This window comes from Saimiri boliviensis, chromosome 13 (assembly GCF_048565385.1).
Source record: "Saimiri boliviensis isolate mSaiBol1 chromosome 13, mSaiBol1.pri, whole genome shotgun sequence".
Lineage (NCBI taxonomy): Eukaryota > Metazoa > Chordata > Mammalia > Primates > Cebidae > Saimiri > Saimiri boliviensis.
In genome coordinates, this window is record NC_133461.1 from 32,412,523 (window position 1) to 32,483,089 (window position 70,567).

The 70,567-nt window shown below is 44.2% G+C and overlaps 3 protein-coding genes, 1 non-coding gene and 2 pseudogenes across 5 annotated transcripts in view; 3 read left to right on the forward strand and 3 right to left on the reverse strand.

Annotated features, from left to right (window-relative positions):
• Nucleotides 1-18,160: 18,160 nt before the first annotated feature.
• On the reverse strand, nt 18,161-33,900 carry HAUS1 (HAUS augmin like complex subunit 1). Its single transcript, XM_003924701.4, has 9 exons — nt 33,812-33,900; nt 32,570-32,744; nt 28,434-28,569; nt 26,462-26,596; nt 24,770-24,893; nt 24,317-24,382; nt 22,080-22,151; nt 21,478-21,525; nt 18,161-18,735 (listed from the first exon to the last, which is right to left on the reverse strand). The coding sequence occupies exons 1-9, from the start codon at nt 33,839-33,841 to the stop codon at nt 18,685-18,687; spliced, it is 837 nt and encodes a 278-aa protein (XP_003924750.1). The 5' UTR covers nt 33,842-33,900; the 3' UTR covers nt 18,161-18,684.
• A 6,677-nt stretch (nt 33,901-40,577) lies between these two features.
• Nucleotides 40,578-53,087, forward strand: ATP5F1A (ATP synthase F1 subunit alpha). The gene is made up of 12 exons (XM_003924696.4): nt 40,578-40,705; nt 42,857-42,935; nt 45,596-45,765; nt 47,469-47,642; nt 47,735-47,901; nt 48,696-48,844; nt 49,252-49,403; nt 49,513-49,737; nt 50,253-50,360; nt 50,872-51,016; nt 52,581-52,731; nt 52,868-53,087. Exons 1-12 carry the CDS (start codon nt 40,646-40,648, stop codon nt 52,947-52,949), a joined length of 1,662 nt encoding a protein of 553 aa, XP_003924745.1. The 5' UTR covers nt 40,578-40,645; the 3' UTR covers nt 52,950-53,087.
• Nucleotides 49,076-49,137, reverse strand: LOC120361721 (U7 small nuclear RNA). Its single transcript, XR_005577856.1, has one exon. It is a non-coding gene; the product is annotated as a U7 small nuclear RNA (small nuclear RNA).
• A 1,605-nt stretch (nt 53,088-54,692) lies between the features above and the next one.
• On the reverse strand, nt 54,693-55,193 carry LOC101041506 (histone H3.3A-like; annotated as a pseudogene).
• A 13,409-nt stretch (nt 55,194-68,602) lies between these two features.
• Nucleotides 68,603-70,567, forward strand: part of PSTPIP2 (proline-serine-threonine phosphatase interacting protein 2) — a 119,492-nt gene continuing 117,527 nt past the window's right edge. The window contains exon 1 of one of the 2 annotated variants that reach the window (XR_012513110.1): nt 68,603-68,746. Coding sequence is in view for 1 of the 2 variants with exons in the window: in XM_003924700.4 (XP_003924749.1) it covers nt 68,714-68,746 (33 nt within the window). In the remaining variant the exon portion in view is untranslated. The remainder of the gene's footprint in view (nt 68,747-70,567) is intronic. The other variant, XM_003924700.4, reaches the window with a different exon arrangement.
• Nucleotides 68,925-70,567, forward strand: part of LOC141580788 (methylosome protein WDR77 pseudogene) — a 13,498-nt pseudogene continuing 11,855 nt past the window's right edge.

The following is a 70,567-nucleotide window of genomic DNA, read 5'->3' on the forward strand; positions in this document are numbered from 1 at the left end:
GATGATTCCACTCCTCAGCTATGGAATGGATGATTTTTTTTTTTTTTTTTTTTTTTTTTTTTTTTTTTTTGAGACAGAGTTTCGCTCTTGCTAACCAGGCTGGAGTGCAATGGCGCGATCTCGGCTCACCGCAACCTCCGCCTCCTGGGTTCAGGCAATTCTCCTGGCTCAGCCTCCTGAGTAGCTGGGATTACAGGCACACGCCACCATGCCCAGCTGATTTTTTGTATTTTTATTAGAGACGGGGTTTCACCATGTTAACCAGGATGGTCTTGAACTCTTGACCTCGTGATCCACCTGCCTCGGCCTCCCAAAGTGCTGGGATTACAGGCCTGAGCCACCGTGCCCGGCCGGAATGGATGATTCTTTAAATATTGCTAACTTGAGGCCCCAGAGAGGAAGGAGCAAAGATAAGTCATGTTCACGCTAGGCACGGTGGCTCACGCCTGTGATCCCAGCACTTTGGGAGGCTGAGGTGGATGGATCACAAGTTCAGGAGTTCAAGACCAGCCTGGACAAGATGGTGAAATTTTGTCTCTACTAAAAATACAAAAATTAGCTGGGTGTGGTGGCATGCACCTGCAAATCTCAGCTACTTGGGAGGCTGAGGCAGGAGACTCGCTTGAGCCTGGGAGGTGGAGGTTGCAGTGAGCCAAGATCACACCACTGCACTCCAGCCTGGGTGACAGAGTGAGACTCCATCTCAAAAAAAAAAAAAAAAGAAAAAAAAAAAAAAAGATAAGCCATGTCCATTATACTGTTGTCAAAATTTCTCACCCCAGAAGGTGTGATTGTTTTATTCCAGTTTTGAAGCAGCTTGTTATACAACAGTAATGACTAAAGCACTTATCACTACCGTCATCACACTGGCATTACCTGTTAAAGATAAACAGCTGCACAGTAAAGTTGTGAAAACAGATTTTACTGGACAAAGGGCCTTGGCTCTTGCTTATAATCCTGGCACTTTGGGAGGCTGAGGCAGGAGAACTGCTTGAGGCCAGGAGTTTGAGACCACCCTGGGCCACACAGTGAGACCCTTGTCTCTACAAGAAAAACAAAAACACAAAACTCAGGTTTTATTCAGCAACTATTGACAGCAGAAGAAAGACCCAAGCTCCGTTCTGCACTTGATCCCAATGGCCGAGAAGCCTAAGCTCCATTCTGATATGTGCAGAGGTGATTGGGCCTTTGAAACGGAGAATGACAGAGGAGATAAGTGAGGTCCCAGTAAAGTCACGGAAGGGAAAAACTACAAAGGGTTGGTCAGTGTAAATGCAATTAAGCCAGCTGTGTCTGCTAGCTGGCAATTATGCAAGTTAGGGACTCTGCCCTTCCACAGAGACTGGGAGACAGAGGCCCTATCCTTTCTGATGACTACATTTCAAAGGAATGGCTCTCCGGTCCTTGAGAAAGACACTTCTGAATTGTAGGAATTACATATATACCTCAAAAAGAGAAATGAAGTGTTCTTTATTGTAAGCCCTTACTAGTGCTCTGAGAAACGGAGTCTATCATTAGGTGTTGCCTAGAACAAACTGAATTCTCCTGGCAGCATCAAGCTTGCTTTCTTGTTTTTTATGTTCGCTTTTTGTGAGTATATATATTTTGTAAGTGCATATATATGTATGGGCTATATAAGATAATTTGACACTCGCATACAATGTGTAATAATCACATCAGGGTAAATGAGGTATTCATCACCTCAAGCCTTTATCCTTTGTGTTATGAACAATCCAATTATACTTTTTTTTTTTTTTTTTTTGAGACGGAGTTTCACTCTTGTTACCCAGGCTGGAGTGCAATGGCGCGATCTCCGCTCACTGCAACCTCCGCCTCCTGGGTTCAGGCAATTCTCCTGCCTCAGCCTCCTGAGTAGCTGGGATTACAGGCACATGCCACCATGCCCAGCTAATTTTTTTGTATTTTTAGGAGAGACAGGGTTCCACCATGTTGACCAGGATGGTCTCGATCTCTTGACCTCGTGATCCACCCGCCTCGGCCTCCCAAAGTGCTGGGATTACAGGCTTTAGCCACCGAGCCCGGCCGCCAATTATACTTTTAGTTATGCTGTTTTTAATTTAATTTAATTTTTTTTTTTTTTGAGACAGAGTCTCACTCTGTCACCCAGGCTGGAGTGCAGTGGTGAGATTTCGGCTCACGGCAACCTCCACCTCCCAGGTTCAAGCGATTCTTCTTCCTCATCCTCCCGAGTAGCTGGGATTACAGGCACAACGCCATCATACCAGGTTAATATTTGTATTTTTAGTAGAGACAGTGTTTCACCAGTTTGGGCAGGCTGGTCATGAACTCCTGAACTCATAATCTACCTGCCTTGGCCTCCCAAAGTGGTGGGATTACAGGCATGAGCCACCGTGCCCAGCCACTTTTAGTTATTTTATTTTAGACAGGGTTCTGGCTCTGTCGCCCACACTGGAGTGCAGTGGCGAAATCTTGGCTCACTGCAACCTCTGCCTCCTGAGCCCAAGTGATCCTACCACTTTAGCCTCCTGAGTAACTGAGATCACAGGTACACACCACCACACTTGGCTAATTTTTTTTTCTTTTTCTTTTTCTTTTTTTTTTTTTTTTGAGACAGAGTCTCACTCTGTCACCAGGCACCAGGCTGGAGTGCAGTGGCATGACCTTGGCTCACTGCAACCTCCGCCTCCCGGGTTCAAGCAATTCTCCTGCCTCAGCCTCCTGAGTAACTGGGACTACAGGCGAGCGCCACCACGCCAAGCTAATTTTTTTGTATTTTTAGTAGAGATGTGGTTTCACCATGTTGGCCAGGATGGTCTCGATCTCTTGATCTCGTGATCCACCTGCCTCAGCCTCCCAAAGTGCTGGAATTACAGGCGGGAGCCACCACACACGGCCTTTTTTTCTTTTTTTGGTGTTGGCAGCTTTTGCCATGTTGCCCCAGCTGGTCTCAAACTCCTGGGCTCAAGCAATTTGCCTGCCACTGCCTCCCAAAGTACTAAGATTACAGATGTGAGCCACTGCACCTGCCCAAACTGTGTTTTAAAACTTTGTTTTCTTTCCTCCTTTCTCCCCATTCTCAAGATATAACTCTGAGCCAGGCACGGTGGCTCACACCTGTAATCCCAGCACTTTGGGAGGCCGAGGTGGGCAGATCATGAGATCAGCAGATGGAGACCATCCTGGCTAACATGGTGAAACCCCGTTTCTACTAAAAATACAAAATTTAGCCAGGTGTGGTGGCACACACCGATAGTCCCAGCTACTCTGGAGGCTGGGGCAGGTGAATCACTTGAACCTGATAGGCAGAGGTTGCAGTGAGCCAAGATCACACCACTGTACTCCAGCCTGGGTGACAGGGCGAGACTCTGTCTCAAAAAAAAGATGTAACTTTGAGACAAACTGCCTATCTTTCCTTTCATCTTTTTTTTTTTTTTTTTTTTTTTTTTTGAGACGGAGTTTCGCTCTTGTTACCCAGGCTGGAGTGCAATGGCGCGATCTCGGCTCACCGCAACCTCCGCCTCCTGGGTTCAGGCAATTCTCCTGCCTCAGCCTCCTGAGTAGCTGGGATTATAGGCACGCACCACCATGCCCAGCTAATTTTTTGTATTTTTAGTAGAGACGGGGTTTCACCATGTTGACCAGGTTGGTCTCGATCTCTCGACCTCGTGATCCACCCGCCTCGGCCTCCCAAAGTGCTGGGATTACAGGCTTGAGCCACTGCGCCCGGCCCCTTTCATCTTTAAATACAGCTTTGGAACATGCTATGAGCCTCCAATCCTTTCCTTTTGCTACTCTGTGTTCCTATACCTTATATACATGCATTTACTCAGATGCATGTTATGTTAAGCACATACCATACTCACCTAACTGGTGACATATTTCCTTGGAAGCTTCAGGGGCTGGATCCTGATATGGACCAGACGCATCCAGCCACGATGGCACCAGCCCCTTCACCAAGTGGAACAATAATTCAAGACAAGCTATTGGAGAGGGTCACACCACTAAATATCTGCTAGCTCTTCTTCCTCTTTTGTGTTCCAAACCCTGTCAGTGTGTGTGTGTGTGTGTGTGTGTGTGTGTGTGTGTGTGTGAAAGAGAGAGAGAGAGAGAGAGAGAGAGACAGAGACAGAAAGAGAGACTGGGTCTCACTCTGTTACCCAGGCTGAAGTGCAGCGGCACCATCACCGCTCTCATTGAGGCCTCCACCTCCTGGGCTCAAGTGATCCTCCCACCTCAGCCTCCCAAGTAGCTGGAACTACAGATGTGTGCCACCATACTTGCATAAGTTTTGTATTTTTTGTAGAGATGGAGTTTCACCATGTTGACTACACTGGTCTCGAACTCTTGAGCTCTAGTGGTCTGCTTGCCTATGCCTCGTGAGCCACCATGCCTGGTATTACAGGCATGAGCCCCCATGCCTGGCCCAAATGTTCTCTTTAAAACCCCCTGCATTCCATCTACAAATTCAAGAGTGGAATTTTTCTGTTCTTCACCTTGCTGGCATGTATAACAAAGTCTCACTCTTTTTATCACATCTTCTTATTATTTTGGTTTTTTTTTTTTTTTTTTTTTTTTTGAGACGGAGTTTCACTCTTGTTACCCAGGCTGAATTGCAATGGCGTGATCTCGGCTCACCGCAACCTCCGCCTCCTGGGTTCAGGCAATTCTCCTGTCTCAGCCTCCTGAGTAGCTGGGATTACAGGCACACGCCACCATGCCCAGCTAATTTTTTGTATTTTTATTAGAGACAGGGTTTCACCATGTTGACCAGGATGGTCTCGATCTCCTGACCTCGTGATCCACCCGCCTCGGCTTCCCAAAGTGCTGGGATTACAGGCTTGAGCCACCGCGCCCGGCCTATTTTGGTTTCTTTTTACAAATAGCAAGCAGCCAGACCCTTTTGCCAGTTACAGTATCTGGAGTGCAATGGCAAGACCTCGGCTCACCACAACCTCCGCCTCCCAGGTCAAGGGATTCTCCTGCCTCAGCCTAGCTGGGATTACAGGTACCCACCACTACACCCATCTAATTCTGTATTTTTAGTAGAGATGGGGTTTCTCCATGGTGGTCAGGCTGGTCTCAAACTCTTGACCTCAGGTGATCCACCCACCTTGGCTTCCCAAAGTGCTAGGATTACAGGCGTGAGCCACTGGATCTGGCCTCATCTTTTTTTCTTGGACCATTCTCCATAACAAAGGGGTGTGATATAATATTAGCTTCCTATAAAAGGAATGTGGCCAGGCACAATGGCTCATACCTGTAATCCCAACACTTTGGGAGGCCGGGGTAGGCAGATGGCTGGAAGCTAGGAGTTCGTGACAAGCCCAGGCAACATAGAGAGACCCCATCTCTGCCAAAACAATTATTAGCCAGGTGTGGTGGTACATGTCTGTCATCCCAGCTACTCTAGAGGCTGAGGGAGGAGGATTGCTTGAGCTACGATCATGCCACTGCACTCCAGCCTCTGCAACAGAGAAAAATCCAGTCTCTAAAAACAAAACAAACAAACAGAAAAATGTGAACTGTAGTGGTTAACTTCAGACCTGGTGGGAAAGCATGGCAACATCTCTGTTAAATGTAAAAATATCCCTATATGGGTAGATGAATCCTTTGCCGAGAACAACTAGGAAAGCTGAAAAAATACAAAGTCAAAACTTGTTTGAAGGTATGAGAGAGCTGCCCAAGTAGCCAGTACTTGAGGGGCTAAGGTTCCAGAGGGAAGAGAAGCTCCTGGAGTGAAGCCTGTCTTTGCCCTTCAGGAATGTGCTAGTTCATAAATGGTGTAGGATAGGCATGCTGCAAAGCTGAACAGAAACGGGTTGCCAGGTTGGGCACAGTGGCTCATGCCTGCAATCCCAGCACTTTGGGAGGCTGAGGCAGGAGGATCACTTGAGCCCAGGAGTTCGAGATCAGTCTGGCCAACATAGTGAGACCCCATCCCTATAAAAAAATTAAAATAATAATAAAAAGAAGTATCCAAACTGAAGGTAAAAAGACGATGAGAAAAAGCAGGAGAGAAAAAGAGGATGGAAAATACAGAAAAGAGTATAAAATATCTACTGGAGACAGTGAGAAAGTCTAACATCTAGGTCATTGGAAGTACGAGAAACAGGGAGAAAGAGAGTGGAGCAGAAGCAATACTTAAAGAGATAATGCTGATTTTTTCCAAAGAGATGAAATAAGTCAAGCTACTAATACAAGGAGTTCTATGAACCTTTTTTTTTTTTTTTTTTTTTGAGACGGAGTTTCGCTCTCGTTACCCAGGCTGGAGTGCAATGGCGTGATCTCGGCTCACCGCAACCTCCGCCTCCTGGGTTCAGGCAATTCTCCTGCCTCAGCCTCCTGAGTAGCTGGGATTACAGGCACGCGCCACCACGCCCAGCTAGTTTTTTGTATTTTTAGTAGAGACGGGGTTTCACTATGTTGACCAAGATGGTCTCGATCTCTCGACCTCATGATCCACCCGCCTCGGCCTCCCAAAGTGCTGGGATTACAGGCTTGAGCCACCGAGCCCGGCCTCTATGAACCTTAATTAGGAGAAATTAAAAAAGAAAAACTCAGCGCCGGGCGTGGTGGCTCAAGCCTGTAATCCCAGCACTTTGGGAGGCCGAGGCGGGTGGATCACGAGGTCGAGAGATCGAGACCATCCTGGTCAACATAGTGAAACCCCGTCTCTACTAAAAATACAAAAAATTAGCTGGGCATGGTGGCGCGTGCCTGTAATCCCAGCTACTCAGGAGGCTGAGGCAGGAGAACTGTCTGAACCCAAGAGGCGGAGGTTGCAGTGAGCCGAGATCCCACCACTGCACTCCAGCCTGGGTAACAAGAGTGAAACTCCATCTCAAAAAAAAAAAAAAAAAAAAAAAAAAGAGAAAGAAAGAAAAAAGAAAAACTCACCTAACACATAGGATTGCTGAAAACCGAAGATAGACAATCTTAAAAATCTTAAAAATCTTAGCCCCTCGGCCGGGCGTGGTGGCTCCTTCCTGCAATCCCAGCACTTTGGGAGGCCAAAGCTGGTGGATCACCCGAGGTCAGGAGTTCGAGACCAGCCTGGGCAACATGGTGAAATCCTGTCTCTACTACAAAACAAACAAACAAACAAAAAAATGAAAAAACCTAGCCCCTTGGGCAGCTCTCTCATACCTTCAAACAATTTTTTACTTTGCATTTTTTCAGCTTTGCTAGTTGCTCTCGGCAAAGGATTCATCTACCCACATAGGCCTACATTTATCCTTAACATAGATTTCGCCATGCTTTCCCACTGAGTCTGAAGTTAACCGCTACAGTTCACAGAATGCCGGGCGCAGTGGCTTACACCTGTAATCCCAGCACTTTGGGAGGCTGAGGTGGGTGGATCACGAGGTCAGGGGTTCAAGACCAGCCTGGCCAACGTGGTGAAATCCCGACTCTACCAAAAGTACAAAAATTAGGTGGGTGCAGCAGCAGTCACCTGTAATTCCAGCTGCTTGGGAGGCTGAGGCAGGAGAATTGCTTGAACCCTGGAGGTGGAAGTTGCTGTGAGCTGAGATCCCACCATTGCACTACAACCTGGGCAACAAGAGTGAAGCTCCACCTCAAAAAAACAAAAACAAAAACAAAGAAAATTCAAATTAAAACTAGAATGGTATAATACTAACATTCAAAACTCAAGAATATATGTTTGTGAATCTGGAGATAAGGAGAGACTACTTCTGGAATATAAAGAAAATGTTAAAATGTTACTCTAAAAAGTACAAACAGAAGGGAATCTGACATCTCAAATTGGAAGAGAAAGAAAAACTGAGCTTCGTTAGAACAACAGGTGGCAGGAAAAGAAGGGGCAAATCTGAGTAAAAAGAAAGAAAAGAAATCTTTTTTTTTTTTTTTAGACGGAATCTTCCTTTGTTGCCCAGGCTAGAGTGCAGGGGCGTGATATCAGCTCACTGCAACCTCCACCTTCTGGGTTCAAGCGATTCTCCTGCCTCAGTCTCCCCAGTAGCTGGGATTAGAGGCACCTGCCACTGTGCCTGGCTAATTTTTGTGCTTTTTAAAAGTAGGGATGGGATTTTGCCATGTTGACCAGCCTGGTCTCAAACTCCTGACCTCAGGTGATCTGCCCACCTCAGCCTCCCAAAGTGCTGGGATTACAGGTGTGAACCACGGTGCCCAGCCAAGGAAAGGAATCTTATTTCTCCAAAGAATAGAAAGTGAGCGAAAACAGAAAATTCAACCTGGGACTACTAGGATTTCTGCTAGTTACTCATGTTAATCCTTCCTCTCATTCTTCCTTAACTAACAGAATCCCAGATGTATTCTGTGCAACAATTTGACCACTAAAACACTACGTTTTCCAGCCCTTCTTGCAAGTAACCTTGTTGAAAGTGACTGAACATGAATGCTGATGCTGCGGCAGCCGTCATAGAACTATAAGGTGACCTTGAGGATGGAAATGTCGTGGAGCACAAAGAAGGAACTTTGAATCCTTGATGACAATAGAGGCTGCCACCTCCACCCTGGACTGCCTGCTTCTGGTATTTTACATAAAACAAAAATAAACCTCTCTTTTGCTTAAACCATATTTTTGTGGTTCTGTCATATGCAGCTAAATGCAATTCAAAATTGACACAGTGACCCAGAACTGCATGTGACAGAAAACACAAAAACATGGTTTATACAAAAGAGAGGTTTATTTCTCTTTTATGTAATTGCATTTAGCTGCAGAAGACTGGAAATGCTTCAAAAACACAAAAACTCTATAATGTCACATGTAGAAGTCTGGCCAATAGAGAGCATTGAGAATTATAAACCTGAGCTGATGATCCTTGGCAGCAAGAGAACAGTAGTTCTCAACACAGCACAGAGTGGGGGTGAGGGGAGTTGGGGGGGTAGGGGGGTGGCAGGGAGGGACGGGGCAGAGACAACAAAGTATCAAGAATTCCAGCCGGGCGCGGTGGCTCAAGCCTGTAATCCCAGCACTTTGGGAGGCCGAGGCGGGTGGATCACGAGGTCGAGAGATCGAGACCATCCTGGTCAACATGGTGAAACCCCGTCTCTACTAAAAATATAAAAAAATTAGCTGGGCATGGTGGCGCATGCCTGTAATCCCAGCTACTCAGGAGGCTGAGGCAGGAGAATTGCCTGAGCCCAGGAGGCGGAGGTTGCGGTGAGCCGAGATCGCGCCATTGCACTCCAGCCTGGGTAACAAGAGCGAAACTCCGTCTCAAACAAAAAAAAAAAAAAAAAAAGAATTCCAAAGAATTCCAAATCTTTATACACACAGGAGGAAAACATGGCGACTGGATGTATGCCATGTATTAAACATGCATTAGCCAGGCACAGCGGTTCACGCCTGTAATCCCAGCACTTTGGAAGGCTGAGGCGGGCTGATCACCTGAGGTCAGGAGTTTGAGACCAGCCTGGCCAACATGGCGAAACCCCATCTCTACTAAAAATACAAAAAAATCAGCCAGGCTTTGTGGCGGTTGCCTGTAATTCCAGCTACTTGGGAGGCTGAGGCAAGATAATTGTTTAAACTCGGGAGTTGGAGGTTGCAGTGAGCTGAAATTGCGCCATTACACTCCAGCCTGGGAGACAGAGCAGGACTTCGTCTCTAAATAAATAAATAAATAAATGGTGTTTTGAGTTGGAGACCATCTAAAAGTCAAAAAGCATCTATATGTCAGTATACTACAAGGTGTTAAAAAGGACATAGGCCGCGCCCAGTGACTTGTGCTTATAATTCCAGTACTTTGGGAGGCCAAGGTGAGAGGATCACTTGAGCCTAGGAGTTCAAGACCAGTCTGGGCAACATAGTAAGACCCCTGTCTCTACGAAAAAGTTAAAAAATTAGCCAGCATGGTGGTGCATGCCTGTATTCCCAGCTACCCAGGAGGCTGAAGTGGGAGAATCACTTCAGCCCGGGAGATTGAGGCTACAATGAGCCATGATCACATGACTACGTACCAGCCTGGGTGACAGAGCAAGACCCTTTCTTAAAAGAAAAAAAAGTATAAAAATATGTGTACATGGATTACAGGTGCAGTGGCTCACGGCTGTAATCCCAGCACTTTGGGAGGCTGAGGCAGGCAGATCACCTGAGGTCGGGAGTTCCAGACCAGTCGGGCCAACATGGTGAAACCCTGTCTCTACTAAAAATACAAAAATTAGCTGGACATGGTGATGAGCACCTGTAATCCCAGCTACTGGGAGGTTGAGGCAGGAGAACTCCTTGAACCCAGAAGGCAGAGGTTTCGGTGAGCCGAAATCATGCCATTTCACTCCAGCCTAGGCAACAAGAGTGAAACTCCATCTCAAAAAAAAAAGCATACATTTTTGATTTGCATAGATAAAAGTCTAGAGGAATACACTCCAATGATAGTAGTTACCCTTATGGAGTAGAATTGGAGACAGGGGTAGAAAAGTTCTCAGACTTTTAAATTTTATATATTTTAGAATTGTTGGAAATGTTTACAATAAACTTTTTTTTTTGTAGTTAAAAGTTGTTTGGAGTTTTTTTTTTTTTTTAAAGAAATTTGTTGTTTTACATTTGAGGGACTTGGGTATCCCTTGTCTAGATTTCTAAAGTAGCTAAAAGCTAATTGTGAGGATTGAGATTTAAATTAGAATTTTAGCCAAAGCTAACTGATGAGGAGGAAAAAATCTTTGGGCTGGGAAGTAAACAATCTGGGTTCGGATCTTGACTGGGTATGACATGTGGGTCATTGTTTTACTTCTTTGGGCCTTAGTTTTTTTTGTCTGTAAGACTAAGATTTGCCCTGGACAGTCCCTTCCAGCCTGACATTCTGTGAATTTATAAACTGCCTCTCTGAGGTTGAGGGTAAATTCTTATTAATCTTTGTAACTCCACTCCTAACACATAGAGCGTATTAATACTTATTAAGAAGTAAGTGAGTGAATTATGTGTGAGGATGGTGGGGCAGCCGTGATACCCATTTTGACATCCCAGAATTTACATGATATCTTTAAAGGTCATATTGCCAAGTAGCATAAGTGCTAGCTTTCCTGTTCAGTGTCTAAACATGTAGCAGAAAATCTGAATTCTGAAAAAGTAGAGAGAGCAATTCCCTCTCCCAACACTGTGGAGGCAGGCTGTCAGCCCACAACTGCTGCTGCAGAATTTAAAGAAAACTGAAAATGTGAGAGCAGGGCACTGCAAGATAAGCCTAAAAATATACACCTGCACAACGTGAGAGGAAGCTGCACTAGGATCAGAAGGACATCCATGCATCATGGTACTAAATAAAGCTGACAGACTGCCCTCTTTGGGTGGCATCTCATCTAACCCACAACATCAGCAATCCAGGCACAGGGTCACAGCTATCCTGCAGTGAGCCATCTGTCACGTGCTCCTGTGACAATCCACAAGAAAAAGGTCTCCTGGCAATCAAACAATTTCCAAGGACATTCACACACAATCCTCAGTCCACTCTTAAAATAGCTTCGACACATTTTCACAAGGAACATCTTTTCATTCATGATGCACTTTTTCATCCAGTATTGAGCTTCGAATGCTTCCCAATAAATTGAGAAGCTGTCTCAATTTATTCTATTCTGATGATAACTTGACCCCCTGCCTACGTCACGAGTTCCTTTTTTTTTTTTTTTTTCTCGAGATGGAGTTTCGCTCTTGTTACCCAGGCTGGAGTGCAATGGCGCGATCTCGGCTCACCGCAACCTCCGCCTCCTGGGTTCAGGCAATTCTCCTGCCTCAGCCTCCTGAGTAGCTGGGATTACAGGCATGTATCACCATGCCCAGCTACTTTTTTGTATTTTTAGTAGAGACGGGGTTTCACCATGTTGACCAGGATGGTCTCAATCTCTTGACCTCGTGATCTACCCGCCTCGGCCTCCCAAAGTGCTGGGATTACAGGCTTGAGCCACCACGCCCAGCCTACGAGTTCTTAATTAGGTGGCAGCAAATGCAAATCTCTTGACTATATTGCCCCTCCAGGAGGCAGAATGCTGGGACAAAGGAGTCTTCTGCTTCAAAACTCAATGGTTCCTAGATTTGTGCAATCCTGTCTGACCAGCTCAGATAACTGAATTTGGGAAAGAAAGTTTCATAGACTGACATAGGCAACTAATGAAGCAGAATGGTCAAAACCAGGTCTCCAAAGATGGTTTAAGATAGACACAACTACATGCAATATATGATCCTGGATTGGAAAAACAACTGCTATAAATCGCATTACAGGCTCGGCATGGTGGCTCATCACAATCCCAGCACTTTGGGAGGCCAAGGTGGGGTGATCACTTGAGGTCAGGAGTTCAAGACCAGCCTGACCAACATGGTGAAACCCCACCTCTACTAAAAATACAAAAAAATTAGCCAGGCGTTGGGGCGGGCACCCATAATCCCAGCTACTTGGGACGCTGAGGCAGGAGATCGCTTGAACCCAGGAGGTGGAGATTGCAGCGAGCCAAGATCAAGGCTTTGCACTCCAGCCTGGGTGACAAGACCAAAACTCTGTCTCAAAAAAAAAAAAAAAAAATACGGAGGCTCCTCCCTCTCATGCCACCATCTCCCCATAAATGTGTGTATGTGTATTTGATGTTTCCAAGATATATGCAGGTTAGAGACCTCGAAATGGAATTATAGCAAAAATTTTAATTTTGGACTGCCTTAAATGTTTGCTTGTCCACACTGCACATCCCTCCTGGCACATCAAGGCTAAGAGACAGAAGGTCCTTGGAGCAGCTGCCCCTGACTCCTCCACGATCTACTCCACTTCTCTGTGCTCTCTGGACCCAGCTTTCCTGGCTTCCTGACCAGCTGCACTCCCCACCTCACCACTTTTTTTTTTTTTTTTAATAACTCCAAATGTTATTGGAACAAATAAGCAAAGGAGATTCACTTTAGATTTTGGAGGCAAGAAAATATGATGAATAATGCTATCTCTATTCATTTCAAAATTTATATAACATGGCACATTTCCTAGTCTTTTCAAAGAACCAACTTTTGGTTTGTTTCTCTTCTCCTTTGTATTTATTTTCCATTTCATTATTATTGCTTTTTGAGTCAGAGTCTCACTCTGTCACCCAGGCTGGAGTGCAATGACACCACCTCTGTTCTCAGCATCCTGAGTAGCTGGGATTACAGGTGCTCACCACCATGCCAGGCTAATTCATAATTTTTTTTTTTTTTTTTTTTTTTTTTGAGACGGAGTTTCGCTCTTGTTACCCAGGCTGGAGTGCAATGGCGCGATCTCGGCTCACCGCAACTTCCGCCTCCTGGGCTCAGGCAATTCTCCTGCCTCAGCCTCCTGAGTAGCTGGGATTACAGGCACGTGCCACCATGCCCAGCTAATTTTTTGTATCTTTAGTAGAGACGGGGTTTCACCATGTTGACCAGGATGGTCTCGATCTCTCGACCTTGTGATCCACCCGCCTCGGCCTTCCAAAGTGCTGGGATTACAGGCTTGAGCCACCGCGCCCGGCAATTTTTTTTTTTATTTTAAGAATTCCCTTGGCCGGGCGCGGTGGCTCAAGCCTGTAATCCCAGCACTTTGGAAGGCCGAGATGGGTGGATCACAAGGTCGAGAGATCGAGACCATCCTGGTCAACATGGTGAAACCCCGTCTCTACTAAAGATACAAAAAATTAGCTGGGCATGGTGGCACGTGCCTGTAATCCCAGCTACTCAGGAGGCTGAGGCAGGAGAATTGCCTGAGCCCAGGAGGCGGAAGTTGCGGTGAGCCGAGATCGCGCCATTGCACTCCAGCCTGGGTAACAAGAGCGAAACTCCGTCTCAAAAAAAAAAAACAAAAAAGAATTCCCATTAGTGTAGGTCTGCTGGGTGTTTTTTAAATTTAAAAAAAATTTTTTTTTTTTTGAGACAGAGTCTCACTCTGTCACCCAGGCTAGAGTGCAGTGGCACAATCCTGGCTCACTGCAACCCTGTCCTCCCAGGTGCAAGTGATTCTCCTGCCTCAGCATTACAAGTAGCCGAGGCAGGAAAATCACTTGCACCTGGGAGGTCAGGTGCCCCTATGCCCAACTTTTCTATGTTTAGTAGAAAAGGGGTATCATATGTTGGCCAGATTGGTCTTGAACTCCTGACCTCAGGTGATCCACCCTCCTCAGTCTCCCAAAGTATTGGGATTACAGGAGTGAGCCCTGCTGTTCTGTTTGTTTTAGAGACAAGGTCTGGTTCCATTGCCCAAGCTGGAGATGCAGCCTAAACCTCCTGGGCTCAAGCAATCAAGTAGCTAGGAGTATAGCAAGGTACCAGCATGCCCAGCTAATTTAGATCTGCTGTTAATGAACTGTCTTTGTTTGTTTGATGTCATTTTATGTGCATTCTTTTTTCTTTTTTTTTTTTTTGAGATGGAGTCTTGTTTTGTCGCCCAGGCTGGAGTGCAGTGGTGCGATCTTGGCTCACTGTAACCTCAGCCTCCCCGGTTCAAGCAATTCTCCCTCAGCCTCCTGAGTAGATGGAATTATAGGTGCCTGCCACCATGCCTGGCTAATTCTTGTTTTTAATTTTTTTTTTTTTTTTTTTTTTTAGGTGGAGTTTCACTTTTTCGCCCAGGCTGGAGTGAAGTGGCTTGATTTTGGCTCACTGCAACCTCTGCCCACCGGGGTTCAAGTGATTCTCCTCCCTCAGCCTCCTGAGTAGCTGGGATTACAGGTGCCCACCACCACACAGGGCCAATTTTTTTGTATTTGTAGTAGGGACAGGGTTTTGCCATGTTGGCCAGGCTGGTCTCAAATTCCTGACCTCAGGTGATCCTCCCTCCTCAGTCTCCTAGAGTGCTAGGATTACAGTTGTGAGCCACCATGCCCAGCCTTAATTCTTGGTTATCTGCCCACATTGGCCTCCCAAAGTGCTGGGATTACAAGCATGAGCCACCGTGCCCAGCCTCGTTTTGTACACTTCCTTCCTCCCTCCCGCCCTTCCTTCCTTCCCTCCTTCCTTCTTTTTCTTTTTTTTCTTTTTTTTTTTTTGAGATAGAGTCTCTCTCTGTCATCCAGACTGGAGTGCAGTGGCGATCTCGGCTCACTGCAACCCCTGCCTCCTGGGTTCAAGTCATTCTCCTGGCTCAGCCTCCGAGTAGCTACAGGCTACTCGAGCTACAGGTGTGCACCACCATACCCAGTTAATTTTTGTATTTTTAGTAGAGATGAGGTTACATCACGTTGGCTAGGATGGTCTTGATCTCTTGACCTCGTGATCCGCCCACCCAAAGTGCTGGGATTGCAGGCGTGAACCACCACACCCGGCCTGTTTCGTGCACTTTTCTTTACACATTTATCCAACTTAGTATTTGACAGACCGTTTGAATCTATGAGAAATGGCTCTGCGATGTGTCAACTTGGGTAAACTCCAATTTATAGATTTCCCTTCCTAGCATGTTTCCAGTTAGAATGGGTTACATGGGAGATTCATGAGGCTGACACTTTGTAGCATGCACGCACCTTCTCCCAATTACTCAATCACGCATTAGGTGTTGCTGTAAAAGGGAATTTTAAAATATAATTAATGTTCCAAATCAGTTGAACCTCTGGCTTAAGCTTGCTTGGTTGATCTCTGCAGTTTGCTGGTGGCTCAATTGGAGCTAGATTGTCTAAGACCTCATTCACATATCTAGCAATTGGCAGCCAATTTGGTCTTAAGGGTTGGGGGCAAGGTTCAGTTACAATTATTGTCTCTGTTTCATGTAGTTTCTTTTTTGTTTGTTTTTGAGACAAAATCTTGCTCTATTGTCCAAGTGGTGCGATTTCAGCTCACTGCAACCTCCACCTCCTGAGTTCAGGTGATTCCCCCGCCTCAGCCTCCCAAGGCTCCCAAGGACTACAGGCATGCGCTACCATGCCAGGCTAATTTTTGTATTTTTAGTAGAGAGGGGGTTTCATCATGTTGCCAAGACTGGTCTTGAACCCCTGACCTCAAATAATAGGCCCACCTCAGCCTCCCAAAGTGCTAGGATTACAGACGAGAGTCACCACACCAGGCCGTTCATGTAGTTTCTTATCTTCCAATAGACCTGTCCAGGCTTCTTTCAATGGTGGTTTCAGAATTCCAAAGGGCAGTAAGAGAGATCAAGCCCCAATGCATAGTTTATATTCCTTTGCTTTTGTCACATCTGCTGTTGTCTCACTGGCCAAAACAAGTCATAGGGCCAAGCCAGATACAGCAGGTAGAGTAGACTCTCCTTCGATGAGAGAAACAGCCAAGTCATGTCACAAAGGGGTGAGTGCACAGGGATGAGAATTATTGTGGTCATTTCCACACTCAATCTATCAAATTGCCTTATGAAGAGCACACTGCAAGTAAGTCAAATGACAAACTTGGAAAAATACTTGCAAGTCAAATCACAAAAGACTAACTTAGTTAATAAATAAGGAGCTTCTACAAAATGTTAACAAAAAGATCAAAAGCTAATACATAAATGGCAAAAGGATATGGACCATTTCCAAAAGAAAATGCAAATGTCTTTTTCTGGCTGGAAGCAAGGAAAAGGAAAGAAGAAGGAAGCTTTAAAGACATTGAGATAACTTTTTTAAAGCTGATTGTTTTTAAATTGCATGGTACAAAACTTTAAAAGGCACAAAAAGGTACAGTGAAAAATTTCCTGTACTGCATTTGTCATGTCCTCTGCTTTTACTTACAACAGATTTTGCCATGCAGGCATTTTTATTATTTCAAAATATTTACATAGGCCAGGTGCAGTGGCTCATTCCTATAATCCCAGCACTTTGGGAAGCCAAGACAAGAGGATCACTTAAGGTCAGGAATTCGAGACCAGCCTGGCCACCATAGTGAAACCCTGTCTCTACTAAAAATACAAAACTTAGCCAGGTATGGTGATGCATGCCTGCAGTCCCAGGTACTTGGGAGGCTGAGGCACAGAACTGCGTGAATCCAGGAGGTGGAGGCTGCGGTGAGCCAAGATCTCGCCATTGCACTCCAGCCTGGGTGACAGAGCAAGACCCTGTCTCAAAACAAAACAAAACAAAATATTTAAATATTTCAAGGACTTATTTATGGCACCTGGGTTGTGGTCCTACATTTCCAACTCATAATTATTTAAAAATCAAACATTAGGCTGGGTGCAGTGGAATGTACCTGTGGTGACAGGCACTCAAGAGGCTGAGGTGGGAGAATTGCTTGAGCCCAGGATTTTGAGGCCAGCCTGGGAAATTTTTAGTAGAGAATTGAGGCCAGCCAAAACATTAGGCTGGGCGTGGTGGCTCACGTCTGTAATCCCAGCACTTTGGGAGGCCAACGCGGGTGGATCATGAGGTCAGGAGTTCGAGACCAGCCTGGCCAATATGGTGAAACCCCATCTCTACTAAAAATATAAAAATTAGCTGGTATGGTGTCGGGCACCTGTAGTCCCAGTTACTCAGGAGGCTGAGGCAGGAGAATTGCTTGAACCCGGGAGGCAGAGGTTGCAGTGAGCTGAGCTTAAGCCACTGCACTCCAGGGTGGGTGACAGAGCGAGACTCTGTCTCAAAAAAAAAAAAAAGCCGGGCGCGGTGGCTCAAGCCTGTAATCCCAGCACTTTGGGAGGCCGAGGTGGGTGGATCACGAGGTCAAGAGATTGAGACCATCCGGGTCAATGTGGTGAAACCCCGTCTCAACTAAAAATACAAAAAAATTAGCTGGGCATGGTGGCGCGTGCCTGTAATCCCAGCTACTCAGGAGGCTGAGGCAGGAGAATCGCCTGAACTCAGGAGGTGGAGGTTGCGGTGAGCCAAGATCGCGCCATTGCACTCCAGGGTGAGTGACAGAGCGAGACTCTGTCTCAAAAAAAAAAAAAAAAAAAGCCAAAACATTAAAACCTCCCTTCAATTTCTTCTAGTACCTTTATTTTTAAATTTTTTATATTTAAATATTTGATTCTTTGGATTATCCTGACATAAGGTATGAAGTATGGACCTAACGTGAAGTGTTGAATTATCTATCCATCTTTCTACTACTGATTTAAAAGGTCATCTTTTTCATAAACGAAATTCCTGCATATATTAACATTTGGAGGCAGGCAGGTGAGCTGATCAAAAAGAATGACAGCAAACCCCTGGAGAAGGAAGAGTGTGGGAGAAACACGGCCGAGCCGTGGAACCTTTCCTTTCACGCTAGCTGACCTAATGAGCTCACGCACGACAACTGTCATAATGTTTGCCTCATAGAGCTACTGAAGGATTCTCAACCATCAACCACACAGAAAGAAAGACAGACAAAAGTCTTTTTAATATGAAAACTATGTATCTGGGCACAAAAATGCAATACACAGTAAGAAACCACCATATTCTATTAATTATGACATTCTGTAATCTAAGAACACGGAAAATTTTCTTAAGAAATGCCAAGAGGAAGCCGGGCGCGGTGGCTCAAGCCTGTAATCCCAGCACTTTGGGAGGCCGAGGCGGGTGGATCACGAGGTCGAGAGATCGAGACCATCCTGGTCAACATAGTGAAACCCCGTCTCTACTAAAAATACAAAAAACTAGCTGGGCGTGGTGGCACGTGCCTGTAACCCCAGCTACTTAGGAGGCTGAGGCAGGAGAATTGCCTGAGCCCAGGACGCGGAGGTTGCGGTGAGCCGAGATCGCGCCATTGCACTCCAGCCTGGGTAACAAGAGCGAAACTCCGTCTCAAAAAAAAAAAAAAAAGAAATGCCAAGAGGAAAAAGAACTCTGTAAAGTCTTATTCAATTTTCTGTTAGAAAAAAAAGGATGTTTACTTGGCTCTTGTCACAGTTCCATCATGTCTACTCTCCTTGTAAGTTCAGCTTCAATGCTATCCTGCAGGAAGAAAGACATACCATAAATAAGGGCATAAAACAGATGCTCTAACTTTTATTCAATGTTATTTAAAATAAGGGAAGCAAAAAAGAAAAACATTAAAACAAAAAATGTTAAAAATACTATTATGAATATCAAATATGCTTTTAGACATTCCCTTGCTTTTACATCTCCCCTCTCTTCCCCCGAGAAAGCACTCAAACTCCTAAGTGATTCTAAGAAACACCTGAAGGGAAGGGAAAACCCTTAAACAATGTGCCTCTGCAACGTCACTCACATCACCTGTTCTCCATTTTCATTTTTTTTTTTTGAGACAGTTTTGTTCTTGTTGCCCAGGCTGGAGTGCAATGGCGCCATCTTGGCTCAACGCAATCTCTGCCTCGTGGGTTCAAGGGATTCTTCTGCCTCAGCCTCCTGAGTAGCTGGGATTACAGGCATGTACCATCACGCATGGCTAACTGTGTATTTTTAGTAGAGATGGGATTTCTCCATGTTGGTCAGGCTGGTCTAGAACTCCTGACCTCAGGTGACCCGCCTGCCTCGGCCTCCCAAAGTGCTGGGATTACAGGTATGAGCCACTGTGCCTGGCCTTTCTTTTCCATTTTCATTGCCATTGTCCTCATTACTTTTTATCTGGCCTAAATATGCAAACTGGTTTCTGCAATTTTCTTTCTCCCTTCCCTAGTCTACCCTAAAAACTAGCTACAGAATAATCTTCCTAAAGAACTAGCCTGATCAAAAAGCATAGCTTTGGCTAGGTGCAGTGGCTCACGCCTGTAATGCCAGTACTTTGGAAGGCCAAAGCAGGTGGATCACTTGACGTCAAAGAAACCAGCCTACCCAATGTGGTAAAACCTGTCTCTACTAAAAACACAAAAATATGGCTGGGCACAGTGGCTCACGCCTATAATCCCAGCACTTTGAGAGGCTTAGGTGGGTGGATCCCCTGAGGTCATAAGTTGGAGACCAGCCCGACCAACATGGTGAAACCCTGTCTCTACTAAAAATACAAAAATCAGGCGTGGCGGCAGGTGCCTGTAATTCTAGCTACTCAGGAAGCTGAGGCAGGAGAATCGCTTGAATCTGGGAGGCAGTGGTTGCAGTGAGCCGAGATCATGCTATTGCACTCCAGCCTGGGCAACAGAGCAAGACTTCATCTCAAATAAATAAATAAATAAATAAAAATATAAAAATTAGCTGGGCATGGTGGTGTGCACCTGTAATCCCAGTTACCTGGGAGACTGAGGCACAAGAATCACTTGAATGTGGGAGGTGGAAGTTGCAGTAAGCTGAGATCACCCCACTGCACGCTAGAATGGAAGAGAGAGCAAGACTCTTTCTCAAAAAAAAAAAAAAATAATAATAATAAATAACAGCACAGCTTTGATCATACTTCTTTTTTTTTTTTGAGACGGAGTTTCGCTCTTGTTACCCAGGCTGGAGTGCAATGGCACGATCTCGGCTCACCGCAACCTCCGCCTCCTGGGTTCAGGCAATTCTCCTGTCTCAGCCTCCTGAGTAGCTCGGATTACAGGCATGTGCCACCATGCCCAGCTACTTTTTTGTATTTTTAGTAGAGACGGGGTTTCACCATGTTGACCAGGATGGTCTCGATCTCTTGACCTCGTGATCCACCCGCCTCGGCCTCCCAAAGTGCTGGGATTACAGGTTTGAGCCACCGCGCCCGGCGATCATATTTCTTATAAGCTTAAAAAACAAGGAAACACACAGGATCTTTCAGTGGTCAACATTTCTAAGTTTAACACTCTTTATATATTAAGGCCCTCTACATCATAAACCAATTGATCTTTTCCAACTCTTTCTACATTTCATGCTTCAAGCAGCCAGGCCTTATCACTTGCTATAACTTGAATAAGTCTTCCATTTTTCAGCTTTCTTTCTTTTTTTTTTTTTGAGACAGATTCTCTCTCTGAAGCCCAGGCTGGAGTGCAGTGGTGCAATCTCCGCTCACTGCAACCTCTGCCTCCTGGGTTCGAGCGATTCTCCTGCCTCAGCCTCCCGAGTAACTGGGATTATGGGCACCTGCCACCATGCTTGGCTAATTTTTGTATTTTTAGTAGAGACGAGGTTTTACCATGTTGGCCAGGCTGGTGTTGAACTCTTGACCTCAGGTGATCCACCCATCTCAGCCTCCCAAAGTGCTAAGATTACAGGCATGAGCCACTGCGCCTGGCCCCATTTTTCAGCTTATATGCCTTTGCAAATTCTTTTTGCCTAGAATATTCTATAGCTAGGGGGATATATATATGTCTGTATGTATATATGTATATTCCCTTTTTTTGCCTAGAATATTCTGTATCTCTTAATATATTGTCTCTCAATATCATATATATACACATATATTCCTTTTTTTACCTAGAATATTCTATATCTCTCAACATATTCTATGTCTCTCAATATCATATATATACACAAATATTCCTTTTTTTTTTTTTTTTTTGCCTAGAGTGTTCTATATCTCTCAATATACCCCCTTTTTCCACTAGGGAAATCTACACAAAAATTTAAAAGGCATAAAATACTTTTTGTTTTTTAATGGAAAAAATATATACGCATGTACACAGCCAAAAAAGTATTAAAAGATGCGGGAGAATGATACACAGTAATTTTAGGACTGCCGTTTACCTCTGAAGAGAAAGGAAAGAAGAATGAAGAGGACTTTAGTTATATTAACATTTCTTTTCTTTTTTAAAATCTGAAAAAATTACAGGAACTACTTACTAATTCTCGCTTTGCTTCTTCAATTTTCACTTTAGCAAGAGATGGATTCTTAAAAAAAAATAAATAAAACAAGGAAAGGTTATATTGCCTCAATTCAGACTCAAGGAGAAAAATAATGCCACAATTCTTTTCAAAAGGCAAAAAGCCTCACAGAGGGAATACCCAATGTACATATAACACTGAAATTTACTGCTGACTTTAAACTCTTAAAATCCGACATACTATGTTTTTTTTTTTTTTTTTTTGAGATGGAGTCTTGCTCTGTCACCCAGGCTGGAATTTGGTGGCGTGATCTTGGCTCACTGCAACCTCCGCCTCCCAGGTTCAAGTGATTCTCCATCCTCAGCCTCCCAGGTAGCTGGAACTACAGGTGTGCACCACTGCATCTGGCTAATTTTTGTATTTTTAGCAGAGATGGGGTTTCACCATGTTAGCCAGGCTGGTCTCTAATTCAGGTGATCAGCCTGCCTCGGCCTCCCAAAGTGCTGGGAATACAGGCATGAGCCAATGTGCCTGGCCTAAACACACTATTTTCACTGTCATATAGTACCCTTAGGTGAGGTTGGAGAAAATATTATTTTTTTAGTCACGAAAATTATTACCGGCATTAAGTCTAAATAGGACTCCAATTTTTTCTTCAAAGGTATAGTCTGCTGCTTTAATTTTGCCAGTTTCTGGAGGTAAAAGAACACAGTCACAGAGTAATAAAAACATTCAAAATGTAACTAATAACTGTCCATTTCTGAAATACAACACAACAAAGCATTAACATTAGGATACTTTAAATAATGTTATTGAATAAAGAGCTTCAAAGATAGACAAACTCGCTCTTAATGAAAACAACTGTTGGATACTTAAAATAGAAAAGTTATGTTCTTTAAAATCTTTTTTTTTTTTTGAGACAGAGTCTCACTGTCACCCAGGCTGGAGTTCAATGGTGTGATCTCGGCTCACTGCAACTCCACCCCAGCCTCTCGAGTAGCTGGGATTACAGGCACCTGCCATCAGGCCCTGCTAATTTTTGTATTTTTAGTAGAGATGGGTTTTCACCATGTTGGCCAGGCTGGTCTTGAACTCCTGACCTCAGGTGATCCTCCCACCTTGGCCTCCCAAAGTGCTGGGATTACAGGCATAAGCCACCGCGCCCAGCCAGAAAGTTATATTTTTATTTAGTATTTGAGACAGAGTCTCTCTGTGTTGCCCACGTAGAAATGCAGTGGTGCAATCATGGCTTACAATAGCCTCAAACTCCTGGGCTCATCCAATCTTCCCGCCTAAGCCTCCTGAGTAGCTGGAACCACGGGCATGCACCACCATGCCTGGCTAATTTTTTTTTTTTTTTTTAGGATGGAGTCTTGCTCTGTCCCCCAGGCTGGAGTGCAGTGGCACGATCTTAGCTAACTGCAACCTCCGCTTCCCGGGTTCAAGCGATTCTCCTTTATCCTGTCTCAGCCTCTTGAGTAGCTGGAATTACAGGTATATACCACCACGCCCAGCTATTTTTAAGTAGAGATGGGGTTTCACCATTTTGGCAAGGCTGGTCCTGAACTCCTGACCTCAGGTGATCTGCCCGCCTTGGCCTCCAAAGTGCTTGGATTATAGGCGTGAGCCACCACACCCGGCCATTTTTAACTTTTTGTAGAGCTAGCATCTCGATTTGTTTGCCCAGGCTGGTCTCCAACTCTTGAGCTTAAGTAATCTTCCTGCCTCTGCCTCCCAAAGTACTGGGGTAACAGGTATGAGCCATCACGCCTGGCCTTTACTCCCATTTATTAACAATAGATTGAAGTATGGCTGTCTAAGAATGCAAAAGCATGTGATTAAGAGGAATCTAAACACAGAGGAGGCTGGGTGTGGTGGCTGACACTTCTTTTTTTTTTTTTGAGACGGAGTTTCGCTCTTGTTACCCAGGTTGGAGTGCAATGGTGCAATCTCGGCTCACCGCAACCTCCGCCTCCTGGGTTCAGGCAATTCTCCTGCCTCAGCCTCCTGAGTAGCTGGGATTACAGGCATGCGCCACCATGCCCAGCTAATTTTTTGTATTTTTAGTAGAGACGGGGTTTCACCATGTTGACCAGGATGGTCTCGATCTCTTGACCTCATGATCCACCCACCTCGGCCTCCCAAAGTGCTGGGATTACAGGTGTGAGCCACTGCACCCAGCCGTGGTGGCTCACACTTCTAAACCCAACCCTTTGGGAGGCCAAGGTGGGAGGATCACTTGAGCCCAGGAATTTGAGATCAGCTTGGGCAACATAGCAAGACCCCCATCTCTATTTATTAAAACAAGGAAAAAGCAAAGGATGTAAAGGAACAACTCGAGTCCCAAATACATATTTATGAATTGCCAATGTTAGATTTCAAGAATGAAGTATAAAAAATTTAAGAATAATTAAACAGAACAAAACCCACTATTTCTCTCTCTTCCCACAAAAACAGATAAAACCTTTACATAACCTAAAAACCCAGAACTGCATTTGGTAACCACAGCAGTTTGGAGACCTGCATTTTTACTGTCTACTGAAAGAGAAGAAAGGGGAGGACCTAGATAATTAGCTCATGGTCCCTCAATACATTTCTTTAATAAATACATCAATAATACATAAGTGACTCCAACAGAGTTTCTAACTTTTAATAAAAAGGAAACCATGCAAATGTGAGGGCATATACAGCTAAACAAGGAATAAAAGGTATAAATATCAGTGAATATAAAATACAAAGGTAAAGGAAAAGACATCAGGTCCACAGTGAATAAAAGCCCTATAAAAAGAAACAAATGAAAAAGCAGATTGTGGAGTAATATTTTAAAGAAGGTTAAATTAGGTTAAAATAAACTCACCTCTGACAGTGCTACTAGGGACTGGTGAGACAGAGAAGCATCCATGCCTCTGGCTGAAAGTTGCTCCTACAATTACCAAAAAAAGGAGTTCAGTTAAAAAATTATTTCGAAAGTGACCACCATCAAATATTTTTAACATATAACACAGTAAAGAGGAGCTACAAATTATAAATGAAAAACTGTGCATGTATCTAAGCATTTATATGTTATATGTGAATCCTTTCCACACTCACAATTTGTGACAAGATGGGTGCAGTGTCTAAGGCCTGAGTTTCAGAGCCTGAACACCTGGGTTTGAATCTAGATCTCCTTAGTATAATAGCTATGTAATCTTGGGTAAGTTACCAACTTCTCTGTAGACCCCTCATCTGTAAAAAGGAATAATAATGCCTAGCTGTGAGGATGATGGTAAAAAATAAGGCGAGCTACCTATATTCAGTCCTTCATACAAACCTCTGCAGCCTTGATTCTAAATCTGAATTCCTCTGACTTTGCTTTTAGAAAGTCCATGTTCTGACGACGATTATCAACTTTGGCCCTTTCTGCAGACAGATGCAACTCTGCTTTCTTGAGATCCCTTTAAAAAGCAAAATTCAAAACATTTTCTTCTTTTCCTCAGTAAAAGTATTCTAAAATAGAAACTCCACCACTTTGGATTCAATGCTGGCTTAGCCAAGAGTCAGTAACCAGGTCATCTTCCCCTCCATGTTGCACTCTGGGATCTTTCTCAAAAAATATAAAAAGAGCCTTTTTTTTTTTTTTTTTTTTTTGAGACAAGGTCTTGGTCTGTCACCCAGGCTTGAATGCAGTGGTGTGATCACTGCAGTCTCAAACTCCTTGGCTCAAGTGATCCTCCCACCTCAGCCTCCCAAGTAGCTAGGGCTATAGACACATGCCACTATGTCTGGCTAATTTTTTAATTTTTTGTAGATGGCCGGGCATGGTGGCTCACACCTGTAATCCCATCACTTTGGGAGGCCAATGTGGGCAGATCACCCGAGGTCAGTAGTTCAAGACCAGCCTGGTCAACATGGTGAAAGCCCATCTCTACTTAGAATACAAAAATTAGCTGGGCAAGGTAGAGTACGCCTGTAATCTCAGCTACTCAGGAGGTTGAGGCAGGAGAATCACTTGAACCTGGGAGGCAGAGGTTGCAGTGAGCTGAGATTGCACTACTGCACTCCAGCCCGGGCAGTAGAGCAAGACTCCATCTCAAATAAAAAAATAAGGCCGGGTGCGGTGGCTCAAGCCTGTAATCCCAGCACTTTGGGAGGCCGAGGCGGGTGGATCACGAGGTCAGGAGATCAAGACCATCCTGGCCAACATGGTGAAAACCCTATCTCTTAAAAAAAAAAAAATTTTTTTTTAAATCACATATATTTTGAAAATTCTAACACCCACATTTTTTGTTTTTGAAAAAAGGCAAGAGGCTGGGCACAGTGGCTCACACTTGTATTCCCAGCATGTTGGGAGGCCGAGGTGGGCAGATCACTTGAGGTCAGGAGTTCGAGACCAGCCTGGCCAATGTGGTGAAACCCCGTCTCTACTAAAATTACAAAAATCAGCCGGGTGTGGTGTTGTGCACTCTGTAGTCCCAGCTACTAGAGAGGTTGAAGCAGGAAAATTGCTTGAATCCAGCAGGCGGAGGTTGCAGTAAGCCAAGACCGTGCCATTGCACTCTAGCCTGAGTGTTGCAGTAAGACTCCATTTCGAAAAAAGAAAGTAAGATAAAAACTGTGTGAAGTGAAAGCTGAAAAAGTCAGGCTGGGTGCGATGGCTCACGCCTGTAATCCCAACACTTTGGGAGGCTGAGGCGGATGGATCACCTGAGGTCAGGAGTTCAAGACCAGCCTGACCAACATGGAGAAACTCCATCTCCACTAAAAATACAAAATCAGCCAGGCAGGGTGGTGCATGCCTGTAATCCCAGCTACTCAAAAAAAAAAAAAAAAAAAAAAAAAAAAAAAGCTGAAAAAGTCTATATCCAACCATCTTCACCTCTACTAATCATTCTACTTTAAAAAATGTTGTTTTATGGACCCCATTTACTAATGTGTTTTTAAAATCATACTGCCAAAACTAAATTTGACAATGTCTTATTACTCCCTTAATTATAAATTCACCACTTTGAATTCAATTACTTACTCTTGTAGACATTTTTCTAATACTAAAGTTGCCGTTAGATTTTTTTCAAGTTTTTCCAGTTCAATCTTTATTGCTTCACTTTTGGATTTGGTACGAAAGAGGTCAGAGGTCAAATCATTCACTGCAGGGATAAAACTGAAAGAAGAATCTGGTCATATAAATGGGCATTAAGGACAATAATTATAATTACTTTTCATTGCTAAAAATGACTTTATTGCTATGTAGATTCCTGTAATCCCAGCACTTTGGGAGGCCAAGGTAGGTGGATCGCAAGGTCAGGTGTCCAAGACTAGCCTGGCCAAGATGGTGAAACCCCATCTCTACTAAAAATACAAAAATTAGCCAGTCATGGTGGTAGCCACCTGTAATCCCAGTTACTTGGAAGGCCGAGTAGCTGAATCTGAGGCAGAGAATTGCTTGAACTCAGGAGGCAGAGGTTGCAATGAGCTGAGATCGCACCACTACACGCCATCCTGGGTGACAGAGCGAGACTCTGTCTCAATAATAATAATAAAAACATACATTAAAAAAATTCTAAAACACATATTATTTGTAAAAAAAAAAAAAAAAAAAAAGCAAGAGGTTATATGATTCATCCTGCTTCACCAATGCGTATACAACTAACATAAACTGGTATTTGTTATCTGCTGAAGTTACTTAATTCAAGTCTAGATTTCTGCTGCCATACAGTAGGGATGTTCTTTTTTTTTTTTTTTGAGACGGAGTTTCGCTCTTGTTACCCAGGCTGGAGTACAATGGCGCGATCTCGGCTCACCGCAACCTCCGCCTCCTGGGTTCAGGCAATTCTCCTGCCTCAGCCTCCTGAGTAGCTGGGATTACAGGCACATGCCACCATGCCCAGCTACTTTTTTTGTATTTTTAGTAGAGACGGAGTTTCACCATGTTGACCAGGATGGTCTCGATCTCCTGACCTCGTGATCCACCCGCCTCGGCCTCCCAAAGTGCTGGGATTACAGGCTTGAGCCACCGCGCCCGGGTGTAGGGATGTTCTTACACCTAAACCACTACTCTGAGATTATATATAAATTGCCTTTAAATTGATAAGTAAGCTGTTCTGCTGTGTGATTCTCCAGTTATGATAAGCTATATTAACATTAGCAGTCCTGCCGGGCGCGGTGGCTCAAGCCTGTAATCCCAGCACTTTGGGAGGCCGAGGCGGGTGGATCACAAGGTCGAGAGATCGAGACCAACCTGGTCAACATGGTGAAATCCCGTCTCTACTAAAAATACAAAAAAAATTAGCTGGGCATGGTGGCGTGTGCCTGTAATCCCAGCTACTCAGGAGGCTGAGGCAGGAGAATTGCCTGAACCCAGGAGGCGGAGGTTGCGGTGAGCCGAGATCGTGCCATTGCACTCCAGCCTGGGTAACAAGAGTGAAACTCCGTCTCAAAAAAAACAAAAACAAAAACAAAAACAAAAAACATTAGCAGTCCTACCGAACATATGGCCAACAGTGATAGTCAGATGGGTTTATAAGACTGGTTTTGAATCTCAGCTCTGCCATTTACTAGCTGGGAGAAGTTATTTAATCCACACCTCCTGACCCTCAGTTTTCTCTAAAGGTTGTTGGAAGAATCATGTTATTATAGAAGTAAAATGCCTGTTAAAAAAAAATGAAAATTCCTAACCTACTCAACAAATAGGAGACATGAACAAGATTTACTATGTTCAACCAAATCACTTAGCCTACTCTCTTTCTTATTATACACAGGGAACAATGTGATACTAATCCCTTTCCAAACATACATGAGAACCACTCTTCATAAACCTATTCCTGGAAATAAAAAACACTAAAAATTAACCAATACCAAATGCATCCAAATTAATTATACTTACTGGCAAAGATACAAAGTAACTAAATTCAGCGCTTTGTATTTATTGTCAATTTTTCATATACAATTATGCCAAGAACCAAAAAGTCTTTAAGACTTGCAGAAATTAAAAGAATTACCTAGCTAGTGAGGTATCCTTTGTTTCAAGGGCCATCGCACTGTCAACCAAAGCATTCAGATACCTGGAACTAGTGCTAGAGAGATTGGCAGGGGAAAAATTCACACTCTCCATGAGCAGGTCTTGAAGATACTTGGCTAAAAAGATAAAAGAGTTCCATGGTGACTGTTTTCTTCTTTAAAATTTTTAACAGCTTTATCAAGACGTAACTCATGTACCATATAATCCACCCACCTAAGCTATATAATTCAGTGGCTTTTAGTATATTCCGAGTTGTACACCCATCAGTACAACCCATTCAAAAACATTTTCATCACTCCACAAAGAAACTCTACATCCCTTAGTCATCACTTTATTTATTTATTTATTTTAAAATTTTTTCTTATAGAGACCAAGTCTCCTTAGGTTGCCCAGGCTGGTCTTGAACTCCTGACCTCAGGTGATCCACCAGCCTTGGACTCCCAAAATGCTACGATTGCAGGTGTAAGCCACCACCTCAGCACTTTCTAATCTCCCAACCTATGAAACCCTAGCAACCACTTCCTGTCTTTCTTCATTTGCCTATTTGGGACATTTCATATAAACGGCATCATAAGATGTGCAGTCCTTTGTGACTAGCTTAAGGTTCATTCAGGCCACAGCATATTCCAGTACTTCATTCCTTTTTATGGCTGAATAATATTCTATTATATGGACATATCATATTTTATTTATCCATTCAACCATTGATGGACATTTGGGTTGTTTCCACATTTCGGCTGTTATGAACGCTGCTAAAAAACATTCATTCAGTAAATGTTAGGTTTTGATATGAACATATGTTTTCACTTCTCTTGGGTATATACCTGGGAGTGGAATTGCTGGTCATATGTTAATTCTATGTTTAAACATTTTAGGAAATGTAAGATTGTTTTCCAAAGTGATTGTATGATTTTACGTTCCCACTACAAGTGATGAAGGCTTCAATTTTCCACATCTTCTCTAACAGCTGTAATATCTGTCTTTTTGATTACAGCCATCCTACTAAGTGTGAAGTAGCACTGTGGTATTTATTTGTTTTATTGAGACAGAGTCTCACTCTGTCATCCAGGATGGAGAATAGTGACACGATCTCAGCTCACTGCAGCCTCGACCTCCCAGGCTCAGATGATCCTCTGAGATCCCACCTCTGCCTCCTAAGTAGCTGGGACTACAGGTATGCACCACTATATCTGGCTAATTTTTCCTTCTTTTTTTTTTTTTTTTTGAGGCGAAGTTTCGCTCTTGTTACCCAGGCTGGAGTGCCATGGTGCGATCTCGGCTCACCACAACCTCCGCCTCCCGGGTTCAGGCAATTCTCCTGCCTCAGCCTCCTGAGTAGCTAGGATTACAGGCACGTGCCACCATGCCCAGCTAATGTTTTGTATTTTTAGTAGAGACGGGGTTTCACCATGTTGACCAGGATGGTCTCGATCTCTTGACCTCGTGATCCACCCGCCTCGGTCTCCCAAAGTGCTGGGATTACAGGCTTGAGCGACCGCGCCCGGCCTTCTTTTTTCTTTTTTTGAGATGGAGTTTCGCTCTTGTTACCCAGGCTGGAGTGCAATAGCACAATCTCGGCTCACCGCAACCTCCGCCTCCTGAATTCAAGCAATTCTCCTGCCTCAGCCTCCCTAATAGCTGGGATTACAGGCGTGCGCCACCATGCCCAGCTAATTTTTTGTATTTTTAGTAGAGACGGGGTTTCACCATGTTGACCAGGATGGTCTCGATCTCTTGACCTTGTGATCCACCTGCCTCGGCCTCCCAAAGTGCTGGGATTATAGGCCTGAGCCACCACGCCCAGCCGAAATTTTTCTATTTTTTGTAGAGATAGTATTTTGCTATGTTGCCCAGGCTGTTCTTGAACTCCTGGGCTCAAGCGATCTGTCTGCCTTGGCCTCCCAAAGTGTTGGGATTATAAGCATGAGCCACTTTGCCACTGTGGTTTTGATTTGAATTTCTCTGATGACTAATGATGCTGTGCTTTGTGGCCATTTGTGTATCTTCATTGGAGAAATGTCTATGTATTTCCCTTGCCCATTTCAAAATTGGGTTGTCTATTTATTATTGAGGTTTTCTTTGTTTGTTGTTGTTGTTGTTGTTGATGTTGTTTTGAAACAGGGTCTTACTAGCTTAATTCTAGTCCTTGAGCTCTAGAAGTCAAGGCTCACATGATGGCACCACTGCACTCCAGCCTGGGTGACAGCGTGAGACCCTGCCTTAAAAAATAATAAATAATTGGCCGGGCGCGGTGGCTCAAGCTTGTAATCCCAGCACTTTGGGAGGCCAAGGCGGGTGGATCACGAGGTTGAGAGATCGAGACCATCCTGATCAACATGGTGAAACCCCGTCTCTACTAAAAATAAAAAAATTAGCTGGGCATGGTGGCATGTGCCTGTAATCCCAGCTACTCAGGAGGCTGAGGCAGGAGAATTGCCTGAACCCAGGAGGCGGAGGTTGCGGTGAGCCGAGATCGCGCCATTGCACTCCAGCCTGGGTAACAAGAGCGAAACTCCGTCTCAAAAAAAAAAATAAATAAATAAATAAAAAAATAAATAATAAATAAATAAATAGTCTAAGAAGAGAGAAGACAAATTAGAAATGAAGCAAGGACAATCCTACCAACCTATTTTATAAAAAGAATTATAAATAAATAGTAAAAACAATCGTATACCAACAGTTCAGAAAACTTAGATGAAATGAACAAGCTACTAAAACTGGCATAGATAATTTTAATAGGCCTACAAAAAGTGAACAGATTGAACTAGTAATATAAAAAGCTTTCTCACAAAGAAAAGTCCAGGTCCAGATGACTTCACCACTGAATTCTACCCAATATTTTAAGAAAAATTAATACTAATTTTTCACCAACTCTTGCAAAAAATAGAAAAAAGAATAATTCCCAACTCTTGCCATGAGACTGTTATTATCCTGATACCAAAACCAGATAAAGACATTTTAAGAGAAGAAAACTGGGCCGGGCGCTGTGGCTCACACCTGTAATCCCAGTACTTTGGGAGGCCGAGGCAGGTGGATCACGAGGTCAAGAGATCGAGACCGTCCTGGTCAACATGGTGAAACCCCGTCTCTACTAAAAATACAAAAAATTAGCTGGGCATGGTGGCGCATACCGGTAATCCCAGCTACTCAGGAGGCTGAGGCAGGAGAATTGCCTGAACCCAGGAGGCGGAGGTTGTGGTGAGCCGAGATCGTCCCATTGCACTCCAGCCTGGGTAACAAGAGCGAAACTCCGTCTCAAAAAAAAAAAAAAAAAAAAGAAAGAGAAGAAAACTGGCTGGGTGCAGTGGCTCACCCCTGTAATCCCAGCACTTTGGGAGGACAAGGTAGGTGGATCAGCTGAGGTCAGGAGTTCAAGACCAGCTTGACCAACATGGCAAAACCTTGTCTCTAACTAGACAGACAAAAATTAGCCAGGTGTGGTGGTGGGCGCCTGTAATCCCAGCTACTCGGGGAGGCTGAGTCAGGAGAATCGCTTGAACTCATGAGGTAGAGGTTGCAGTGAGCAGAGATCACACCACTGCACTCCAGCCTCGGTGAGAGAGCAAGACTCCATCTCAAAAAAAAAAAAGAAAGAAAAAAAAGAAAAGAAAAGAAAACTACAAATATCTTATGAATACTAAATACTGCAAATATCTTATGAACACTAAAAAAAAATTATGTGCTCATGCCTGTAATCCTAGCACTTTGGGAGGATGAGCCAGGTGGATCACATGGGGTCAGGAGTTCAAGACCAGTCTGGCCAACATGGTGAAAGCCCATCTCTATTAAAATACAAAAATTAGCCGGGTGTGGTCGAACAGGCCTCTACTCGGAGGCTGAGGCATGAGAATTGCTTGAACCTGGGAGGTGGAGGTTGCAGTGGGCTGAGATCACACCACTGCACTCCAGCCTGGGCGACAGAGCAAGATGGTTTTAAAAAAATTATATAACATAAAGCAATAAAAAAGAAAATGCTGTAACAGAGTGGAAGAAGAATCTGGGAAACACAAAGAAGCAAAACAAATAGTCTACAGTAAATTAACCCTGTATGCTTTGGTGTTATAAAATTTGGTTACCTCTATTTATTCTCATTTGAAACTCTGGACTTAATCTCACCTTCTGACTCGTATTCACTTGCTTTCTGCTTCAAGTCCTCTATCACCAGGTAGACATCCCTGTCCCGGACCCTGTTGCGTTCTGAAAGGTGATGTAAAATCTCTGTGGTCCGTGGGTTCACCTCATACTGTGGAATGGGATGATCTCCAAATATTTTTTTTAACCACACAGCAACCTAAGCATTAAAAGAAAGACAAATACTATAAGCCTTGTTTACTGTAATAGCACGATGAGACTATGACAGCGAAGTGATCAAAAGCAAACTACATGTTTTCTGTGACTATTCTGAAGTCCTACTTCACCTCATTTCTTTAGGGAGATACTAGATATCAGGAAATAAAAAATGAGCAAGTACACAATGAATCGTACAAGACGCAAAATTACCAGAGAACAATCCGTTCTTTCTCAAGTCTGCAAAAGCAGTACAGGCTAACAATCTGCCTCTCTTGAAAAGCCTTAAAGCTTAATAGACCAGCGCGAAAGCATTATTAGGCCGTGCATAGTCTGAAAACAACCATTGTTCCGCCATCAGCAGAAGCTCCGCCGCACTGGGAGCCTCCCAGTGTTGCGATGCAGGGCGCAGAAGCAGCTCAGATGTGAAAGCAGCCGGGTGAGCAGCAAATAGCGAGGCTTGGCTGGAAGGCGGGTTTGGCTTCAGAAGTCCCACTCCAGTCTGTTGACAGGGACTGCACAACGCCTCTCCCAGGCCAGATCCAAACAAGGGCAGGCCCGGGGAGGAAGGGTAGCGCCTTTTTCAGGAGGGTCTAAGCACAGGGGATCTTGCAGATCCTGACCGCGGCTCTAAAAGACGGATGAGTGGGCCGGGCACGGTGGCTCACGCCTGTAATCCCAGCACTTTGGCAGGCCTACGCGGGCGGATCACCAGTGGTCCGGAGTTCGAGACCAGCTTGGCCAACATGGTGAAACCCCATCTCTACTAAAAACACAAAAATTAGCCGGGCGTGGTGGCAGGCGTCTGTAAGCCCAGCTACTCGGGAGGCTGAGGCAGGAGAATCGCTTGAACTCGGAAGGCGGAGGTTGCAATGGACCGAGATCGCGCCATTGCACTCCAGCCCGTGCGACAAGAGCGAGAGACTCCGTCTCAAAAAAAAAAAAAGACGGATGTGTGGACGAGGGGAGCGAAAAGGTAGACATGGCGCGCGCAGGAGACCCGCCAGTGGCGCGAGGGTGTCAAAAACGCGTTTTCCAGGAGGCCACCGATCCCCGCTCCCGCCCGAGCACCTTCGCTTCTCTCTCCTCCAGCGGCTCCATAGCTGCCACTCCCGCCACTTCACTAGGAACTCCTCGCGTGAGACGCGGCCCGCTCCCTCCCTAGGCCCCGCCCACACGCCGTTGGCCCCGCCCCTGGCCGGGCCCGGGATTTCTGGGAGTTGTGGTTTTTCCTGGGACTACTGGCTGCTGAGAGCCTCTGTGCAAGGCTGGTCCAAGGCTCTGACATTGCAAGCCTCGCTTCCTTTCCACCTCCCCGCTTTTCCCGCCTTCCGCGGTATAATTTCTAGTACGAGAGGTAGAGCCGCCTAGATCCAGGTTGTTTTTTCTTTCATTTTTATTTCTTGCTTGAATCACTTGTCTTAAAAAAAAAGTACTTGAAACGTTTGGTTTTTGCTTAGCAAGATGTTTTTGTGTCTTTACACATTGATTGCATCCACTTAGAATTTTTATTCTACCCTGGCAATATGAGCTGTGGCAATCTTAACCTGATCCGTTAGTCCCCTAAGATCTAACGAAAATTTTTTTGAGATGGAGTCTCGCTCTGTTGCCAAGGTTGGAGTGCAGTGGCGTGATCTCGGCTCACTGAAACCTCAGCCTCCGGGTTCAAGCGATTTTCCCGCCTCAGCCTCCCGAGTAGCTGGGATTACAGACGCCTGCCACCACGCCTGGCGAATTTTTGCATTTTTAGTAGAGACAGGGTTTCACCATACTGGCCAGGCTGGTCTCGAACTCCCGATCCACTCGCCTCAGCCTCCCAAAGTGCTGAGATTACAGGTGTGAGCCACCACTCACAGCCAGGAAAATGTTTTTTAGCGGTATCAGTCTGCTGGGATTTTCACTGTGGATCAGTCATTCTTCAGTTCATTTCTTGCCTTCCCTAAAGGTCTCCCCTCTCCATCACCCTGTAGAGGTTCTTCTTTTTTTTTTTTTTTTTTTTTTGACAGAGTCTTGCTCTGTTGCCCAGGCTGGAGTGCAATGGCACGATTTCTGCTCTCTGCAACCTCTGCCCTCTGGGTTTGAGCGATTCTCCTGCCTCAACCTCCTGAGTAGCTGGGATTACAGGCCCGCACCACCATGCCCGGCTAATTTCTTGTATTTGTAGTAGAGACGTGGGTTTCGCTTTGTTGGCCAGGCTTTGGGGGTTTCGCTTTGTTCCTGATCTTGTGATCCACCCATCTTGGCCTCCCAAAGTGCTGGGATTACAGGCGTGAGCCACCATGCCTGGCAGAGAGGTTCTTTATATACATTTACACAGCAAAGTAAAGTTTTTTGTATGTTTTTATATTTTTGTTTCATTCTTACAGGGTCTCCGTAAAATACGTGGACATTCATTATTTTACCTGTTTTCACATAAAACACATACACAAGGATTAAATGACTTGATCAAAATTAGGTAGTAGAGCTAGAAGGTGACCAAAGTGTTCTAACTCCAGTTGAGCGTTTCAGTCTCCACACCGCCACCAGCAACCTGCTATAGTGTACCGTCTTACTAGGAAAAGAGGATAGCTCGAGGAAGGATCATGTACTCAACTTTCTGTCATGTGTGGTTTGATATCAAATTGTGAATCAGGTTTAGCACCAAATATCTTTCTCCTAAGTCATTGGCATATTTAATATGATTTTCTTTCTTTCTTTTTTTTTTTTTTTGAGACGGAGTTTCGCTCTTGTTACCCAGGCTGGAGTGCAATGGCACGATCTCGGCTCACCGAAACCTCCGCCTCCTGGGTTCAGGCAATTCTCCTGCCTCAGCCTCCTGAGTAGCTGGGATTACAGGCACGGGCCACCAGGCCCAGCTAATTTTTTGTATTTTTAGTAGAGACGGGGTTTCACCATGTTGACCAGGATGGTCTCGATCTCTTGACCTCGTGATCCACCAGCCTTGGCCTCCCAAAGTGCTGGGATTATAGGCGTGAGCCACCGCGCCCAGCCCTTCTTTCTTTCTTTCTCTTTCTTTTTTCTTTTTTTTTTTTTGAGATGGAGTCTTACTCTATTGCGCAGGCTGCAGTGCAGTGGCACGATCTTGGCTCACTGCAACCTCCGCCTCCTGGGTTCAAGCATTCTCCTCCCTTAGCCTCCTGAGTAGCTGGGATTACAGGTGTGCACCATCACATCCTGCTAATTTTTTATCTTTTTAGTAGAGATGGGGTCTCACCAGGTTGACCATTCTGATCTTGAACTGCTGACTTCAGGTGATCCACCTGCCTCAACCTCCCAAAGTGCTGGGTGGTGTGAGCCATCACACCCAGCATTTTTTTTTTTTTTTTTGTGATGGAGTCTCTCTCTGTCGCCCAGGCTGGAGGGCTGGAGTGCAGTGGGGTGATCTTGGCTCCATGCAACCTCCACCCACCCAGGTTCAAGCGATTCTCCTCCCTAGTAGTTGGGTTTATGGGCGTGTGCTACCATGCCTGGCTAATTTTTGTATTTTTAGTAGGTGGGGGGTGGTTCACCATGTTGGCCAGGCAGGTCTTGAACTCCTGACCGGTGATCTGTCCACCTCGGCCTCTCAAAGTGTTGGAATTACACGTGTGAGCCAATGTGCCCAGCCTAAAATGATTTTCTTTTTATTATCATTATCAATGATTTGAGATGGAATTTCGCTCTTGTTGCCCAGGCTGGAGTGCAATGGTGGAATCTCAGCTCACCACAACCTTGGCCTCCCAGTTTCAAGTGATTCTCCTGCCTCAGCCTCCTGAGTAGCTGGGATTACAAGCACCTGCCACCACACCCGGCTAATTTTGTATTTTTAGTAGAGATAGATTTCTCCATGTTGGTCAGGTTGGTCTTGAACGCCTGACCTCAGCTGATCCACCCAATTCGGTCTCCCAAAGTGCTGGGATTACAGGTGCGAGCCACCATGCCTAGCCTGATTTTCTTTTCAAAGGAAACTTACTAGCAAGCCAAGCTTATTTATTATTTATTTTATTTTTAGAGACAGGGTCTTGCTCTTTCACCCAGGCTGGAATACAGTTGTGTGATCATAGTTCACTGCAACCTTGAACTGGGCTCAAGCAATCCTCCTGATTTGGCCTCCCAAGTAGCTGGGACTACAGGCACTTGCCACCACGCCCAGCTAACTTTTTGTATTTTTTGTGGAGAGAAATTCTCACTATGTTGCTCAGGCTGTTTTTGAACTCCTGGCCTGAAGTGATTCTCCCACCTTGGCCTCCCAAAGTGCTGGGATTATAGGCATGAGGCACCACACCCAGCCTGTCTTGCTTATTCTTTTTGTTTCAAATGTATCTCTGCTCTGGCAGGGTATGGTGGCTCATGCCTGTATTCCCAGCACTCTAGGAGGCTGAGGCAGGTGGATCACCTAAGGTTAGCAGTTCAAGACCAGCCTGGTCAACATGGCAATACCCTGTCTCTACTAAAAATACAAAAATTGGCCGATTGTGGTGGCATGTGCCTGTAATCCCAGCTATTCAGGAGGATCAGGCAGGAGAATTGTTTTAACCCTGGAGGCGGAGTTTGAAGTGAGACAAGATTGAGACACTGCACTCCAGCCTGGGCGACAGAGTAAAATCCGTCTCAAAAATACAGATATATCTCTGCTCCAGTAATCAAATTACAGATAAGCTGGTTCAGCTCTTCAGTATGGGGCAAAAAAAAAAAAAAAAAGTTATCTTTATGTCTTTTGTCCACTGTCATCACTACAAATTTTACAAAATATCCCTGTAATTTTTTTTTTTTTTTTTTTTTTTTGAGACAGAATCTCACTCTGTTGTCCAGGCTGGAGTGCAGTAGTCATTGCAAACTCCATCTCCCAGGTTTAAGTGATTCTTGTGCCTCAGCCTCCTAAATAGCTGGGATTTCCGGCGTATGCCACCATGCCCAGCTAATGTTTATATTTTTAGTAAAGATGGGGGGTAGCGGTGGGGGGAATGCAGGGAATCTCACTATGTTGGCCAGACTGGTCTTGAACTCCTGACCTCAAGTGATCAACCCACCTCAGCCTCACAAAGTGCTGGGATTACAGGCGTGAGCCACTGTGTCCAGCTAATTTTGTTGTTTTTATAAACCACGTTTTTTCCTGTCAGCTTGTGAAAATTGATTGGGTCATTCTTGTCATCCCCAGCTAAAACAGTGTAGAGAGGTAAAGGGGGAGAAAAGCACTCAGGGCACGTAACATTGCTCCAAAAATGTAATTATCTGCAAGTCTGGCTGCCTAAACCACCTGGTGTAACCTAAACTAGTTTTATTGAATTAGTTGCTAAAACAACCTGCAGTGACTCTAAGAATAGTTTTACCTGGTTGCCATCACTTGTCAATCAAAACTTTTCAGCTCCCCAAAACCTTACTAGTGACAACGAACTTTCTTAAATTGAACTTTCTTAAAGAGCAATATGTACCATTTCTCTTTTTTTGTTGTTGTTTTGTTTTGATATAGGGTCTTGCTTTGTTGCCCAGGTTGGAGTGTCCTGGTGTGATCATAGCTCACTGCAGCCCTGAACTCCTGTACTCAAGTGAGCCTCTATCTTGGCCTCCCAATGTGTTGGGATTATAGGCATGAACCACTGCTCCTGGCCGCATTTCTCTTTTACAAAAATAAAACCTCTAACCATGTCTTTGTTCTTCTGACGTGCCAAAGGCCACCCTGTTGACGTGTATGCCCTGAATGACATTTATTGCTTCCCAAATGTTTTAAATTTAGAGATTTGGCAAGGCATGGTGGCTCCCACCTGTAATCCCAGCACTTTGGGAGGTCAAGGTGGGTGGATCATCTGAGGTCAGGAGTTCGAGACCAGCCTAGCCAATATAGTGAAACCCCGTCTCTACTAAAAATACAAAAAGGCACCCGCTTATAATCCCAGATACTTGGGAGGCTGAGGCAGGAGAATTGCCTTGAACCCAGGAGGCGGGAGTTGCAGTGAACTGAGATCGTGCCACAGCACTTCAGCCTGGGAGACAGAGCGAGACTGTCTAATAAATAAATAAATAAATAAATAAATTAATTAATTAATTTAGAGATTCGTCTCTATATTTTATTTGACTTGGACAGCCTTTTCCTACCCCTGATTCTTAGGAAAACTGTTTCTCTATTACCCCATGGCTTATCTTGAAAAGTCAGTAGAATACTGGAGAAAAGGATGTGTTTACAAGCCATGTTTCAGGAGATTGCCCTTATAGCCCAGATATTCATTTACCTCACCCAAGCTCAGGTTTTAGGTGTAAGCCAGGATTTGGGAGATGGAGTTGAAAATGCTTCTCCAAACAGTGAAAAGCAGGCCAGGCGTGGTGGCTCCTGCCTGTAATCCCAGGACTTTAGGAGGCTGAGGATGGAGGATCACTTGAGGCCAAGAGTTCAAGACTAACCCTGGCAACATAGTGAGACCCCACCCCCCGGCCCCACCACCGCACCCCCGTCTCTAAAAAAAATTAGCCAGGCATGGTGGTGCGCCCTGTGGTCCTAGCTTCTTGGAAGGATGTGATCGGAGGATTGCTTGTGCCCAGGAGTTCGAGGCTGCAATGAATGGTGATAAACCCACTGCACTCTATCCTGGGCAACAGAGCAAGACCGAGTCTTAAATAAAATAAAATAAAAAATTGAAAAGTGAAGGTAACATTAATAAGTCTCCACTATGACATAATAACCAGCATCACACGCACACACACACACACACACACACAGACACACACACACACAAATCCCACATATATCACAACAATCTCAGTATGGTAATTCCGTGGATAAAAAAAAAAAGCCCGCTGGGGTAGGTATAGAAACTTTTTTCATCATCTCCCTTTTACTCCAAATGAAGTATAATTCCCCGCGGTATGAAACTAGATGTCAGCAGAGGAAAAAATGAGTCCTTGTCGCGTCCCGGTGTAAGACTTCTGATTCTAGATGATTCTCAGTAGGATTGGCAGTCACTCTACTAGACCTCCTTGTGATTGATTTTTTTCTTTTTCTTTCTTTCTTTTTTTTTTTTAAAGACGGGGTCTCACCATGTTGGTCAGGCTGGCCTTGTGTGACTGCTCTTTTTAAAGTTCCGGGATACATGTGCAGGACGTGCAGGTTTGTTACATAGGTAAACGTGTGCTATGGTGGTCTGCAGAACCCATCATCCCATCACCTAGGTATTAAGCTCCGCATGCTTTAGTTAATTTATGCTGATGCTCTCCTTCCACCAATTGTCAGGATTTTTAAACAGTTTGTTCTAATTCACTGACAGGATTCTTTTATAATGAATCTAAAAAAGCTGGGAATCTTTAACTCGAGCGCAGATCGGATCACCTGGAACGGTGCGGGTGTTTGTTTAAAATTCAGATTGCCCAAATTTTCGACTCAGAGGGGCTGATGTGGGGCCAGCGGCCTCCAGATTAACGGGCTCCGTGGGAGACGCCCTGCTGGTGGCCAGTCCCGGGGTTTAGCTGTTCACTGTTGCTACAAGTGCTAAACCACGGTCTAACAAAACTGACATTATTAATCGCCCAGCTCCTCGAGACAGCCGCGCCCCCAGACGGGGTGACGCCCTCATCCTCTAGACCCGGATTGGGCCTGGGAACTGCAGCAAAGCTGGTTCCACCACCCACGTGGTCACCCGGGCAACCACAAGGTTGACTCAAAAGACCAAAATAAAGGTACATCGAATGCCAGGACCAAAGCTGGTGAATATCTAATCATTCACTTTGAGGTTTAAGCTAGAAAATGTTACTTAAAAAATACGTAACCTGTCAAAAAATGCAGAGTGGCATCCAGGAGGGGGAGCGGTGAACGCGAGGGGCAGTACTTCCGGGTCAGGTGGGCCGGCTGTCTTGACCTTCTTTGCGGCTCGGCCATTTTGTCCCAGTCAGTCCGGAGACTGCGGCTGCGAAGGTAGCGCCTGCGGAGAAACTGTAAAGATGCTGTCCGTGCGCGTTGCTGCGGCCGTGGTCCGCGCTCTCCCTCGGCGGGCGGGACTGGTGAGCACCGAGGGCCGGCCTGGTGTAGGCGGCCGGGCGGAACTGCAGGGTGGTGGTGCACTGGTTCGGACTCTCTTTCTGCAGAGGACGAGGGGCTGTGGCGGACGCCGCCATCTTGCACCCGTGGCTGCTCGGGTTGGACAGAGCAGGCTGCAGAGGGGCACTTTTGCTCGGCATCTGCGCAGAGGGAGGCAGAATGGTACAGGGCAGAGAGTGAACTAGGTGGTGTTCAGAGACAGTGCCTCAAGATTCCTGTCTTCGGCTGAGAGCGGCTGGAGAAGGGAGATCTTGGGTGAAGGTCAGGGCTTGCGCGCTGGCTCTCCGACGCCTGTTCTGCATCAGTGAGGTTTCCTCTTGGCCGATTTCTGGGGTCGCGTCCCGCTGAAGGTCAGAAGACTACTGTCAGCTCTTGTTGAAGCTAGTCAGGGGAGTCTGACATTGTGTGAAGGTCAGCAGGCCCCAGCATTTCACCTCTGCCTGGAGCTCAGTTCAGAGGAAAGGAATAAATGAAGGTTTTTGGTATACTTACGTAGGCATTCTCGTAGTGCTGAATACTGAAGCGATTGTGAAAATATCGTGCAGGTGCAAAGAACCATTTCATGTGGACGGCGGTAAAGCTGGTTTTTAAATTGTCCGGCAGAAAGTGTGTGCTTTGTGGCACTTGAACGTGAGAACTTGTCCTGGTTTTGAGTAGTTTTTACTGATGGCGAATTACTCCCTCAGTAAAAGAGAACATAGGTTGGAAAATGGCTGTAAGAGTTAATGCCCTTTGTTACTTGTTTCCCTTGAAATTAATATGATTTCTGTGTAAACTCAGTGACACTGACATTTGATTTTTTTTTTTTTTTTTTAAAGTAATCTCAATTTGAAAGGTGAAATAAACACGTTGGCCCTTTTGCCGCCCTGACACAACCGCTGGTAGCATCTTGGTTTTCTGTTAACAACAACAAAAAAAAATTGTTTGTTTTTTGTTGTTGTTGTTAACACTCCTGACCTCAGGTGATCCGCTTGCCTTGGCCTCCTAGAGTGCTGGGATTACAGGTGTGAGCCACCGCGCCCGGCACAAAAAAGCATTTTGAACGGTTTTCATCTAGCTCCTATAGAAGGTAGTAGCTTCTGAATTGACCAGTCACAGATTACAACTTGGAGGAAGGAGAAACTGAAGGAAATTCCAGGTGGCGGCAGGATTTGTTGAAGAGAGTAAAATGAGTCCACATGCCATGACTCTTAGTTTCTAATCTAACTCTAGCATTTATTCAGTTTTTGTTCACTTATGTTTTTCTTTTTAAGTAAAATTGGAAATACATTGAGTTTTGCCTCTGTAGGCAGCCATTTATCTTAGAATTTCTGCAACTCCGTTGGAATACATCTAAGTCAAAGTAATAGAAGCTGGGTGCCTTTAAAGAGAAAGACACTTACACTTTGTTAAGAGTTAATTTTAAAAATACTGACTGCCCAGTCTGGGCAACATGGTGAAATCGCATCTCTACAAAAAAAAAAAAAAAAAAAAAATTAGCCTGGCGAGGCAGTACATGCCTGTGGTCCCACCTACTGGGGAGGCTGAGGTGGGAGGCTCACTCAGGAAGTAGAGGCTGTAAGTGAGCCGGGATTGTGCCACTGCAATCCAGCCTGGTGACAGAATGTGACCCTGCCTCAAAGAAAAAAAATAGGCCGGGTGCATTGGCTCACGCCTGTAATCCCATCCCAGCACTTTGGGAGGTTGAGGTGGACAGATCACTTGAGGTCAGCAGTTTGAGAGCAGCCTGGCCAACATGGTGAAACCCATCTCTACCAAAAATGTAAAAAATTAGCCGGGTGGTGATGGCACACCACTGAAATCCCAGCTACTTGGAAGGCTGAGGCAGGAGAATCACTTGAGCCTGGGAGGCAGAGGTTGCAGTGAGCCATCTCAATAATAATAAAGTACAGATTGCATTTTAAAAATATGCTTTTTATATGTGTACTAGGAACTGTATAATAGGTTTTCACATATATCAAAAGGTACTTTCCCATGTGACGTTTTAAACAAAATGCTTTTTATATAGTATTTTCGCCAGTACTTTGATCAAACAAAGCTGGCATTTGTTTACGATTGTCAGTTTTATATAGCTTTTGTTAAAAATCAAAATTTTAAGAATACTTTTGCACTAGGTCTCCAGAAATGCTTTGGGTTCATCTTTCATTGCTGCAAGGAACCTCCATGCCTCTAACACTCATCTTCAGAAGACTGGTAAGTCTTATTTCTCAGTCTGCAGGGCACTTACTACCTTATCACAGTAGATGAAGATATAAATTACATACATTATATAACTGTTGTGGGTTGTTTTTCATTTGTTAATTTTTTTCTGTCAGTTTGTATAGACTCTCAGGTTCTTAAATCATAATGTGCCATTTAGCCCTGTCATGGTTCTCTTGTTCTAGTTAAACTACAGTTAAATATTTTTCTTTGATATTAGTACAGCTTCTTTGTTCTGATAATGGCCCTTGGGTAGAAACAGAAGGAACATATATATACTAAGTAATGGAATCTTTCTATGAAAGACTTTTTTCCCCTCCTAAAAAGCATTAAAAAAAAAAAAGTAAGTTCTGATAGGTTTTCTTTCTCTTTCTTTTTTTTGCTTTTTATGTTTTGAGACCGGGTTTCACTCTTGTCACCCAGACTGGAGTGCAATGGCACAATCTTGGCTCACTGCAACCTCTACCTCCCAGGTTCAAGCGATTCTCCTGCCTCTCAGCCTCCTGAATAGCTGGGATTACAGGCATGTACCACTGTGCCCAGCTAATTTTGTATTTTTAGCAGAGATGGGGTTTCTCCGTGTTGGTCAGGCTAGTCTTGAACTCCTGGCCTCAGGTGATCTGCCTGCCTCGGCCTCCCAAAATACTGGGATTACAGGTATGAGCCACCACACCTGGCCTGGTTTTCTTTTTTCTTTTCTTTTTTTTTGAGATGGAGCCTTGCTCTTGTTGCCCAGGCTGGAGTGCAGTGGCACAATCTCTGCTCACTACAACCTCTGCCTCTCAGGTTCAAGTGATTCTCTTGCCTCAGCCTCCCAAGTAGCTGGGATTACAGGTGCCTGTCACCATGCCCAGCTAATTTTTGTATTTTTAGTACAGACAGGGTTTCACCATGTTGACCGGGCTGGTCTTGGAACTCCTGACCTCAGGAGATTACCCATCTTGGCCTCCCAAAGTGCTTACAGTCATGAGCCATCTTGCCTGGCTTACTTTTTTTTTTGAGACTCTGTTGCCCAGGCTGGAGTGCAATTGTACAATCTTGGCTCACTGCAACCTGCGCCTCCCAGGTTCAAGTGATTCTCCTGCCTTATCCTTCCTTGTAGCTGAGATTACAGGTGTGCGCCACCACATCTGGCTAATTTTTGATATTTTTAGCAGAGAAAGGGTTTCACCATGTTGGTCTGGCTGGTCTCAAACTCCTGACCTCAGGTGATCCTTCCACCTTGGCCTCCCAAAGTTCTTGGATGTTTTTTTGTTTTGTTTTGAGACAAAATTTCGCTCTCTTACCCAGGCTGGAATGCAGTGGTGCAGTCTTGGCTCTCTGGAACCTCCGCCTCCTGGGTTCAAGCGATTCTCTCCTGTCTCAGCCTCCCAAGTAGCTGGTGTTACAGGCATGCACCACCACAGCTGGCTATTTTATTTTATTTTATTTTATTTTTTAGTAGAGCTGGGATTTCACTATGTTGGCCAGGCTGGTCTCAAACTCTTGGCCTCAAGTCTGCCTTCCAAAGTGCTGGAATTACTGGCGTGAGCCACTGCACCTGACCCCTATATGCTAAAATGAAGAGTACTACCTATACTACCTGTGTGCCTTGAAAGGGAAGGAGACTTACACTTTGTTCACAGTTTTTATTTTTTATTTTTGTTTTTTTGAGACAGTCTCACTGTCGCCTAGGCTGGAGTACAGTGGGGCTATCTCAGCTCACTGCAACCTCCCTCTCCCAGGTTCAAGAGATTCTCGTGCCTCAGCCTCCCAAGTAGCTGGAATTATAGGCATGTGCCACCGTGCCTGGCAAATTTTTGTGTTTTTGGTAGAGATGGGGCTTCACCATGTTGCCCAGGCTGGTCTCAAGTGCTGGTTTTACAGGCATGAGCCACTGCACCTGGACGACAGTTGGTTCTTATGTTTTTATAGAATTTAGCCAAAAATTAGGATTTTAACGTAGTTATGGATTCCTTAGAAATTAAATCACAGGCAAACATTTATTTTAAGGGTTTTACTTAATTTGATTAGCTTCCTGTCTAGTTTATGTTTGTCTTGTGAAGATTTTCTTTTTCCTAAATCACCTGGTTTCATTTTCATAGCTTTTTAAAAATAGAATCTTGTGTTAAACTGTAGAAATTGTACACACACATATATATGCACATGTGTGTGTATATATATATCAAGACTCTTATCTCAAAAAAATACATTATACACGTGTGTGTGTGTGGGTGTGTGTGTGTGTATTTATTTTTGAGATACAGTCTTGCTCTGTTGCCTAGGCTGGAGTGCAGTAACACAATCTCGGCTCACTGCAACCTCCAACTCCCAAGTTAAAGCAATTCTCCTGCTTCAGCCTCCTGAGTAGCTGGTACTACAGGCATGCCCATGCCCAGCTAATTTTTTTGTATTGTTAGTGGAAGCAAGGTTTCACCATGTTGGCCAGGTTGGTCTTGAACTCCTGACCTCAAGTGATCTGCCTACCTTGGCCTCCCGAAGTGCTAGATTACAGGCATGATCCACCATGCTTGGCCTGTAGAATATATTATTATTATTATTATTATTATTATTATTATTTATTTATTTCAAAACTAGTTTTTTATGTTGTTTGGAAATGGGCTTTAAAAAGATTTGAGGAGCAGATTTGCTATTAATTGAATTGTCCTCCGTAGGGGCTGCTGAGATGTCATCTATTCTTGAAGAGCGTATTCTTGGAGCTGATACTTCTGTTGACCTTGAAGAAACTGGGCGTGTCTTAAGTATTGGTGATGGGATTGCCCGTGTACATGGGCTGAGGAATGTTCAAGCAGAAGAAATGGTAGAGTTTTCTTCAGGCTTAAAGGTAAATTATAAGATTTTGGTGTTTTAGGATCTGTCTTCTCAGTTATTCATTTAGCGATTCAGAGATTATGTCAAGATTTTTTACAAACTTTTAAGTCTCAATTTGACTCAGATTTTTTTTCTTGGCTATTACATATTGTAAAGAGAATAAATTTAAGGGTTTGTATTAGCTAGCTTTTTTTATTCTAGGAGTTAAGTCACTCCTAGAATATGTATATGTAAGTTGTAGCCACTGACTCCAAAATATAAAATTGAGTACACTTTCACCCCAAATCCAAGAAGTTCAAATCTGTTCTTTCTTGCTATTAAGATTATTTTATACAAAAGCATTTGATAACTTCAACAAAATTTTTCTGGTGGAATGTTGGAAGTCAGTGACTTTATATTTTCTAGTGAGTAGACCTACTGCTGAAAGGTGAGTTTTGGTGTAGCTATCAGAAGCTCTCTAATGATGTAAGTCTGCATTCTATTGGATTGAGCCTTATCTGCCAGTGGTATAAGAAATAAGTTGTGGGAGTCACGGGCTCTCTGAGGAAAGCAGAGGATGATATCTAGATAAACCAGGGACAGTAGAACTGTCTAGTAGGCACACAGATATAGGAAAAGATAGTCTTGATACTCTTGCTAGTCTCTACTATGGAAAAAGAGCCACTTGATGTGGAAGATTAATTTCAAAGCCCAGTTATCATTAGCTGTAAGATGTTGGCCAAAAATTAGCATCTTCAGTATACGGTATTTATCTTTGAAAGGTGAGGTTGAAACAGATTAATTCTGAGTTCCTCTTTTAGCTTTTAAAATCCAAATGTCTAGAACAATACTGACCAATATACTATTGTACATACATAATATTCTGTGGTGACGAGAATACATCTGTGCTGTTTAATACGGTACCTACTATACTATCACTATTAAGCTTGTAAAATGTGGCTAGTGTGACAGGAACTGAATTTTTAATCTTTGAAATCTGACAGATTTAAATAGCTGCAGATGGTTAATGGATGAACATCAGAGATGAAGGTTAAAGCATTTGGACTTGTAATGATATTCCGTGATACTCCCAAGTACTTCTCTAGAGTTTTTATTACTGACCAGACTATTCCTGGAATAGCCTTTTTGCTTCAAACATGATTTAAGGATCTAAAATACAGTTATAATGATGAGAAGTGATGTGGTACCGTTACATTATGAAAATTTGTATTTGATTGGTTACAGTTAGGTAGCTTTTAATTTCACTTTCTCCTAACCCAAAGGGTACAGGTTCTGATAAGATAATTTTTGAAACTGTTTATGGAGCTTCTCACAGGTAGAAAAGATGATAATCAGATTTGTCTTAAGATTTCCATTTGGCTCTCATCACTTTATTGCATACTGATCACCCAGCTCAAGAGTCATTGCCAAAGAAAATGCAGTGGAGAAAAACTTAACCTGTCCAATTTCTCTGCTTCTATAATAGTTATTTGAGGATGTGATAGTGAGCATATTAGGCTTATCAGTGTACTGTCCTAAGATTATTAAAGGGAACATGTTGCTATTTTAAAAGTGTTAATCAGAGAAGGTTGGCCGTTAGTTGGGAAAGTACTCAAGAAGAAACCAGGTGAAAGGACAATACTGCTTTTCCCCCCAGCTGTTTTCTTATATAGTACTGGTATATGGGGAGGAGTGCCCATTCAGAGTCATTGATGTTCAGTTGTGTCTTTTGTGCAGGGTATGTCCTTGAACTTGGAACCTGACAATGTTGGTGTTGTCGTGTTTGGAAATGATAAACTAATTAAGGAAGGAGATATAGTGAAGAGGACAGGAGCCATTGTGGACGTTCCAGTTGGTGAGGAGCTGTTGGGTCGTGTAGTTGATGCCCTTGGTAATGCTATTGATGGAAAGGTAGGTTTAATGTTCATTAGGTGTAGTTACAACTTCTAACAAACATCAAAACATTATGTTTAGGAGGTTTTTCTTTTTATTTTTTTTAACAGGGTCCAATTGGTTCTAAGACCCGTAGGCGAGTTGGTCTGAAAGCCCCTGGAATCATTCCTCGAATTTCAGTGCGGGAACCAATGCAGACTGGCATTAAGGCTGTGGATAGCTTGGTGCCAATTGGTCGTGGTCAGCGTGAGCTGATTATTGGTGACCGACAGACTGGGTAAAGAAACAAAAGCATATTAAAAGTTCTGACTAAAGGACCAGGCTCACGCCTGTAATCCCAGCACTTTCGGAGGCTGAGGCAGGTAGATCACAAGGTTGAGAGATGGGATACCATCCTGGCCGACATGGTGAAACCCTGTCTCTACTAAAAATACAAAAATTAGCTGGGCATGGTGGTGCATGCCTGAAGTCACAGCTACTTGGGAGGCTGAGGCAGAAGAATCACTTGAACCTGGGAGGCGGATGTTCGTTGAGCTGAGATGGTGCCACTGCACTCCAGCCTGGTGACAGAGCGAGACAACATCTCAAGGAAAAAAGTTCTAACTAGAATTTACTCAATGGAAGGATTATTATTATTATTATTATTTTTTTTGAGACAGAGTCTTGCTCTGTCACCAGACTGGAGTGCAGTGGTACAATCTCGGCTCACTGCAGTCTCCGCCTTCTGGGTTCAAGTGATTCTTCTGCCTAGCCTCCCAAGTAGCTGGGACCACAGGCGTGTGCCACCACACCCAGCTAATTTTTGTATTTTTAGTAGAGACGGGGATTCACCATGTTGGCCAGGATGGTCTCGATTTCTTGACCTCGTGATCCGCCCGCCTTGGCCTCCCAAAGTGCTGGGATTACAGGCGTGAGCCACTGTGCCTGGCCTGGAAGGATTACTTTTAATCTTGGAATGGTAAATGGTAATGGGCATATTAGAATGTAATATGAGGATTAATAGTAGTAAAATTTTAGCTGGGAAATCCTTTTAGGTTTAGAAAGATTTATGTTTACTTTCTCTTTTTAAAGGAAAACCTCAATTGCTATTGACACAATCATTAACCAGAAACGTTTCAATGATGGATCTGATGAAAAGAAGAAGCTGTACTGTATCTACGTTGCTATTGGTCAGAAGAGATCCACTGTTGCCCAGTTGGTGAAGAGACTGACAGATGCAGGTATTGATAGAACTTCAGTCCCATTGCTATTATCTAAAGTCCTAGTGCTGCTAGTTTTAGAATCGCTTCTACTTAATGAAGGCTGATTTTAATTTCTCTCTAATAAACGGAACTTTTTAATACAAATCAGTAAGTAAAGTAATATAAAACACTAATACATTCAGAGGTTTTTGTTGGTTTCTTTAAAGTGGAAGCTGATTGATTCTGTTCAACTCTTTTTTTTTTGTTTTAAGGGGCTTTCTGGCAAAAACTGGAAAGCCTGCTAGACAAATTCTAAAAGAGCTGTAACACTTGTTCAGCTCTTAATAGTAAATATTTTTAGCACTTGGATAATTTTTATAGTAGCCTCCAGTTTAAAATCACAGTATTGATAAACTTGTAAAGTTTAAAATGTATTTTCTCCTCAGATGCCATGAAGTACACCATTGTGGTATCAGCCACAGCCTCAGATGCCGCCCCACTTCAGTACCTGGCTCCTTACTCTGGCTGTTCCATGGGAGAGTATTTTAGAGACAATGGCAAACATGCTTTGATCATCTATGATGACTTATCCAAACAGGTCAAAGGAAATATATTTTCTAGAATCCACTTATTTGTACTGCAGTGAAAGTTCACATGTGCAGCTTCTATTTAATAGGTCAACTTCACAAACCTATTCTGTACCATAGGCTGTTGCTTACCGTCAGATGTCTCTGTTGCTCCGCCGACCCCCTGGTCGTGAGGCCTACCCTGGTGATGTGTTCTACCTACACTCCCGGTTGCTGGAGAGAGCAGCCAAAATGAACGATGCTTTTGGTGGTGGCTCCTTGACTGCCTTGCCAGTCATAGAAACACAGGCTGGTGATGTGTCTGCTTACATTCCAACAAATGTCATTTCCATCACTGATGGACAGGTATTATTTTAATGATTAAAAAAAAATGTGGAGATGTGGATAATTCTGAGGCATTGGATGAGACTAATGATGCATTAACTGATTTGCTAAATGCATTTTACTTTTTATTATGGAAAATTTCAAATACATAAAAAAGTTAGAATGGCATAGTGAAACCCCACGTCTGTCACCCAATTATTTCATAGAGGAGTGTGTTTCATTCTTGTTTCATTTATAACCACTACAATTCTACAATTCTCCCTTCTAGATAATTTTGAATCAAATAGAGATTATATCACTTCACTTGATATATTTCAGTATAAATATGTTGTCTCTGTCTTTTTTCTCATCTCATGCACATTTCCTAATTGCAGCAATAAAATAATACAGGATAATTTGGGTTGTGAAATATTTGGGGGATTGATGCTTTGCATTGTTAGGTTTTGATTTCAGCTTTTTGGCATAATGACTTACATTTGAAAATAGTTGGTTTCTCACTTTAAGCTTGCTAGCATGTGTCTTTCTTTACATTATAGATATTCTTGGAAACAGAATTGTTCTACAAAGGTATCCGCCCTGCCATTAATGTTGGTCTGTCTGTGTCTCGTGTCGGATCTGCTGCCCAAACCAGGGCTATGAAGCAGGTAATTTTGCATCACTTTGGCAGGAAGGGGGATATCATTAGATTAGCATCTTTTTTTTTTTTTTTGAGACAGAGTTTCGCTCTTGTTACCCAGGCTGGAGTGCAATGGCGCGATCTCGGCTCCCTGCAACCTCCGCCTCCTGGGTTCAGGCAATTCTCCTGCCTCAGCCTCCTGAGTAGCTGGGATTACAGGCACACGCCACCATGCCCAGCTAATTTTTTGTATTTTTTTTTAGTAGAGATGGGGTTTCACCATGTTGACCAGGATGGTCTCGATCTCTTGACCTTGTGATCCACCCGCCTCGGCCTCCCAAAGTGCTGCGATTACAGGCTTGAGCCACCACGCCCAGCCTAGATTAGCATCTTAAAGTATTTTAGAATCCATTTATTTGTACTGCAGTGAAAGTTCACATATGCAGCTTCTATTACTGGTACTGGTACAAATATATTAACTGTATTTGTGTAGTACTCTGTGTCATCGAGTTACAGTACCAGTAATTTCTGTATTACAGGTGGCAGGTACCATGAAGCTGGAATTGGCTCAGTATCGTGAGGTTGCTGCTTTTGCTCAGTTCGGTTCTGACCTTGATGCTGCCACTCAACAACTTTTGAGTCGTGGTGTTCGTCTAACTGAGTTGCTGAAGCAAGGACAGTATTGTGAGTTGTTCTTTTCTCCATCTGGTCAGGTTCCTCTTATGTATCAAGGTCTTCCCAGGCCTGCAGAGCTATATCACATATCACAGCCTGTAGTACGTGTTGTTACCTGTTATCTTTCATCAAAGGCAGTTTTATTTAAACTACATTTCTCTTGGTTTTGGGTTTTTTTTTGGGGGGGGTTGGGGTGGGGGGACAGAGTTTCAGTCTTATGACACAGGCTGAAGTGCAGTGGTGCAATCTCAGCTCACTGCAACCTCCACTTCCGATTTTCAAGCAATTCTCCTGTGTCAGCCTCCCAAGTAGTTCAGTTTACAGGCATGAGCCATGACGCCCAGCTACTTTTTGTCTTTTTAATAGAGATGGGGGTTTCACCATGTTAACTAGGCTGGTCTCAAACTCCTGACCTCAAGCGATCCACCCGCCTAGGCTTCCCAAAGGGCTGGGATTCCAGGTGTGAGCCACTGGGCCTGGCCCTGTTTTTTGTTTTTCAGATAGAGACATTGTCTTGCTGTGTCACCCAGGCTGGAGTGCAGTGGTGCCATCATAGTTCACTGCAGCCTTGAATTCCTGGGCTCAAGCAGTCCTGCAGCCTCAGCCTCCTGAGTAGCTAGGACTACAGGCATACACTACCATGCCTGGCTAATTTTTTTATATTTTACAGAGTCAAGGTCTCATTGTGTTGCCCAGGCTAGTCTTGAACTCCTGGCCTCATGCCATCTTCTTACCTAAAGTGCTGGTATTACAAGTGTGAGCCACCATGCCCGGCCCCAAACTACATTTTTCTCTTTTGTTGTTGTTGTTGAGACAGAGTCTCCCTCTGTCACCCAGGCTGGAGTACAATGGTGCAGTCTTGGCTCACTGCAGCCTCTGCCTCCCAGGTTCAAGCAATTGTCTTGCTTCAGCCTACTGAGTAGCTGGGATTACAGGTGCATGCTACCATGCCCGACGAATTTTTGTATTTTTAGTAGAGTTGAGGTTTTACCATTTTGACTAGGCTGGTCTTGAACTCCTGACTTAAGAGATCTACCCACCTCGGACTTGGAAAGTGTAGGGATTGCAGGCATGAGTCATTGTGCCCAGCCCAAGCTACATTTATTTTTTTCATCTGAAGGTAAGTGATAGGGGCTTCACAACCAGGAAAACAGGTATATTTAATGTCTTCCTTTCAGGAATTAAGGCCTACTAGATTACCCTCCTACCCTTGGCTATATGAATGTGTAATTTAGCAGATTTAAAAGGAAGTTGATGTGTTTTTATTTTGTCAAGTGATCTCAGCAAAATATTTATACCCAAAACAGTATTAACACTGCCAGATCATAAACAGTGCTTATGGACTATACTCAAAGATTACACTTCAAGCCTTGAAAATCTAAGAAAGAACTGCTTTCTGTTGCGGGGAGGGAGGAAGGATTATTAAGTGGAGTTCTAGGTCACTGAGAATGTGGAGTAGGTAGTTTACAGGGGCATATTAGAAATTGGAGAAAAAGTAAGTTTTCCTGACTTTGGTGACATGGCATTCACTTGTTTGAGCAACTCACTTGGCATTCTTTCTGTATCTTTGCAGCACCCATGGCTATTGAAGAACAAGTGGCTGTTATCTATGCGGGTGTAAGGGGGTATCTTGATAAACTGGAGCCCAGCAAGATTACAAAGTTTGAGAATGCTTTCTTGTCTCATGTTGTCAGCCAGCACAAAGCCTTGTTGGGCACTATCAGGTATGAATGCAGTTGTTGGCCTCCTTTTGTAGAGTTAGGTTTAAGATAGAAAGTCTTGTTAAAATTATTGTAGTTAGGTTAATCATTAACATTTTGTCCAGATTAGAACTTACGACCTGCTTTTATTTTCAAATAGGGCTGATGGAAAGATCTCAGAAGAATCAGATGCAAAGCTGAAAGAGATTGTAACAAACTTCTTGGCTGGATTTGAAGCTTAAACTCCTATGGATTCACATCAGATATCAGTTCAGTTTTGTCATTGTGTGTTCTAGAAAATTAGTTCCATTTGTAAAAGGGTTACTCTCATATTCCTATGTACAGAAATCACATGAACAATAAAAGTTCTATAATGTGTAGTTGTTTTCTGTCATCTGAGTTATTTAAAACCGAGATCAAATTGAGAAGTTGGTAAACATGCTTTCTGATCTATTTTACGTGAATATTGGTACAGTCAACTGGACTAGATAATTCACGGCTGAGCTCTTTCTAAGTTTCTAGAGTACTTTGTGGTTAAGAGAAATTCCTAAACTGTTTATATGTGACAGGCTGACAATATTGAAAATATGAATATGAATTGGATATATAAAGCTGGCATCTCTGCCCAAAAGATACACCTGTATAGTTACTGTAGGCAGGAAAATAATAGGACAGCTAAAATTCTCAGGGAAATGAAAAAATTGCTAGGAACAAAATCTGAGAAGATAGAATGCATAGGATAATGAAAACTTGTCAATATTTATTTTGTTTTGAGACAGGGTCTCCATTTCTCACCTAGGCTGGAGTGCAGTGGCGTGATCTCGGCTCATTACAGCCTCTGCCACCCGGGTTCAATCAATTCTCCCACCTCCGCTTTCTGAGTAGTTGAGGTTACAGGCACATACCACCATGCCCAGCCAATGTTTGTGTTTTTCGTAGAGTGAGGGTCTTAACCATATTGTCCAGGTTGGTGATGAACTCCTGGGCCCAAGTGATCCTCCTGCCTTGGTCTCCCAAAGTGCTGGGATTACAGGTGTGAGCTGCCACACCTGGCCATCTTTTAATATTTTAACAGCTACTTTATTTGTTTCTTCTGTTACTAGCTTTTCGTAGCCTTTGTTCATTCTTACTGTGTTATTTTTTTGTTTTTGGTTTTTTTTACTGATCTATAAAGGCATTTGTAAGGGTCATGTGTGATGTTCTGAAGTATTTTTCCTAAGATTCCTCTTCCCTTGCTATTTTATTTTGTTGATGGTGATTTGCTAAATTGAAACTTCATTTTTATCCGTCTCTGCCTCCATTAAGTCAAAATATATGTATATAGGCTCCAATATCTTTGGTTGTAAAGGGAGAGTTCTTAAAGTACTCAGTTAAGTCCTTTTCGGTATTTAGAACACTGAATTTGATAGCAACTAGTCGTTTCTAATCTTGACTCTTGCTTTCCAGCTATCTGACTTGAGAATCTTTTGGATCTGATTTTCCTTTTCTGGAATAAGAAGGTTACTTTTAGTTTAGAAGGTTCTGCACATTCCGATCTTTTTTTTTTCTTTTCATGTATTTTAATAGCAAACTTACAGGAACAGCACAGAAGACAGACAACATTAAAAACATGTACTTGCATGTAGGACAACTCAGAAAAGTATAGTGAATGGATGGAATCTACTGTATGATAAAAATGCTAGAAACACCATTTAGTTGCTGTCAATAAGAAATTTACTTGTTTTAAAAAAATCCAAATGCTGGCATCGTCCAGAAAAATTTAACAGGTTTATTTATAATTATTATAAAGTTGAACCGCCGAAACTTGTTCACTGAAACACTTCAACTTGCATTTATGCTTTACGTCTCCGCATTTATATTAAAAATTCACACACAAATGAAAATGGAAAAACTGCCAATACCTGATTTCTGTCCCCTGTTTTTCCACTGGCAATCATATACTTAGGTACCTTTTGACCCCATGGAAAAAAAAAAATACGTAACATTCAGAACTACCAGTAACAGGAAGAAGAGAATTTCTTTTTTTTTTTTTTTTTTTTTTTTGAGAATGAAATGTTTCCCATCATAGTGGATTCTTAAGCACGCTCTCCATGTATGCGGCGTGCTAGCTGGATGTCTTTCGGCATAATTGTTACACGTTTGGCATGGGTAGCACAAAGGTTGGTGTCTTCAGAAAGGCCCACCAGATAGGCCTCACTTGCCTCCTGCAAAGCACCGATAACGGCGCTCTGGAAGCCCAGATCTGTTTTAAAGTCCTGAGCAATTTCTCACACCAGACGCTGGAAGGGAAGTCTGCGAATCAGAAGTTCAGTGGACTTCTGATAACGTCTGATTTCACGGACGGCCACAGTACCAGGCCGGCAACGGTGAGGTTTCTTCACCCCTCCAGTAGAGGGCGCACTCTTGCAAGCAGCTTTTGTAGCCAGTTGCTTCCTGGGTGCTTTACCACCGGTAGATTTGCGGGCAGTTTGCTTTGTACGAGCCATAGTATAGAGACCTCCTTACTTACCCACCTTCTCCGGCTGGAGCTCGGCGAGCAAGAGGCGGCGCTGGCATTGGAGAGTGATGGCAGCGCGGCCTTTTTTTTCTTTTTGAGACGGAGTTTTGCTCTTGTTGCCCAGGCTGGAGTGCAATGGTGTGATCTCAGCTCACCACAACCTCCACCTTCCAGCTTCAAGTGATTCTCTTGTCTCAGCCTCCCGAGTAGCTGGGATTACAGGCACGTGCCACCATGCCTGGTTAATTTTCTATTTTTAGTAGAGATGGGGTTTCTCCGTGTTGGTCAGGCTGGTCTTGAACTCCTGACCTCAGCTGATCCGCTTGCCTTGGCCTCCCAAAGTGCTGGGACTACAGGCGTGAGCCACCGCACCTGGCCATTTTGATCTTAATAGTTGTCTTCCTTAACATGTCCTATATTAAGACTTCCTTATGTTTCTCTTATTTTAGGCCAGAACAACCTCATTTTCCTGTGTTTTTTGCTTGCTCTTTACTGTCTTACACATTCATGGTTTAGGGCCTTCTTCAAGTGTCATCTGGAGGTATACAGTGACAAACCATATTCAGCTAGTGACATACAGTGGAACTGTTGGAGCATTTTATACCTAGTGTCCACAGTGATTCCTACTTTGGAGAAAAATGCTTTTAAGTGGCTAATGGATTAGAATTAATTTGTTACTGGGACTATGTATTGTTTATTTGTTGATGGGATCTCCTGGCCCACTCCTGGCACATAAACTCAATAACTCAAATGAAGATAACCATGTTTGTCCATTATAAATCAAATTTCAAATATTACTGGTTTGGTCTGATGTGATTTTTTTTTTCTTTTTTCTTTTTTTTTTTTGGAGATGGAGTTTTGCTTTTGCTTTTGTTGCTGAGGCTGTAGTGTAATGGTGCAATCTCAGCTCAGTACAACCTCCTGCCTCCTGGGTTCAAGTGATTCTCCTGCTTCAGCCTCCTGAGTAGCTGGGATTACAAGTGTGCACCATCCTGCCTGGCTAATTTTTGTATTTTTAGTAGAAACGGATTCACCCTGTTGGCCAGGCTGGTCTTGAACTCTTGACCTCTGGTGATCCACCCACCTCGGCCTCCCAAAGTGCTGGGATTACAGGCATGAACCACTGTGCCTGGCCAACCCTGAATCTTAAAAAAAAGTTGTGCTGGAAGAATTCGAGAGCTCCCCTAAAACTGTATAGCTCTTTCCCTGGTGCCTTTGCTGAACTGTAGAGTCTGGCCCTTTCTGTTAAGTAGTGAACCATGAGATTCAAATAACTGCTTTTTACTAAGTACTTAGAGACTAATGACTCAGGAGGCCTTATAGGCACCTGGCTGTTTTTACCAGGCGGGCCTAAATACACTGCCAAGTGGCCCTTCTGTGTGGCAACCAAATGGCTGCCATAAAATAGTGTGTGTGTGCGCATTTATCTTATCACTGAGTGGGTGGTGAACATTTGAGAAATGGCACTTGACCTTTGAAATGTGAAGTTTTATGGTTTTCAGACTTGTATTTTAAAAACTTAACTATGAGGTCTTGTCTTTTTCACTCTCCTGAAAGTCTCTTAGTGTCTCAGCTCTATAATCTGTGATTGCAAGAATATTAAGCATATCTGAAGTAGTACTTAGTTCAGCTATTAATTGAGCATCATCTATGAGATGAACACTTAGAAAGGATTCAAAGATGAGTAGGACACAAAAGGACTCTATCAGTAACTTACCTATGAGTGAGGAGGGAGAACCAAAGACCAATTCATCGGGACTTGTGAATACTGTATAATTACTACACAGAAATACAACTAAGATGGAATAACCACTACAAAGTGCCATTTGCATGAAAAGATCTGTGTTTAATGGTAGAACTAGAAAAGAATTTATGGAGCATTTGGCCTTTGGCAAGAGTTATAAGGCTGTGGGACTTTTGACTGACTTTATGAAAATACTCAGATGTAAAGAAAAGTTGAAAGAATAGTACAATTAATATCCATTTACCCTTCATCAGCATACACCATTTGTTAATATTTTGGTGCATTTTCTATGGCCATACTGCCCAAAGTAATTTACAGATTCAATGCTATTCCCATCAAGCTACCAATGACCTTCTTCACAGAACTGGAGAAAAACACCTTAAACTTCATATGGAACCAAAAGAGAGCCTGCATAGCCAAGTCAATTCTAAGCAAAAAGAACAAAGTGGGAGGCATCACACTACCGGACTTCAAACTATACTACAAGGCTACAGTAATCAAAACAGCATGGTACTGGTACCAAAACAGAGATACAGACCAATGGAACAGAACAGAGGCCTCAGAGGAAATACAACATACCCACAACCATCTGATCTTCGACAAACCTGGCAAAAACAAGCAATGGGGAAAGGACTCCCTGTTTAATAAATGGTGTTGGGAAAACTGGCTAGCCATGTGCAGAAAGCAGAAACAGGACCCCTTCCTGACACCTTACACCAAAATTAACTCCAGATGGATTAAAGACTTAAACATCAGACCTAATACCATAAAAACCTTAGAAGAAAATCTAGGCAAAACCATTCAGGACATAGGTGTAGGCAAGGACTTTATGACCAAAACGCCAAAAGCAATGGCAACAAAAGCCAAAATAGACAAATGGGACCTAATCAAACTCCACAGCTTCTGCACGGCAAAAGAAACAGTCAGTAGAGTGAAGCGGCAACCAACAGAATGGGAAAAAATTTTTGCAGTCTACCCATCTGACAAGGGGCTGATATCCAGAATTTACAAAGAACTAAAGCAGATCTACAAGAAAAAAACAAACAAGCCCATTCAAAAATGGGCGAAGGATATGAACAGATACTTTACAAAAGAAGACATAGAGGAGGCCAACAAACATATGAAAAAATGCTCATCATCACTGGTCATCAGAGAAATGCAAATCAAAACCACATTGAGATACCATCTCACACCAGTTAGAATGGCGATCATTAAAAAATCGGGAAACAACAGATGCTGGAGAGGATGTGGAGAAATAGGAACACTTTTACACTGTTGGTGGGAATGTAAATTAATTCAACCATTGTGGAAGACAGTGTGGCGATTCCTCAAGGACCTAAAAATAGAAATCCCATTTGACCCAGCAATCCCATTACTGGGTATATATCCAAAGGATTATAAATCATTCTACTACAAGGACACGTGCACACGAATGTTCATTGCAGCACTGTTTACAATAGCAAAGACCTGGAACCAACCCAAATGCCCAACGATGATAGACTGGATAGGGAAAATGTGGTACATATACACCATGGAATATTATGCAGCCATCAAAAACGATGAGTTCACGTCCTTTGTAGGGACATGGATGAACCTGGAAACCATCATTCTCAGCAAACTGACACAAGAGCAGAAAATCAAACACCGTATATTCTCGCTCATAGGCGGGTGTTGAACAATGAGAACACATGGACACAGGGAGGGGAGCACTACACACTGGGGTCCGTTGGGGGGAAATGGGGGAGGGGCGAGGGGGTGGGGAGTTGGGAAGAGATAGCATGGGGAGAAATGACAGATACAGGTGAGGGGACGGAAGGCAGCAAAGCACACTGCCATGTGTGTACCTATGCAACAATCTTGCATGTTCATCACATGTACCCCAAAACCTAAAATGCAATTTAAAAAATAATAAATTAATTAAAAAAATATTTTGGTGCATTTTCTTTCTTATTTTTCTAGTGAATCATTTGAGAATAAGCTGTAGATATCTTGACACTTCATCTCAAAAATTTCATCGTGGCTGGGCATGGTGGCTCACGCCTATAATCCCAACACTTTGGGAGGCCAAGGCAGGTGAATCATATGAGGTCAGGAGTTCGAGACCAGCCTGGCCAACATGGCAAAACCCCGTGTCTACTAAAAGTACAAAAATTAGCTGGTTGTGGTGGTGCACACCTGTAATTCTAGCTGCTCCAGAGGCCAAGGCAGGATAATCACTTGAACTTGGGAGGTGGAAGAGGTTGCAGTAAGCCAAGATTGCACTATTGCATACTCCAGCCTGGATGAGAAGAGTGAAACTCTATCTCAAAAAAAAAAAAAAACAAACAAAAAAACCTGTTAACAACATATAAGTGTCTTTCCCTTTCAAGGCACACAGGTAGTATAGGCAGTATTCTTTTTTTTTTTTTTTTTAAGATGGGGTTTCACCATGACGGCCAGGCTGGTCTTGAACTCCTGACCTCAGGTGATCCACCCAACTCGGCCTCCCAAAGTGCTAGGATTACAGGCGTGAGCCACTGCACCCAGCCAATATAGGCAGTATTCTTAATCTTAGCATATAGGGGTTGGGTGCAGTGGCTCACACCAGTAATCCTAGCACTTTGGGAGGCAGGTGGACCGTTAGAGGTCAGGAGTTCAAGACCAGCCTGGCCAACATAGTGAAACCCCGTCCCTACTAAAAATACAAAAATCTTCGTGTTTTTACAAAATACATGGTGGTGGGCGTCTATATTCCCAGCTACTCAGGAGGCTGAGGCAGGAGAATTGCTTGAACCTGGGGGGTGGAGGTTGCAGTGAGCTTCATACCACTGCACTCCAGCCTGAGAGAAAGAGTGAAACCCCATTTCAAAAAAAAAGTTACAGTCTCCTTTATTCCAGCCTGAGTAACAAAATGAGACCCCCATCTCAAAAAAGAAAAAGTTCAGTCTCTTGTTTCCTAAGAGTAAAGGCATTCTTCTAAATAACCACAATACTATTATATCTAATAAAATTAATTCAAGAATATGCAGTTCATATATTTCCCCAATTGCATCCCAAGCTTTTTTTTTTTTTTTTTTTTTTTTAAAGATAGTGTCCCACTAAGTTGCCCACGTTAGCCTCAAACTCCTGGGATAAAGCAATTCTCCCACCTCCCACAGAGTAGTTGGGACTACGAGCATGTGCTACTGTCCCTGGCACCACTGCATCCGGCTTCCAAGAATCTTTTATAATGGTTACTTTTTTAAAACCAAATCCAGGCCACGTTTACCTATGACATTTACTTTTTGTGTTTTAGTTTACTTAAGTACAGATCTTTGAATACCCCATTCATTGTCTTTTGTTGGCTTTTGTTTTCCATGACTGAATGTTTTGAGGAGTTGACTAGTCCTGCATGTCACATTTTGAATTTGATCAGAGATTCAGATTCAAGATAAACATTTTTGGTAGGGAGACATGTGACAAGATACATTTTTTTCTTCTGCAATTTTAATAAGCATTCTTTAGGGTAATATTCTGGGATTATGTGAATATCTTGTTCCCCAAACACATTTTACTGAATGGTATAGGACATACTGGATCATTTCCTGAAGAAGTTTTAACATTGGGAGTTATAAAATGGTGATTTTACAATTCTTTTCTACATTTACTAGCTGCATTCTTCTCTCAAAAGCGTTTTTGTTTTTTTTAAAGACAGTCTTGCTCTGTCATTCATGTTGGAGTGCAGTGGCATAATCTCGGCTCACTGCAACTGCCTCTTAGGTTCAAGCAATTCTCCTGCCTCAGTCTCCTGAGTAGCTGGGATTACAGGTGCACGCCACCATGCCAAGCTAATTTTCATATTTTTAGTAGAGATGGGGTTTCACCATGTTGACCAGGCTGGTCTCAATCGAACTCCTGACTTCAAGTGATCGACCTGCCTCGGCCTCCCAAATTGCTGGGATTACAGGAGTGAGTCATCACGTGGGGCCAACAGGAATGCTTTCTCATATCAGTGTGGACTCACAGATTTTTTTAAAAAATTTAATGTATTATAGCATTGATTAGATTTTGACAGCAGAGAATGAAGGTCAAGGGCATTAAAGGTAGACCTAGCTGCATACACAAAGGAATGAACGTAGTTTATTTTGGGAACAGTGACTTCACCTGCTTGCAGCATATGGATTATATGTGTTAAAAGAAAAACTTTTTAGACAAATTTAACAGAATTTAATCAAGCAAAGAACAATTCTCCAAGTGGACAATCTCACCAGGACCAGAACAGGTTCAGAGCAACTCCAGTGCTGCTGCATGGTCACAGACTATTTATGGCAGAAGAAGGAAAATTATGTAACAAAATGGAAGCGAGGCACAGAAAGAGCTGGATTGGTTGCAGCTGGCATATGCCTATTTGAATACAATTTGAACAGTTGGCTGCCTGTGACTGCTTGATGCATGGCTGCTGTGATTGAAACTCATCTACGTGTTACAAGAGTAGGTTATAACCTGTTTACACATCCCATTAAGTTACAATTGATTATGTATGGAGAAACGTTTAGGTCAAGCTGAAGTATGAAGGCAGCTTGAGCCTAAACAATTTCACAATTATCCTCTTGGTCAACCTCTCGAAACTGACATTTCTCAAAATTGAGATGTTGACCAAAACTTTAGGCATTGATGTCACTCTGTCACCATTGTAAACACACTTATTTGGTCTCAAATTCCACGGGGTAAGAGCAAGAACAGTGGGCTTTGTAAGGTGGGTACAAGGATTTGTGTTCCCACCTTACAAAGTTGGCTTGCTGTTTTGTAAAATTTAGAGCAGATGAGACTTCCTTATGTTGGAATCTCCTGTTTTCAGGAGCCAAAACAAACAACAACAACAAAAACCCCTGGTCTGTTTTGGACTATATCTACTTCCTTTAAAGTTTCCGTTGGATTATGTCACATTTAGCATGAGTTGCTTCATTTTGGCTTGGTCTGGTCTCTTAGGACACCGTGCATGAGCTCAGTCCAAAACGATGGCCTCCTGTAATTTTGTTTGACAATTCTCTCCTTTTGGTCAGGTTATCACTTAGGTGACAGTGTGACTAAAACATAGGGCTTTTAGTACCACTCCCAGTTACCATCATTTTGGGTTTCCAATCTCAGCACATTATTTATAGGTTACAGTGTTCTTGTGGTCACGTATTTCTTTGAACTCATTTTCTCATTCCAGTCAAAGAGAGACCATTTGAAATTGAATGACTACATGCAAACATTTAAAACTTTTGGGAGAATACAGCACACCAGGGAGACAGCTATTATGACTATCAGGAGGATGATAACAAGAATTTGCAGTATGCTCCTTAACCAGGGGTCCCATGAACCAAAGCAAGTAAAATCAACTAGACCAAAGAATGAGCCAAATGAAGAGTCCACTCATTTGAACCAAGCAGCCTATTTGTTAATCCTCTGCAATCGAGTCTCTGTAATGCGTGATGCATTCATCCACGTGCAAAAAGTAAAAATAAAAATAAACACTTTTGGCTGGTCCAATGGTAGTGGATTATCAGAATTTATTAACATTAGTGTCACTAAAGTTGATGTATAGTCCCCCACTTCTAAATTTGACTGGCTTTAAAAATGAAAAAAAAAAAAAAAAAAAAAAAAAAAGAAAAATCTAACAAAACTTCTATGGATAAATGGGCAAAGGACAAAGACAATTCCCAAAAGATGGCACAGCCTCAAATAACAAGCATATGAAAACCTGATGGAGTAGTGATTAAAACCATGCAAATTACAGCATAATGAGAGTGTTTCCATGATCATATAACAAGGATTATGGATGGTGTTATCCAGTGTTTCTGAAAAGGCAGGGATACCACTCTATACTACTGAGAGTATAGACCGATACAACTTTTGTGGAAAACTATTTGGCAATGTATTTCAAGAACTTAAAAAATGTTTATATTCTTTAACCTGTAATTCCACTATGAGTACTTTTTTTTTCTTGAGACAGAGTCTCATGTTATTGCTCAGCTGGAGTGTAGTGGCATGATCATGGCTCACTGCAACCTATGCCTCCCAGGTTCAAGCGATTCTTCTGCCTCAGGCTTCTGACTGGCTGGGACTACAGGCACCTGCCACCATGCCCAGCTAATTTTTGTATTTTTAGTAGAGGTGGAGTTTCACCATGTTGGCTAGGCTGGTCTGGAACTGCTGACCTCAAATGATCCACCCACCTCAGCCTCCCAAAGTGCTGGGATTACAGGTGTGAGACACTGCCTCTGGCCTCCACTATGAGTAATTTTAAAAATGATTTACATAAAAGATATTTATCACAGTAATAGTTCCAAAAGCATTAGGGAAATGCTAAGTACATACTGGTATATCACTTGATGGGAAATCATGCAAACATTAAAAATGATATTGATTAGTTTTTTTTTTTTTTTTTTTTTTTTGAGATGGAGTTTCGCTTTTGTTACCCAGGCTGGAGTGCAATGGCACGATCTCGGCTCACTGCAAGCTCCACCTCCTGGGTTCAGGCAATTCTCCTGCCTCAGCCTCCTGAGTAGCTGGGATTACAGGCATGCGCCACGATGCCCAGCTAATTTTTTGTATTTTTAGTAGAGACGGGGTTTCACCATGTTGACCAGGATGGTCTCGATCTCTCGACCTCATGATCCACCCGCCTCGGCCTCCCAAAGTTCTGGGATTACAGGCTTGAGCCACCGCACCCGGCTGATGAGTTTTTTTTCATTTATTCAGGTTTATAATAAACTCACAGAGTATAAATTCTAAGGCCCAAAAGGGCATGGGATGAAACTTAGGGTTCTCTTCCTCCTCTCAGGCCCCAGCTGAACCAACACTTCAGAGGGGACTGTTCAAAATGTGTGTGTGACGCCGGGCGCGGTGGCTCAAGCCTGTAATCCCAGCACTTTGGGAGGCCGAGGCGGGTGGATCACGAGGTCGAGAGATCGAGACCATCCTGGTCAACATGGTGAAACCCCGTCTCTACTAAAAATACAAAAAATTAGCTGGGCATAGTGGCACGTGCCTGTAATCCCAGCTACTCAGGAGGCTGAGGCAGGAGAATTGCCTGAACCCAGGAGGCAGAGGTTGCGGTGAGCCGAGATCGTGCCATTGCACTCCAGCCTGGGTAACAAGAGCGAAACTCCATCTCAAAAAAAAAAAAAAAAAAAAAAAAAAAAGTGTCTGTGTGTCTGTGTGTGTCTGTGTGTGTGTGTGTGTGTGTCTGTGTGTTTTCTCCTCATTTTAGTGGCAACTTATTTTGCCTTTTGTTTTTCACTTATTAATATATATGAGTAATTTTTTTTCTTGAGACAAAGTCTCACTCTGTCATCCAGGCTGGAGTGCAGTGGCGGGATCTTGGCTCACTGCAACCTGCTCCTCCCAGGTTCAAGCAATTGTTCCATATCAATAGGCAAAGAGCTTCCTCATTTTTTATGCTTGAATATGATTTCATTGGATCAGTATTCGACAATATATTGAGCTAGTACTCCCTGGATGGACATTAATTGTTTCAAGTCTTTTGACAAAATAACCACACAGCTATGCATAGCTGTATCGTATTTTACTTTGCATACGTGACAATATATTTGAAGGGGAAGTTTTTTGACATGGACAAAAGGTAGGGGCATTTTACATTTTGATGACATGGCCAAATTTCTCTTCACAGAGATGTGATGTGATGTGATGTGATGTGATGTGATGTGATGTGATGTGATGTGATGTGATGTTATTGAGGCAGAATCTTGCTCTGTCACGAGGCTGGAGTGCAGTGGTGCAATCTTGGCTTACTGCAACCTCCACCTCCCAGGCTCAAGTGATTCTCCTGCCTCAGCCTCCTGAGTAGCTGGGATTACAGGCACTACGGCACCACCGCCCGGCTAATTTTTGTATTTTTAGTAGAGACGGGGTTTCTCCATGTTGGCCAGGCTAGTCTCAAACTCCGGACCTCAAGTGATCTGTCCACCTCAGTCTCCCAAAGTGCTGGCATTACAGGCATGAGCTACCCCACGTGGCCCTTCATAGAAATTTCCAATTTTTTTTTTTTTTTAAATGAGATGAAGTTTTGCTCTTGTTGCCCAGGCTGGAATGCAATGGTGTGATCTCAGCTCACTTCAACCTCTGCCTTCTGGGTTCAAGCAATTCTCCTTTCTCAGCCCCCCAAGTACCTGGGATTACAGGCATGCACCACCATGCCTGGCTAATTTTGTATTCTTTAGTAAAGATGGAGTTTCTCCATGTTGGTCAGGCTGGTCTTGAACTCCCAACCTTAGGTGATCTGCCAGCCTGGGCCTCCCGAAGTGTGGGGTTGCAGGCATTAGCCACCATGCCTGGCCATCAGATTTTCAAATTTTACATGCAAGATTGCTAATAAAGTGGCCAGCCCTAGGTGCTATCAAACTTTTTGTTAGGAAATATATATTTAGTGATTTTAGAAAATACTTATGAAATATTAAGTTAAAAAAGCAAGACTCAAAGTTTTATGTACAGTAAGAACTTACGCATGCAAATATATGTTTTTGAAAGAGATTCTGCCAAAATATTCACAGTGATTATCTTAAATGCATTATTCATCTTAAATGTATTAAATGATTTCATTATTTCAGAATTGCTATAGTACTATTGTTTGACATTGTTAGTGTCTTAGTATGTTTTAAGTTGCTTATAACAGAGTATCTGACATTGGATAGTTTATGTAGGAAAATAATTTGTTTCTCACAGTTATGAAGGCTGAAGTGGAGCTGCATTTGTGGGGGCCTTCTTGCTGGTAGGGACTCTGTGGCACAGGGCATAACATGGCAAGGGGGTTGATTGTGCTATCTCAGGCCTCTCTTCCTTTTTTTTTTTTTTGAGATGGTGTCTCGCTCTGTCTCGCCCAGGCTGGAGTGCAGTGGCATATTCTTGGCCCACTGCAGCCTCCACCTCTTGCATTCAAGCGATTCTCCTGTCTCAGCCTCCCGAGTAGCTGGGACTACAGGCATGTGCCACCACACCCAGCTAATTTTGCGTTTTTAATAGAGATGGGGTTTCATCATGTTGGTCTGGCTGGTCTTGAACTCCTGACCTCAAGTGATCCACCTGCCCCAGCCTCCCAAAGTGCTGGGATTACAGGCATGAGCCACTGCGCCCAGCCATCTCTTCTTCTTCTTATAAAGCCACCATTTTCATTCCCTGACAACCCATTAATGCATGAATGGGACTAATGGCCCTCGTGACCCAATCACCTCTTAAAGATCCGACCTCTCTCAGTGCTGTCACATTTCAGATTAAGTTTCAAGAAGAATTCTTGGAGGGAACAATATTCAAACCATAGAAATTAGTAAAATATCCTAAATAGGTTATAGTCCCTTGTTTGTCTTTTTACTCATCATACCTGCCCCAAAGATGAACTTGATAAATGTTTGAGGAATGAAGAATTATTTTCCAGCAGCGCGGATGACCATTTGCAATTTAAAATTTTGCCACCAGATGGCGGAAGAGGGTTAAAATTTGGGGAGCGTTGGGTTCTGAGTTACGAGAATCAAGCACAATGTACTCTGAGAGGTTGTGAAACGTTCTAGTAACTTTAAAATAATACGTGTAACAGGGGGCAGTGGCTCACGACTGTAATCCCATAACTTTGGGAGGCTGAGGCGGGTGGATGACCTGAGGTCAGGAGTTTGAGACCAGCCTGACCAATATGGTGAAACCCTGTCTCTACTAAAATTACAAAAATTAGCAGGGTGTGGTGGCGGGCACCTGTAGTCACAACTACTCAGGAGGCTGAGGCAGGAGAATCGCTTGAACACGGGAGGTGGAGGTTGCAGGGAGCTGAGATCATGCCACTGCATTCCAGCCTGGGCGACAGAGCAAGACTCTGTTTCAAAATAATAATAATAATAATAATAATAATAATAATAATAATATAAATCTATTAAAAATTAAAATGTGTGAATTAGAATTGTATCGAAACAATTTTTCCTAAAACTTCCAAGAAAACCCTTAGTGGTGTCTTCAGCTCTCCTGCTTCTATGTCTCCAGTTAGTGCTATTTCTTAACCCCTGCAGTTAAGCCTAGCTTCCTGGTGCCTACATTGGCTTCTGCTACCCCTTGACAGTTCTGCCATGCTTCTCTGCCTTCCTTCTGACTTCACTGCTTTGAAAGGATGTGAGCAAGTAGGTAAATGGATACATCCCTTGGAGAAACCCAGGGCTGGAGGCCACCTGTCTGTCTTTGCAGTTGTGGATGACTTCACCGGCGAGAGTTCATCTGAGTGGGGCTGGGGCAGTGTTACGGAGCAGAGCTTGTTCCAGGTGTTTCCCATCACTCCAGCAAGTGCCCTTTCACTGTGTCTGCGCCCAGCTAGAACCTGCCCCAGGGGTGAATGCTTGCTTCTCCAGGCTGGGCTGCTGCCAGTCTTAGCACCGTTGATATTTATCCTCACCTCCTTGAGCAGCTATTCCTCGGTCCAGGATGGATCGGTCCCAGGAAGAACTCTGTCTTTGCTTCTGTTTAGAAGGCAGAGCTCTATCTAACCTTGAGCTATTCATCCCTTAAATAAACTGTGATCTTGGGCAAGTCATTCAACCTCTCTGGGCCTCAGGTTGGGCTCCAGGCCCGTCGCACCAGGCAGTACTTTGTCACAGGGCCCTGCATTACTGTTAAAAGTAATGACGGCTGGGCGCGGTGGCTCATGCCCCTGGGCTCCTCACTCTGGGAGGCCGAGGCAAGTGGATCACCTGAGGTTGGAAGACCAACCTGACCAACATGGAGAAACTAAAAGTAGCCGGGCATGGTGTTGGGCACCTGTAATCCCAGCTATTCGTGAGTCTGAGGCAGGAGAATCGCTTGAACCCAGGAGGCGGAGATGGCACCATTGCACTCCAGCCTGGGCGACAAGAAAGAAAAGAAAGAAAGAAAAGAGGAATGGCAAAACCCGCAGTTACTTTTGTACCAATCTAATACAATGCAGAGACGAATCTGACTCGCCCTTGGATTATATTTGTGAGGGTGCAAGAGTGAAGGGAGAAGAAGGCAGCTCAGGTCCCTCCTGCTGGGGTGGAATGGGCAGGAAAGGGTCTTGTCTCTGAGAATGGGAAGGGAGTCATAGAGCAGCGGAGCTCCCAGAGGCCCTGTAAGGACCCCATCAAGTGACTAGAGTCAAGAAGAAACAGCAGCAATGACCTCTCCATAACATTTTAGACTTAAACGTGACCCAGTCATTGAAAACACCTGCAACAACAAAAAGTGAAACGTACCCAAGGGCCTGATTTGCAACATGTGTCGGTGGGGCCGCCGTGACTCCAGGGCGTCTACACCTTTAGCGACTGCGGGCGTCGTGGGCCCTCAGGCTTTCTGGAGCTTACACCGGGTCCTCGCGACCACCATCTGATCAGATCCCTTCTATCACCCCGCAAAGCCTGGATTTCCTTCGATCCAGGGGGCCTTGTGGGCAGGAACCCAAGTCAGGACCAGGTATTTCCAATCCCCAAAAGCTTCCAGGAGGAGGCAGCTAGCTTCGGGCTGAAATACTGATCTTGGCCTGATGCTGTGGGGCTTTAAGTTGGCCTGGGTCCCGGCGCGGGATACAACCCCCGGCCTGGTGAGCGCGGCGGGTCCCGCCCAGGTCCGGCGAGTGGAGCGCAGAGCGCCGACGGCGGCCGTCGCAATCGGGAGTGGTTTAGGACCCGGGGGCGGCTTCCCTGCGCGGGTGTGGACGCAGAAGTTGAGGCTGCGGGGCCGCGGGCAGTGGCAGTCCGGCCTCCCCGCGCGGCGCCATCTGCGGCCCGGCTCTCCTCCGCGCCCCGGCTCGTGCCGCGATGACGGGCTCACTGTTCAAGGGAAACTTTTGGGTAAGTTGCGGGACCGACACCTGCTCGCGGGAGGCCGGCGCGGCGGGCGGGCGCCCCAGCTCCGGCCCCACTCAGTGACCCGGCGAGGCAGGGCTCGGCGGAGAGTGCCTGTCAAGGGATCGGGGCCCCAGTCCCTCTGCTCCAGGGGCAGACCCGGAGCGGACGCCCGGCTGCTGTTCCCTCTTTGTCCCGACCCGCTCCCCGCGCGAGTCCCCGCGGCTCGGACTCCGGGGCCCACCCTCTGCCGCCCGCGCCCTCAGCAGCGCGCGCCCCTGAGGACGCAGAGAGCCGAGACACCTTAGAGTGAGAACATCAACTCCTCATCTCACAGGCAAAACGGAGACCCCAAGGGAGGCGAGACCCGTCCGGGAAGAGTCTCTGCCGGCCCCTAGAGCTGAGCCCTGAGAGGATCTGGGGGGACCTGAGGTGGGGGCTTGTGAGTTTCACCGGGTTGGCAGCAGCAGCTGTCCCCCCAACGTCGCCCCTCCCTGTTCCCCGCCCCCCCCCTTCGTCTTTTCCTGGAAACGTGCGGCATCTAGGGCTTCCCTTTGCTGGAGCTTGCCCTGTCCGACAGCCCTGTTTCCTGAGCCCTCTCCCCAGGCCACTGCCTCAGCCCATCCGTCCGTAACCCACAGCGGGGGTCGATGGTGTTGGAGACCCTATGAGCTGGAGGGGTACCACAGCCCGGTAGCGCCAGCCCAGCCTGGAGGGAGCGGGTCTGCCTGTCCCCCTCCTCTCACTTCCCAGGGGCCCCTCAAGATCCATGCCCCCTCATTCAGAGGAGCTGTCCTCATCCCTTTAGGACAGCAGCAAGAGGCCTCAAGGTTGACTGCAGCTGCCAAGGGGACCAGACTCCCCCTGGTCCGGGGATCCAGCTTGCCCCCCAGGTAGCTTCACAGCCACCTAGATGGTTCCTCTACCCCACGTGGGCTGCAGGATGGAGAAACCTGGCTGGGGACCTTAGGAACACAGTTTAGACTCTGCCTGTGAGTCCATTCACTGGAGTTGGTGAGGTTCTCCTGGGGCACTGCTCACCCTAGGGTGCAGGGTGTCAGGAGCCTCACAGAAGGACCAAAGGTGCCACAGCTGGCCCTCAGAGGAGGCTTGGGAGTTTTTCAGGTAGAATAGAGGACTGTGGAGTCCCATGCCAGGCACTGTAGGAAAAAGGCTTTGTATAATACAAACTGGAGAATGAGATGTTCCTTATTTCTTCCCCAGAAATAAGGAAGTCAGCAGAGGAACTGGTTTGTGGAGAGAGAAGGAGGAGGAAGACGTGATATTAACTGTATTTACAACAGGCTCAGTGGCCTGTAATCCCAGCACTTTGGGAGGCTGAGGTAGGAGGATCGCTTGAGGCCAAGAGTTTGAGACCACCTTGGGCAACCTAGTGAGACCACTGTCTCTACAAAAAAAAAAAAAAAAAAAAATCTTAAAAATTAGCTGGGCATGGTGGCATGTGTCTGTAGATACAGCTGCTTGGGAGGCTGAGGCAAGAGGATTGCTTGAGGCCAGGAGTTTGAGGTTGCAGTGAGCTATGATCACATCACTGCACTCCAGCCTAGATGACAGAGTGAAACCTTGTCTCAAAAACAAACAGCCAACCAAAAAAACCAACCAAACAACACATTCCTTAGTATTTAGCCATAGTTGTAGCACTGGCAAGTTCAAGGCCAGGAGGGTGCTAAGCCCCCCACCAGCCTCTGCCCCTCAGTACCATACCAGGGATGCTGGATATGGGGTGGTCTTAGCAGAGAGGGTGACAGGGTGAAGACAGGGTTCCAGGCCGCAGAGTTTGAAGTATTTTAATATCTTCACAGCCAG

What these genes read in the sequence shown, in the direction of transcription:
- HAUS1 (XM_003924701.4), bottom strand. Translation starts at nt 33,841, where the DNA reads ATGGAGCCGCTGGAGGAGAGAGAAGCGAAG. An exon ending in TGGAGGAGAGAGAAGCGAAG is followed by an intron (nt 32,745 to 33,811) that starts GTGCTCGGGCGG and finishes TTTAATGCTTAG; the next exon opens with GTTGCTGTGTGGTTAAAAAA. An exon ending in TTAGAATCAAGGCTGCAGAG is followed by an intron (nt 24,383 to 24,769) that starts GTTTGTATGAAG and finishes TGGTAATTGTAG; the next exon opens with GAGCAACTTTCAGCCAGAGG.
- ATP5F1A (XM_003924696.4), top strand. Translation starts at nt 40,646, where the DNA reads ATGCTGTCCGTGCGCGTTGCTGCGGCCGTGGTCCGCGCTCTCCCTCGG. An exon ending in GTAATGCTATTGATGGAAAG is followed by an intron (nt 47,643 to 47,734) that starts GTAGGTTTAATG and finishes TTTTTTTAACAG; the next exon opens with GGTCCAATTGGTTCTAAGAC. An exon ending in ATGATGACTTATCCAAACAG is followed by an intron (nt 49,404 to 49,512) that starts GTCAAAGGAAAT and finishes TCTGTACCATAG; the next exon opens with GCTGTTGCTTACCGTCAGAT.